This window comes from Hipposideros armiger, unplaced genomic scaffold (genome assembly GCF_001890085.2).
Source record: "Hipposideros armiger isolate ML-2016 unplaced genomic scaffold, ASM189008v1 scaffold_8, whole genome shotgun sequence".
Lineage (NCBI taxonomy): Eukaryota > Metazoa > Chordata > Mammalia > Chiroptera > Hipposideridae > Hipposideros > Hipposideros armiger.
In genome coordinates this window covers 9,182,368-9,245,530 of record NW_017731358.1, presented here as the reverse complement: position 1 = coordinate 9,245,530, position 63,163 = coordinate 9,182,368, and the positions used below count along the sequence as shown (strand labels likewise).

Here is a 63,163-nt window from a genome sequence, read left to right as displayed (position 1 = left end):
GAGGGCAGTGTCACTGGCCCTCATATGTGGGATCCAAACTGGGGCCCTCTGGTGTCCCAAGCCAGTTCTTAACCATCGTGCCACTTGGCTGGCCTTCTCTGCCTTTTATTAATGAACTCTGAACATCACTGTTTCTGGCACCCAGCAGTGTCTGGCATGATTGCTCGGTAACAGAAATGGGGGAGCGGTGGCGGTGGTGATTAATAGGGAGGGTAGGGAAAGCAGCTCAAGGAGTAGAATATGGAATCAGGGTGAATAGGATACTGAGGAACATTTTCATCTGGCTCATGACTGTGAAGTCCCCTCCTCTACTCTGATACATTTATCTACCTTAAGCCACACAGACAACTGGTCAACCATCATTTTTTCCAGCATCCCAAGTTCACCCAACTGATATTTTGCTATACCATTTTTTCCCACATACCATTTCATTTCCCAACGTATCAACAATTACAAAAAGGTCATTCTTGAATGGGTATCTCCAACTATCACTAAGCAAAGATGGTGCCCTTTCTTTCACATGATCTGTAATTGGACAGACATACTGGTAACTAGAAAATTTTCTTCCCCCCATCTGAATGTGGCAGCTGAAATGAGTAGGAGCATGTTGAACTGAAGGATTTTCTCTCCTTGACGCTGTCATATCTGGAAGGAGAGGGGGCACTTTGGAATTCCATTAGCCAAAATTAATTTTTCTTTCTTTCTTATATTCACTCATTTACTTAGCCAGCCTGGCATCTGGTCCTCCTGTGCTACTTCTTTAGGATATGGCCAAGACAGGTCAAACCAGAAGGGGACATCGTGACAGCTTACAAGACTAGTCTATTATGTCTAATAAGTTATCTGGACTACTTTTCAATGATAGAACAAATGTGAGACCATTTCGATGAGAGCTCTTTGTGCCCAGGCCACCCATTTTGCTTTTAGCTATCAAGTAATCTCATCAAAATATACACAGTCAAAAGAAGCATATCCTCAAGATCCTAAAGAAAGATTAGAGATGGCATCTTTCCTGCCCTCCCCCACCCCAAGAACCACTATATTTAGGCTGAACCACTTTACAAAACAATCAAAACACTGGTTATCTTACTCTTTTCCCAATATATCAAAATTGTTCCCCTGAGGCACTGCCCTTGCTGTTACTGTAACATGAAATTCTCCCCAAAAGCTACTTATTGGCTCAGTCTCGCTTCACCTGGTCTTTGCTCAAAAATCATCTCAAAGATGCCTTCTACAATGCCATTACTAGCACTTTCTATTTCCTTCGCCTGATTTTCTCTTTACCACTTACTACTACCATCAGGAGACATTATATAAGTTCATTTATGGCACAATTTACACCACCCCCCATCCCACCCCCACATTGTAAACTCTATAAGGGTAGGGCCTTTGCATTTTTTATTCACTGCTGTATCCCCAATGCCTAATAAAGTGCCTGCTGGTCAATACGTATTTGTTGAATGAATGAATAGAATCAGACTAAATGCCAAATAGTGTAACTTAAATAAGTACATGTATCAAAATATTTACGGAAAAAATGGTTAATTTCAACATAATCACCTTGGGTACCTATAATTTCAACATAGTCACCTTGGGTACCTATGTACACACCTACTCCTCACAATGCTGCCTTTGCTAAAAATCTGCTGGGAACTCTGCAAAAATTGTTTTCAGAGCCAGTTTATGAATGACGATTGGTCCTTTTACTTCGTAAGTCATACTGTGTTTCACCAAACACTTCAGGGTAAAACGCCAAACCGAGCACAGAAACTTAACCTAGTTCAGGCTCACAAGACAAGGCCTCAGAAGTTTAGATGACTTAGTGACATCGACTAAGTAGATCGCCTCTCAAGAACATGGATTGTGTTTTAATGCTCACAAACATGAAAGTTCTGGAGTATGAAAGAGGTAACTTCTTGTAATTTACTACCACTCATACCTCCAAACATGCTACTGTAGGTGGGTTGCTGCTACACTGCGTCCATTCTTCCAGTTACTCGTTATCTTCACTCTGCCCATCCTCCAGCCCACATGGCATTTGCACTCATCGTCTCCCACTGTTTGGGCACACACTGTCTCCTTTATGAGTATGAGCACTCTAAAGACTCTGTCTTAAAAAAGTATTAATTTAAACAGCTAAAAAGAAAATCTTTAGAGGCAAAAGAAATAAAAGAACAGGGACAGCAATATCCTGAATTTCGGGATAGTAGCTTATTCAAAAGACCATTTAAATGTCACATGGCAGGAGAGAATACTGTGTTTCTCTCTTTAATACTTCCTCCCAGTAGGCAACAAAGAGAATCCCACTCAGGACTATAACCCCTTTCCCCCATGTGTTCTAATAGTACTAGCCTGCCGAATAAAAAGAGACTGGGTGCTGTCAGGCAACTCCTTGGATCTTTCTTTCTATAGCACAGAGGCCAATGGAGGACTAACGGTAACTAGGATCGGAAGGGCACACCAATGGTTCTGTGTCGAGTGATGTATGAGACGTGCTCATGAATCAGTTATTCTGGAGCCATACAAACAAATCAATTTCTTTACTGGAGAGGCTCACCTCTCATCTGTATATTATTCAAATATACTAACACGTGAAAGATCACATCACCTTGTTTATGGATACATTTAATATCCCTTACCCTTCCCACCTTTCAAAACATAATAGTATACAAAATATAAAATATCTTAAATATTTATAAAAATCGCAAGAAAAAAATAGAACGTATGAAAATATTTTTTATCTGAGTTCTCCCTCATTGTTGAGAGGCACTTAGTTTGCCTTGAGTTCGTAACTGTTGAGTGGGTAGGAGTACGCCCTGCCTAATACTATTCTGTCCCGGAGGAGCTTAAATAAAACATAGTAGTTGCAGAAGAGGATGAGAGCCATGGAAAGTGTGTGGTTCCACTTCTCGGACCTCAGCAAGGAATAGAGCTGGTAGAAGACAACGCTGCCCTCAATGAGGATTAGCAGGTTTAACAGCCTTAATGGACGATGAAATAGGAACTGTAAGGAAGTTAAAAAGCAAAGCGTTATTTCATAGAAAAGTAAAGACTGTAGTCATTCTCATATTTTTTTCTAAAATAATTTCATATTTACAGGTTCCTATATGCAATAACAAATAGACCTGCTTATTTAATATCAATCAAGCTAGTTCTTGCTGTAGAGACCCAAACCCTTTCCTTTTTTGATCAAGAAGGAAATAAATTTTATTTCAATGCCCCAGAAATATGAAAAGGGATTACATCCCAAAGAACTCTGCTTCTAAAGGTTTTTCTTAGGTTATATCTTAGGTATATATTTGAGTAACCAAAAGTAAACTTAAATTTAAGTCAGGCTGGATAAAGATCAAATGGGGACTACATTAGCCTTTGCAAATCAAGAGGCAAAAAGTGAGGATATTATTTTGCGGGTACTTAAGATATAACCATTTAAAACTCATTGTTAGTTTGTAGGCTTGTCTAAGACAAACACCTATACTAGACAAGTCTAGGGGAAGGGAAGGTAGTACAAACTGAAATAGCAATACAATAGTTTCTTAATTTTTCTTTAAACTGTTTACCCACCATGGTCACTAACTCAAATCCTCTACACCATATATTTCTGGTGTTTTCTTTCTTTTTTTTTCCTGGATATTGAGAAGTAGGTGTACAGAGACAGGATGGGGGCGGGGGGTAGGGGGAGAGGAAAAATCAGTCAGAATTAGAGTTTGGTTAAAACCCGGGCTCAAAAAAAAACCAGGGCTCACTGTTTTCATTCTAACCAAATTCTTCACTCTAAGAGGCTAAATCCTGGTTTACTAATAAAAATGTATCATGAATAAAAACATAGAGGTCATAGGTTACAAACTGCAATAATGGTAGTATAACACATCTAAAATAACTAATTTAGACCTGAAGGCTCAAATCTGAGAATAAAGCCAAATTATCATGATAGCTCTGAAAGGTAGCCAGGTTCTCAGTGTCCTTCCTCAGGAGGAAGAAAATATTTAACCTGGGTTTTATTACATGATATCCAGTAACATCAAAAAAATCAGAATTAATATTCTGAAAGGACTCAGGCAATTTCAGATTCTGTGGCAATTATAAGAATTATAATTAAATGTGCTAGTAAGCTATAAACTGAATAACTAGAAAGGTAAGGACGGGCTGTAAGTCCTAATAGCTATAGGTCACAGGCAACTTTTAAATGAGTGTTCTCAAACTTCAATGTGCCTAAGAATCATTTTCAAACATGCAAATCCTGAAAATCCCTAGGATACTTCAGAGATTCTGACTCAGAAGTCTGGGGCAGGGGTCCTGAATCACTGTTTTAATAGAGAGTGAACCAGGTGACTTATACGCAAGCAGCCCAGGGACCACTTTGAGAAGCACTGATTTACCTGTTTGGTCATACACAATCAGTAATAAGTTAACTTCCCTAATCCTTCTTTGCATTCCACCCGATTCTTCAGCTGACCAGTGCTAGCAAGGAAAACACTTATTTTTCAAGCAGAAAATTCTGGTATCTGATTATTGTAGGTTTAAGGGGGCAAAAAGGGCCAACAGAAGTAATTAATGGCCTCTGGAATTCAGCTGGCTGAATGAAATATTCTGTATAGAAACCAAATGCTTACATAGTTGTAACTTAAGCCCACTTCTTCATCTTAAGGCAATCTCACAGAAGTCTAGAAGGAGATGCTTATAGTTTCCTCATTCCATGCTCTTCCCAACCCTCACCCAGCTCTACCTCCATGGTATTTATAAGCATCCTGCCCTGATGCACGTTCCCAGGATTTAATTGAAAGGCCCTTAGTAGCAAATACCTGCAGAATCAGAAAGTCTATACGATGGAGGAATGGATGGGAGAAAGGGAGAAAGGGATTCAGTTAACTCAAAAAAAGAGCTCCAAATCTTTTTTAGAATATGATCTCCATTCAAAGGCACGGCCCTGCACTATGGGCGTTTTTACTAAGAATGATCCCTGCATGCACCTCCTTTTTCCCATTCCCACTGATCAGCTGGTCTTTCTCTTAGAAGTAAATACTTCTGCCCCCTAGAGCCAGAATTTCTGGAAAACTGAAAGATCAAATAGAACATAATCCCAGGTATAATCTCAAATGGGACAGAAGCTGGGTTAATAGGTATCAATTGCTTTTTCCTTTTAAACTTTTAAGGCTTTTTCCTTTTAATTCAGAAAAAGGCAAAAGTTAGCCTGCAGGTTATGGCATTTGTCTGACTTTCAAAGAAGTCAAGGGATTTTAAGGAGATGATTCATGACAAAACCAAAAAAACCATCCCATCATATTACTGTATTAAATATGGCCTAAGGATACACAAATACGATATAAGAATACTATTAAACCAAACTATTACAAAAAAATTGCAAGATGAAAAGGGAAAGTCTTAAATAATTGTGTACTTGTTTCAAGTAATTCTAGACTCAACAAATTCCAATGTAGTTAGAGAAACCGACTAAGCTGATGAAGTTGGGATAATGGTATTTGACCTTCAAGCTGCCTTTCAGAAGACATTTCCAAAGGACAAGGGCCACTCTTAGAGTAGAAGCAATAATTACCATGTACTAATTTCCTAGTATGCGTTACACACTGCTAGGTGCTTATACATAGAGTAGCCTCCTAACACCCCTAAGCTTATGTTTGAAAAGAAATAAGCGGTACTTGCATAAAAGCGGGCATGGGATACATCCGAAGGCACCGCGACGTTGTAAGGCCCCATGGCTCTATATAAGCATCTGCTGTGTCGCACCAGTACCCCTTGAGGCCATATTGTATTTTCTGACCAACTAAGGAAGAAAGAAATGCAATGTTAGCATATTGGTAATTCCAGATAAGATAATGTCTGGCAAGGCCTGCTGTATTTCTACCGAAGGGGTTAAATATTCAAGGCTTCATGTGCCTGAATTCTGAAAATACTTATTCCATGGTCAAACTGGAAGGAGTTAAAAAGGATTTGTTATTATAACTTCATTGATATACAGTAGAGAAAGGTTGCAAAGTGATACAGTTAACTCAGTGGCAAAGGACTTAAGAGGCTTAGGAGAACGAGCAAAAATAAATGTATAAGTAAGGCATCTATGAGCCAGAAAATCAAGTGTAAGCAGGTGGGCTGTCATCTCAATCCCAAGTGAGCACAGTCTACTGGTGCAAATGCTAGAGGGAACAAACAAAAAGAGAAAGTGGATTGGCTAAAAGAGGAGTGGAGATAATAACAGGTTACTGTAAAATCACATCCCAAAAAGCTATATAGAAAATCAAGTTTATTACATACTTCAAATGCTTCATGTATGTAAGAAGCTACACAGAAGAACACAGAGACACACAAGGTACTGACACAGACTTTGCTTTTTACCGATTTCTTGGTTTAATTTTTATTGAGGTTTTTCTAGGAAAAAGAAGTTACGGAAGAAGCTTCCTTCTTTCCAGTACCAATGTAATGGAATTGGAATGGGGGTGGGAATTTTTCAGGTTAATCTTTTTTAAAAATCTAAGTTAATTCATCTCTTCCTGATTTTGGGAAAGTTAGTTTCCTAAGGGAAGAACTGGGACAGCATTTTAGATATGTTAAAAAAAAAACAAAACTCTAGCACCCTGAAGCTTTCCCAGTTCATAAAATGTTCCATCGGCCCTGCTCACACTTACCAGCATTAAAGTGATGATACACCTCATGGCCATGTGCCATCAGGAGCCTGAAGATGTACAGTACTAGGACTGTGGATTGTATTTTCAATTTTTAGTGAAATCTGTCCTTTGCCCACAGTCGGGTTTCTTTTCAGCCTGGCCCAATCTCTTTCAGTTCCTGGGCTTGAAGGCCTGTGCTAATCTGTATCAGACATCAAGGCAGATAATTGAAGGGAGGACTCTGAGGGGGAGAGGGGAAGGGAAGGTCACCTCAATCTGTCCCACTTAATTAGGAGAGAACTTCTACATGATGAAATTTGTGAAATGTTCAAATAATAAAAGGGAGGAGGATGAACAGGTCCAAATCTGAGAGAAAGATATGATGAAGGGTTCAGCAGTGAGAAAACAAAAGGATTCTAAAGTTAGCCATGTTGGATCACAGGGACCATGCAGAGAAATGACTGTAAGGAGACAGACACAATGAGAGGAACACTCAGAGAGAAATCGATTAGGGACAGTTTTTAAATAAGGAAAAAGCAAGAAAATATTCATTTAGGAGGAAAAGAAAAAAATAATTAAAAATGCAGGCAAGGGAAATTACTAGAACAAATGAACATTAGAAATAAAAGACGAGACAAGCAAATTCCAGCTGCCTAAGTGTGAGATGATTAGCTAGCAACTATTTAGCTATGGCAATGAAGATGAGAAGATGAATTTTACAGTCTTCTAAAGAGAATTAAAAATACATCATGATTCTTTGAATTTGGGCAAACGGGTAAGACTGAAAGGAAACTCCAAGATTATGGCTTGGGAAACAAAGCAGACGCTCTAGAGTGACTGGGCAGTTGACAGGTAGGAGGCATTTAAGGAGAAACTGGGGATGGTGGTGGAAATGAGTTAATGTCCCCTGTGCTCAGTTTAGAGTGATAAGAATCCATGTAGACAAAAAAACTAAAAATTAAATGTTCAAAGCCAAGAACAAGAATGGCATACAAAGCAAATAAACATGACCAGCAGCATGGAGAAAGGCGTTCTATGGTTTGACCCTCCAGCCTACTCACATGTGCTGGGGAGCATTGCTGTAGGACCCATGTTCAAGCTTCTGCCACTTGCCCAGATGAGCGGCTGATTTATGGAGCAAATCACAGTATTTGGATGGAAGCAGTTGTGTGGTGAGCATGACAAAAGCATTGATCCACACCATAATGAGGTGCTCGCACGACCAGCGCATGTCGTAGTACTGGGTACTCTGGAAGAGATCAGAACAGAGAGAAATGATCCATGCGCTGGCAGGAAGGGAGAGACGGGTGTGTGTACATGTGCCCTGCAGACAAATGCCACACTGAGTCACACATGCACTGGTTGTCCTGCTGTCCGTGCAGAAAGTTCAAGAGCAGAGTCCTCCAACCTGACTTTCTGGCTGTATGCGTTAGGGCTGGGAGGGAGAGGCAGTTATATTTTAAGTGCTTCCTTTCTAGAAGAAGTGAGTGCTCTCTGTGAATGGCCACTCCGGCTGCAGATGTACTTCTCAGTGGGTGAAGGGCACTAAAATGTCCCAAAAGATTTTGGGCCCAAGTGACATCCAGGCCATTTGGCTTTTCTACTGAAGTAAACTGAAGTTTAGATAAAGGTTAGATTAAAATCAAGGAAACTCCTAATAACCATGTTAAGATCAATCACAGAAGGCTAAATTTTAAAAAACCTCGGTCCTCTGAAAATTACTACACACTGATTCTATTGTAAGTACAAGTTTTAGTCTCCCTGGAAACTAGAAAAAGAAAACTTAAAAAAAAAAAAAGGAAAAGAAAAAAAGAGGGGGCCACCACGGGTGCATCACATGTATGGAAATACCTATCCGCCAACCAGGAGCGGTATTAGTGCACTCCGGATGCAGCCGAACTCCACCATCCAGGCTGCCAAAGGGGAGACAGAGAAAAGGGGGATTAAATAAGAAATGCCCAGTTTATGCCATTCACACACAAATCCAGGAAGCACACGGAAGCAAATAAGTACTTACCTTCACAAAACACAGGGGGAGGAAGGCAACATAGTAGGCGCTGAAGAGGGAGTTGAAGAGAACTTCCTTGATTCTGTGGTTAAAATCTGCTTTCAGACATTCTACTTCATTGCGGATGAGGTCTGGAGACAGGGGGCAGCTGTGGGTGGGGATGGGCGTGGCATTATTGAACTGTTCTTTCAGAGACTCCAGCAACAAGGACAGGAAGTCTTTGGATTTGGCCAAGCCACCCACAGCTGAAGCACTTTCCTCCACGGCCTGGTGCTGAACCACGTAGTTATAGTCTGTGAGAAGAAGATGAGCTCTGCTGTCTTGGTGGAAACAGCAGAGAGGAACATACACACCAAACCTGTAGAAAAGGTCAACGTGAGAATGAGACCACCAATGCCACCTAACATCCGGTCTTACAGCAATGTGAGTATAACAGTCATGATTCACCAGAGTGAACAGAAACATAATGGGGACTTTGCTGATGGTAAGTTCACTATTTGGGAAGCTCTTTAACTAATTTCTTCCCACAAAGGCAATACGCATTCATTGTAGAATAAAAGGAAACTACAGAAAATCACAATGACAAGATATAAATCACCTAGAAATAATTATTTTTATAATTGGATACAGACTTTATACTTTTTTCTTTTATATGTTTAGCCTCATACAGTATAAACTGTTTTGTTTTTTGGGTTTTTTTTTTTAGCTGAGCCATCCTGCCACCTGTTGGCAGCTCAGCAGCAGCTCAGCTCGGCTGTGAATCGAACCGGCAGCCCTGGTGCTCAGAGCTTGCACTCTTGAGTGAACTCTAAACCAACTGAGCCACTCGGCCGGCCGGCTAAACTGTTTTGTATCCTGCTGTTTTAACTGGGTGTGTTGAGCATTTTCTATTGTCATTAAAGATTTTTCTGTAACAATTTTTAAAGATATTATAGTATTTTCATATAGATGTACCATAATTTTACACATTTCTCTCTTTTTAGAAACTTAAGATGTTTCTTATTTTCTACTACCATAAATATCAATGGGATAAGCACTTTCCTACACAAATCTTTGTGTACATCTGGCAATTTTCAAATGGCTTGCCCTTCACGTCCAGTTTTCCCTTCTTAGTGAGGGGCTCCTCTGCCTCTCTACTATGTCACCCACCTGACTCCAACTGGCACTCCTACTTCCCCTAGTTTCTCCACAGACCTTACCACCCTGTATACTTTACTTGTTTATTAGGTTTTTATGTGGGATTTTTTTCCCCTTGGTCTGTCCTCCCGTCACTACAAAGTAAACTCTATGAACCAGAGATTTCAGTCTGCTTAATTCACTGCTGTATCCTTGATGCCAAGTAGAATTACTTGGTTAAAAGGAGTGAATATTTTTGGACTTCCTATCTTCTTGTAGTTACTCCAATCTTTGGTTTCTAAAAATGTTTTTTAAATACTTCCCTAAGTCCTCCTTAAGTAACTTCCATCTTGTGACCGAGGTATTGTAAATAAAATGGTTCTTTCACTGACACAAATTCAGATATGAATAATAGCAAATGAAGATATCTTATTTAGTTATACATCTTATTTAAAAAATTAACAAATGTCACTTGTTCATATTTTCTATAGAGGGAGAAAGGACGAGATTAGTAAGAAAATGGTTAGCAGAAGCTCCAGGATTCGCCGTGAAGTGCCCTGGGGAAGTAGGGTGGGAGGGGGTAAATATAGAAGTACCAGAAAGAAGAATTCATACATGTACTAAGGCCAGAGAAGGCTGTAAGTTCAACACTGCTAAGACACAAACTGCACATGGAGGGGTAGGTGTAGGAGGCTGGGGTGTGTGGTAGATTGCAATGATGGTCCCATTTCTTTACCCTTCCTCGTAGTCTCACCTGTTGCCACGTAACTGCACAGCCCTCATTCTGTGGGTGAGGTGACCCTGCCCTATCCCCATAACTCGGCTCAACAGTGTGACTTATTTTGGCCAATGGGATAGCAACAGACATATGGCAATCGGACGCTTGAAATGGGCTTGCACACTGAGCTTGCTCTCTTGTACTACCAATTTCATGTGACCACGTCCAGGCTAGTCGGCCAGAACGTGCAAGACGTGTGGGGCAGAGGTGAGTTGTCCTAGTTATTTAAACTGACAGCCAGTCAGTCCTACATGTGGCTAAACCCAGCTAAGACCAGGAGAACCTCCTGACTTCCAGCTGACCCCAACACATGCATAATAAATACTGTAGTATGCTACCATGGTTTCGTGGTTGTTCGTTACAGCATTATGTGGCAGTAGATAACTGATATAGGGTAGAATGAGAGAAACTGGAAAGGCAGAATCAAAGGCTTAGACCATGCAGTGCTCTGTAAAGTAAAGGAAATAATTCATTAAAGAATTTTAAAGAGGGTTAGTAAAATGATTCAGCTTCCACTTTGAAAATCATTCTAGCTACAATGAAAAATGGAATGGAGGAAGGCAAGAATGGATTACCGGAAGACCAGATGGAGGTTTAGAATGTAATAGCTGAGATTATGGGAAGCAGTGAACAGATTCAAGATAAATGTACGAGCTAAAATGTTAAATCTTTGGACTAACTTATCCTAAATTGAGAAACTATTTTAGATCAAATTTAAAAAAATAAATAAAGACAGAAACAGGAGAGTTCCTTTCTTTTTTAAACCTATGAATAAACAAGAAAATAAAGAGGTAGTTATTGCTATTATCTAGTATTTTAAGTTCTTCATACTTAATTTTTAAATTGAAGTTAGATAAAAGTTAGATTATACAACTTTTAAAAAGTAAAGAAGATAAATATATTCCAACCTAAAATTTGTTTACATTACATGCTTATTTCATTGTTTTACAGGGGTGTGGAAAGCCTCCAAGAATAAGTAAGCTTCTTTATATACCTAAATTGAAATGAAAGTTTGCTAGCCCTTTTGATGATGGTAATCCTCTTAAACCTGACCAAAATATTCCTTGACATATCCATAATTAGCCTTTCAAATCAGATTTGGTTAACCTTCCAATTGATTCAACCAGCTATTATTGGTAAATAGAATAATAATCACTTGTTTTCAACTCAAGGAGCTGAAATATTAATCAAGAAATACTGAAACAATTGATGCAAAATATAATATATGCCTTATAAGAAATCTGAATTGTGAAAAATGATGTTTATAACATAGAAAATTCAGTTTGTAGGAGAAAAGTAATATTGATGAATTGAGCTGATGACTACCTTAAATAATTGTTTAAACAGTATAATTAGACCTACCCATAGTCCGATCAGTACAAAGCCTCTTCCTGCCATCCTAGCCGGCACAGTCTGATTATGCTTTGATTTTACACTATGTGACTACCCATATAAATTCATGCTTATACTTCAGCACCATAAATGGTACAAAGCAATGATCTCAAACTTGAACAAGCATCAGACTCATCTGGAGGCCTTGTTAAAAGACAAACTGCTTGGCCCCACTTTCTAGAGTTTCTGTTTCAACAGGTTTGGGGTAGATTCTGAGAACTATTTCTAACAAATATCCAGGACATGCTGACGTTGCTGTTCTGGAAACCACACTTTGAGGACTACTGATTAGAGTATATAATAGTTCACACAAGGGCTCTGGAATCAAAAAGACCAGAGACTTTCTCACTAACTGTCTGACCATGGGAAAGTTTTAAAAACTCTTAATCTGCCTTTACCTGGGGCAAAGGCTGCTAATCGTCTGCCAATAGTCACTGCTCTTTCGTTCTTCCACAGTAACAAACATTTTACTTGAGATACAGCTGCCCTACTAAAGACTTAATTTTCCAGCCTCCTTTACAATCTATCCTGCTAAGGAGCAAAAAGACAGCAGGAACCTGGGTCCAGATACCATGGAGCTGCCACAGCTACTCAAGATGACTTACACACATACTATACAAGAGAGAGAGAGGGATAAACTTCTAACCTTTTTAGCCACTAATATCTTGGATCTGTTATAGCAGACTAAACACACTACTTCCTGGGTTCTCATGATTATTTCATTAGGTGATGTTTATAAGCACCTAGCCCAGCACTTGGCACATAAAAAAAGCTCAATAAATGTTTGTTGTCTATTAACATCCAATGAAGAAAGTATTAGCCAGGGATGAGCGGTTAGCTCAGTTGGTTAGAGCATGGTGCTGATAACACCAAGGTTGCCAGTTCAATCCCCACACAGACCACTGTGAGCTGCGCCCTCCTCAAAAGAGTCAACTATGCCATTGTAGCATGAAAGCAATGTGTAACCAATGACCATGGCTGTTCCCTAATAAAAAATTTTTAAAAACCCCACATGTATTAGCCAAATGTTTACAAGTTAAACTATGCAAAAGTTAAACTATGTAAAAGTAGTTAGTTAAATAAGCCAATATATAAATAAGATACCACTATACACTCATCAGAAAGGCGAAAATTTTAAAAATGGAAAACATCAGATGCTGACAAAAATGTGGAGCAATCAGAACTCTTACAGAATTGGTGGGAGAATAAACATATACAACTTCTTGGGAAAAGGTCTGGTAGATTCTTATAAAACTAAACATATTCCTACCTTATGGCCTAGCAAAGCCACTCCTAGATATTTCTACCAAGAAAATGAAAACATCTTTACAAAAAAGACTCATCTAAGAATGTGCATTATGGTTTTATTTTTAATAATAGGCCAAACTGAAAACCACCCATGTATCCAAAAATAAGAAAATAAACAAACTGTGGTATGTTCACAGAATAAAATATTATTGACATATGCAACCAATATGGATGAATCTCAAAAACAGTATGCTGAGTGAAAGATACCTTACACAAAAGTGTACATACCATATAATTCCATTTATATGAAATTCTAGAACAGGCAAACTAATCTACGGTGGAAAAAAAAAATCAAAACAGTGGCTGCCTTTGGGTGGCAAGGGGTGGGATTTGATTAAAGGGGGCACAAAGGAACCTTTGGAGTAATGGCAATGTTCTATTGTATATTGGGATAACAGTTTAAGTTACACAGGTATATGCATTTATCAAAGCTTGTAGATGTACACAAGATTTGTGAATTTTATTGTATATGAAGTCTACTTCAAAAGTAAAAAACTGTAAACAAATGTCAAATTCAAGTTATTGATATGTATATGCTGACATATTTTGGGGGAAGTAAACGTCACAAAGTCTGCAATTCAACTTTGAAATGCACCAAAAATAAGATGGATTGATGGATGGAGTGATAGATGAACAAATGTATGTTATATAATTATAGTAAAATACTAATGGGTAGACTGTAGGTGAGGACTGCACCGGTGTTTGCTAAAAAACTTTCAAAAGTTCCCATAACAGAATGCTGGGCAAAAAAATTATGTTTTATAGGGCTTCAATACAGCATACATGAACTCAAAGATCAAAGGAATTTGACCAAAAGGGTAAGACTGGTTGAGTCAGTTCATTCAACTAATATTAACCACCCATTTGTGCCAATATAGCCAGTACAAGGGGCCTTTATTTTGTGAACAGAGCTAATTAAAATATATTTTCCATTGGTAAGAAGAGAGCTATACTGCTCAGATTTCCCAGGACAGTCTGGATTTATGCTATTGTCCCAATTGTATCCCAATTTAGAAAATAAATTATAGGGTCACCCTACCCACTGATTTTTTCCCAATTTTCTGAACTCTTGGTTCATATTTGAAGAATTTCATTTTCCTCTCTTCTACATTATCATTTGCATGACCCAAATAATTTCTTAAAAGACTTACAAGAAAATAGTAAAACTGGAGTACTCACGGGTAGCCAAGGAAAAGGAGATTGAGGACTGAATGGCTTCGAAAGAGATTGACCAGCGTCCAACAAAGTACCCATCCACACAAAGTGAGTAGCACCAAGCGAGCTGATATCAGAACCATGTAGTGAATCATAGATGCAGCACCCGCTTTAGTGGCCTGCAAGTTTGGAAGCACCAAAAGGAACATTTTATAAATGACCTTATTCAAAGCAATGTGACTCAAGTAAGGACGGAAAACTGCCCCACCCCACCCTATCTTCCTCATTCTTAAAGATTCAGACATCTCCAGTTAGTTGTTTCTTCCTTGTATTCCCATAGTGCCTCATATAGACCTCCTTTAAGACCTTGTGATATTATCCAATTTTTATTTTTATATTAAGGCTTCTCAAAGTATAATACATGAACCACATTCATCAAGATCACTCGGGCTGCTTACTGAACATGTAAATTCCTACTGTCTTCCTTCTCCAGATACGGGGAACAAAATCACAAGTCAGCCTATATTTTAACAACCCACCAAATGATTTCTATGTACATAAAGATAGCTAGCCACTAATTTATCTGACTCCAGGCTAAGTTATAATGGCCTCAAGAGTAACAACAGTTTCTATTTTTCTTTGAATCCTTCCCCCAATCCGTTTGCTGAATTAACGTTTAGCAACTTACTGAAGCTTCAAAAAATAATCAGATCTTCTTGGACAAATCCCTATATAAATAAAAGTTTCCTTTTTGACTTCTGCAAATATGGAAATAACATATAATCACTTCCAATTCTTTATATCACAGCTGTTCAAATATTCTTCTTTAATTCCAAATCTTTAAAACTGATTAAATATAGTAAGAAAACACACTTGTCTGAACATGAAGCTCTGCAATGTCATTTTCTTTCAAAATGGATTAGGAAGGAGAATGAGCAAAATGCAGGAGAAAATGATAGGCTCCTATCATCTCTAAAACAGCAGTATCAGAACCCAGAAAGGGGAAAAAACTTTTTCTGGAGTCAATACCACATGGGGGCGGATAAGGAGCTTTTCAGGTCCCTCCTGTGTATCCATTTCTTAGTTTACTCAACATACTACATAGCATATGATATGTAATATATATATGCAATATATACTATTTATACAGTTACTTATGAATGCAGACAAACAGTTAACACCATTATGAACTGCTTGCACCTCAAACTATAAAAAAAGCTCAAGCTGTTCTCAGCTAGAGCAGGGCAAACAGCTGCATATCATCCCCTGAAATATACCTCTTGCCAACGCACCTCATGTTTCAAACCTTAGGGAAGGTATTGAAGCCACTGGAATTAGTCCATTGCCTCCATTGTCAAAAGTTTTGAGTTAGAAATAAAAAGAGTGCTTCTGCCCAATATCACCAGAGCAGTTTGGATGTACTTATCAGTTTTGCTTTCTTCCAGAGTCCAAGCTCTTAACCACTGTGCTACGTGTGACATATACTACACTATGTCCTGGAACACAGTAGTAACCAAGATTAACAGGACCTCTGTCTTTATGAGGCTGCCCAACCAAAAAGGGCACATATTAAACTTAGACATTTACACAAATAATTATTTTTACAACTGATGATGTGCTACAAAAAAAGGGTAGGCTGCTATGGAGAACAAATAATAGGACACTCTAACCTAGGGAAGGCTTCCTGAGGAAGTGATATTTCAGCTGAAATCTAAAAGATAAGCAAGAATTAGCCAGGTAAGAAGTAGAAAAATATTCCTAACACTATGTTGAGTGTTATAAAACTACATACAGATAATGTTCCCCCCAAATATATGTATTTTCTACATGCATATGAAGATTAAAAGGAAATTTCCCAAAATGTGGTTCCCTCAATAATAGGGTTATAATAAATGTTTTTAAATGTTCTGCCTTACATTTTACTGTTTTCCAAGTTTTCTTCAATAAAATGTACTACTTTTCTATTTAGAAAAACAATTTTTTAAAGAGAGTTGCCTCAGGTTGGTAAAACAATAGTTGAGTAACTTTTTGATCTTGCGGAGCAAATAGTGAAGTAGAGTTGGCCTGGAGGTGAATAAACACTCTGTCTAGTCGGAGAGGTATTCCTCCTGGAATAGTATTTAGCTTTCTGAATTAATTACCTCCAGCCTCTCCTTAAAAATGATTGGTCTTTCTCAGAGTAGGGATCCTTTCTGTGATATAAGCAAAAAAAAAAAAAAAAGGCAAACATTTTAATAGAAGGAAAGATGATTTATGATGGGTACTATCCATCAAATTTAAATATTTTAGAAAGAGAATCACTATACAGCTCTTATTTTAAATTTTTGAATGGGTAATAGATTTACATTGCTTAAAATACAAAACATATAACAGTGTTTGTAGTGAAGTTTCCCTCCTACTGGTCCTACCTCCTAGCCACCAACTAGGCAGCCCATTAGTTTGTATGTCCTTCTAGAGATAACTTATTCATATACAAGCAAATATATTTTGTTCCTTCCACCTGCCTTAAACACTGTCCTGTACTTGGCTTTTTTCACCTAATATCTCAGAGGTCAGTATGTGAAGACATTTTCATCTTTTTAACGGCTGCATGCTATTCCATTATGTTCATATACCATAATTATTTAAACATTCCCTTTCTGATGGACATTAAGGTACAGATTCAAGTCTTTGACTAGAAATCTGTGTAAAATTAGCCTAAGTATTTTGTTCTCTATAACAATTACAGGTTTCTTCAGAAAACAGCTAATATACTTTCCAACTAAGCCTATGTAAAAGCTGTTGAACTACTGTGACACCATTAGTAAAACAGCAGAGGTACTTCACGTTAGAGTTCTTGTAGCTCCAATGTAGAAACCCCAATTATGAAGGGTTTACACACTAACCGGACATACTATTTTCACATACACAGTACCACTTCTAAGTAACTGAAGAGATGAAACAAAATCACTCCCTGCCTGTTTTAACAGATGTAAACATAAAACTCCACTAAGTTCCTCTAAAGAAAGAGCACAGTTTCTCAATACATCCAAAAGTAAGCATCTACTTTCATGACCTAAATAAAGAACCTGGGAGAAAAGGTTATAGACAGCCTTTCCCACTGTGAAAAACAGATGATCCTACTACCAATGTTTTTCAATTAACTTCAAATGACTTTCATATTATGACTTAATACCTGCAATTACTATGTGTTTATAGAAAGAAGGTTCCTGAAAATTAGAGCTTACAGACACAAAGACTTTTCATGTATGTTTTAGAAGAAAAAAGTTGACCCTCAGTTATCTGTGATTATAGTAACTATTCATTTAAAATTTCACAATGAAGAGAACTGAGTCTGGGTGGTGAACACACAATGTCATATACAAATGATGTATTACAGAATTGTACACCTTAAATCTATGTAACTTTGCCAACAATTGTCACTCCAATAAACTTTAATTTTAAAAAAATTTCACAATGAATTATAAACTCCAAGATGAAACTTATTATCCACTTTAGTTACAGTTTTTATTTATTTTAGTAATCATTTATAGAGTACAAGCTAACAAAATCTTAAGAAAACACATTTACCTCCCTCCATCCCTGGAGTTTATAAATATATAAAAAATTATACCATCGGCCAATTCTATTAACAACTTCATTTAAAAAAAATCATATTAATAATGTTTCAATTCTTTCCTCTACTGACCACTAAACTTATATTTTAATCTTTAGGATTAGTTCTATGCCAATTTGGATGCTGTCATTTTAAAATTCCAAGTTTTAATTAACTGAAACAAATGTCTCTTGCCAGCAACTCCACAAATGGAATATAAATAATTTCAAGTGAATATTATTTGAAACGTTTTATATGCAACCATTTATTTACATAACACTTCATATCAAGTTACCTAAAATTCATCCTATTTTTACTGTATTAAAATTAGAAAGATTGTACTTAAGAACTTGGAACCAAGAAATAACCTCTTGCCAGACAAATGAGATTTCTAACAATTCTCTTGTGTTATATCACACTTGAATTTTAAATATACTGTAGGAGAGCCTTTTAAAAACAACTAGCACAATTCATGTGAGAAAAGGAAATTAATTTTTATAATTGTATTCAAATTATATTTGGACATTTCATGTTTTCAACCTGAACCCATTCTAGTATCTAACTCTAGCTACAAGTGATAGAATACAGTGAATTAGCTGTTACCTCTGAGATGAGAGCCCATACAAGCCTCCTTGCAAGCATCACTGTGATGAATGCTGCCAGGTGGTAATCAATGAGATGAAAATTCTATAAGAGAAACAAATAACTTCATCAGAAAGAAATACATGTATTCAGTTGTAACTATTACAACTGAAGAGGTCTGCCCCCTCGAAAGATATTCCTTACATCACCTTACACTTACAGACCACAGGAATTTGAGATCTTGAAGAAACCACCTATCTTCTATTCCTCATTTCATGACAAGTTGCTTTAACTTTTCAAACACTATTTTAAACTACCTGGAATGTATTCCTCTCCTTTTAGTAAAGTTTACTGTATTAAAGGAAAAGATGACAGCTTTGGGTTAACAAGTGATAACCTGCAGAATTAGGGCAAGAAAAATTGACCTAAAATGCCATATTTATGAGTGTCAAATTTAATGGATCAATTAGAATTGCCAGTCTTTAGGAGTTACTGTTGTTGGTCTCTCTTGATGCAAGTTTATGTTAATCCAATTGGTAATCTACTAACCTAAATTCCCTACTTGCTGATACATCAATTAAATTCAGTCTTTCTTCTTACTTTGATTTAGAAACATGTCTAATATTTGATCTTTTCTTCCTATAAAATGATATCATTACCTACATGCTAAACACAGTTCCTTCAAGTTCTAAGTCTGTGTATATATTACTGTGATACCAAATGAAATGAAGTCATTAGCAACAAACAAAATCGGGATGTATTTTCATTTTGATGGTTAAAAGGTCTGTAGGTTTCCACAGTTCTCCTTCCAGAATAAAAAGTTGAATTTCTCAATTAATTCATTCAGTAAATATATACTAGGCACTCATGATGTGCCAAGTACTCTTCTTGATACTGAGGATACAGTCCTGAAGAATGATAGACAGGGTTCCTGCTATCCTGGATCTTACTTTTTACTGTGGTGTGAGAAGGCCAAGGGATAGCAGAGCTTACTAGTTCTCTTCTGCCATCATGGCAGAATTTAACTGGGCACTGACTCCTAGCTAACTATAGGTTTATTTCCCAGCCTCCCTTGTAAAAACTACTTGTAACTAAGGGAGGTGAGAGGAAGTGATGTGCACAACTTCCAAGCCATGCATGCTCTCTTAAAGGAAGGAGCTGTCTCTTTCTCCTTTCCTTCTTCCTGTCAGCCAGATTACGATGACAGGAGCTGGAGTGGCTACCTTGGACCATGGTTTAGAAGCAGCATGTTGGGGATGGCAGAACAATAGATACAAAGTGAGTTGCCACAATGGCCTTACATCACCTCCCTAATTTTTAATTCATCTAGTAGGGAAATAAGCGTCTATTCTCTTTTAGCCACCCTGTTACAATAGCTAAACCCGTATCTTTAACAAATGTGTTTAAGGGGGAAGGCCAATGACAATAAACAAGCTGAGAAGTAAAAGCATTTCAAATAGTTGCAACTGCTGATGAGAAGAAAAACAGTGATAAATATCAACTAGGAAAGGAGGTGCAGAGCCAATTTAAATTGGCGTTAGGGAAGATATTTCTGAGAAGATGGCATCGGGGATGAGAGCTAAGTGGCAAAAAAGCACCAGCATGATTTGGGGCACAGTGCCCAAGGCAGAGGAAAAAGAAACCGCAAAGGCCCAAAGGCAGAAAAATACGCCTGGTATGTTTGAAAATCAGTAAGAAGGCTAAAATGAGAAAATGAGCAACAAAAGATGGAGTTTATATATATTGTTCCCTAATGGGAAGTCGTAAAAGTGTTTCAGGCAAAGGGTGCCACAATGCTATTTGTACTTTAAATGCTCACAGAGGGACCGGCAGAGTAGCGTGTTGGTTAAGAGTTGGTTTGGGATGCCAGCTCTGAGCAGCAGGGCCCCGGTTCGGATCCCACATATGAGGGCCAGTGACGCTGCGCCCTCTACAGCTAAGATGGTGAACAATAGCTCGACCTGGAGCTGGGCTGTCGTGAGTCGCCGGAAACGGCATAGGCTGCAGCCCCTGCTGCAGTAGGCGGCCGTGAGCTACAGTGAGCTGCCATGAGAAGCTATGAGTGGCGGTCCAATGACCGGAGAGCGACTGCCTCACCCGGGAAGAGCTCAATGATAATACCAACATGGGCCAGTGAAGCAATGCCCTCCACAACTAGACTGAAGAACAAAAGTACAGCAACTTGTCTGTTCCCCTTCTCCGATTCCCCAATAAAATCTTAAAAAAAATAAAAATAAATAAATAAATAAAAATAAATGTTCACACTGATTTCTGTGAGCAGAATATATTATAGTGGCGCAAGATCAATTAAGAAGATATTGCTTTTGACTCAGGTGAGAAATGAACATGGACTGAACAGGGTCAGTAGCACTGGAGCTGGAGCAGCCAGATTTGGGATACATTTTAAAGGCAGAACAGCCAGAATGTCAAGAGAGTGGCTGACCACACACTCCTCAGATCAGATCATTTCCTTTTCCCCCGCTGTTTCGGATTCTAACAGTATTTACCCCCTCCTGGTTTTGAGTCCTCCTTGCTCACCCCACTCCTCCAAAATAATGCAAGCGAATCCACTAGCCTCCCTAGCTAATGTCTGAGGGTCTTCTTTATGCATCAACAGTCCATCTAAGACATTTTTCTTTGTTAAAGATTTTTATTGGGGAATTGGGGGAGGGGAACAGCATTAGGGAATCGGGGAAGGGGAACAGACAAGTTGCTGTCCTTTTGTTCTTCAGTCTAGTTGTGGAGGATGTCACCTCACTGGCCCATGTTGGTGTTATCACTGCGCTCTTCCCAGCTAAGGCAGTCGGTCACTGGCCATTGGGCGGCCACTCACGGTGGCTAACAGCAGCTCACGCCAGCTGCTGGCCACTCACAGTAACTTACAGCAACCCACTGCAGCAGGGGCTGCAGCCTACGCCGTAGCCTGCAACTCACAACAGTCCAGCTCCAGGTCGAGCTGTTGTTCACCATCTTAACTGTAGAGAGTGCAGTGTCACTGGCCCTCATGTGGGATCCGAACCGGCGGTCCTGCTGCTCAGAGCTCGCGCTCCCAAGCCAACTCTTAACCAACGAGCCACTCGGCTGGCCCCATTTAGGACATTTTTTAATATCAAAAGGTTTAAGTGCCTAAAGTATCTTATTATTAAGCAAATTTTCTTTCCAAATTTTCTAAATCATTGAAAACTGGTTATCTACTTATGAGTAACTCTTTATATACCTGAATATTTGATTCATCAGAGACCTCCACTCCTGACTATTCTGAATAATTTACTATACTACTTCCAGCTTTTATGTTTCTTAGGGTTAAGACTCATTCAGCTAACTGTTTGATAGTTAGAATGATACTGTACATATTCAGTTGTACTTTCCGATAATTATTAAGATCTTGAAATGGAAAAAGAAAAACCTAATATATAAATGTGACCGATTTCTGAGTCAGACATGCATAACAGGGCTTAAAAGAGACAGACCACCAGTTGAGGGATAAATCCCTTCTAGAGATGTCAGTCAGGTTGCCACCTGCTATGCTTAAACACCTTCAGTGATACAAAGTAACTAGGTCTTTCACAGCCAATTTACCTTTGAACAGCTCACTGATTCAGGCCCCTTTCAGATTCATGGGCTAAAATCTTATCTTATTTGCTATTCTGCATGTTTTACTCTTAGCTCCACAATTAAATTTTGAACTTTGTGTGAGCAAGGGTCATATGTGGCAGATAAGCGAGCCAGTCCACACAATAATCTCCTTTAAGTATGTCTTCCTCTACTACAGACTAGGAAGATAAAAACTACATTTCCAGACTTTCTTGAAACTAGAGTTCTAGATTTGATTTAGTTTCTGCCAGACAGGAATCACATAAAACTTGAACTGGGAACTGAGTGAAGTGGGTGAGTGGCAAGTGAAAGGCACCCGTTTATGGTGGTGCGTCAGAGCCACGGAAGCATAATTTTGTCAGCAGTGTAGCAGCCGCTTCCTGACAGCCAGGAGCACTGGCTCCCTTTGTTTCAAGGCAACATTTGTAGGGGACTTCTTTTAAACATACTCTCATAAGAAATGGCTGACTGGGAGAATTCCTTTTTGATTAGACTGAAAATTCATTGAGAAGTTTTCATAGGATGTCAAAGTGGAAATCGTATAATGGAACCACCCAACAAGTACTTATGGAGTAAATATAGAATAAATACAGGAAGTAAAGCATGTCAGATAGGTACAGTTTTGAGTGCTCACTGTGTCACTATGTGATTTTCAGCCAGTTTCATAATTTCTAGGTCTCATATTTCTCATTTATAAATTGGGAGTCATACAGTAGTACCTAACTATATTTACAAAGAGTAAATGAGATAATACTTGCAAAGAACAAGTATCTTAATGTTTGCCAATGTCACTGTTAAGGTACTGAGATATTTACAGAGCTACATAGCTGGAAGAAGCCTTCAAGATCAGCTGATCCAACCTCTTCATTTTATAACACCGTGTCCAAAGAAGGATGAAGTACAGTCCCTACACTCAATAAATTCATAACCCAGGTGGGGAAGAAAAACTATTAAAAATAAAGCCGAGTGGCGCGTTGGTTAAAAGTTGGCTTGGGATGCCAGCTCTGAGCAGTAAGGCCCCAGTTTGGATCCCACATTAGGGCCAGTGACGCTGCGCCCTCTACAGCTAAGATGATGAACAACAGCTCGACCTGGAGCGGGGCTGCCATGAGTCGCCGCCGGCGTAGGCTGCAGTGGAGCTGCAGCGTGCTCCCATAAGCTACCATGAACTGCCAAGAGCCACCGTGAGCGGCCGTCCAGTGACTGGCAACTGATCTGCCTCACCCGGGAAGAGCGCAATGATAATACCACCATGGGCCAGTGAAGCGACGTCCTCCACAGCTAGTCTGAAGAACAAAAAAGGACAGCAACTTGTCTGTTCCCCTTCCCTGATTCCCCAACGATGTTCCCCTCTTCCCCTCCCCCAATAAAATCTTTTAAAAAATAAATAAATAAGTAAAACATACAATTGGGCATTAAATCACTACAATTCTTAAAAAAAAGTGAAATTCTCTTCACCTGATATTGAGTAGGCAGATGGTCAATGTGGAAAAAAAATTCTTAATAGTTAATTCCAGGAACAACCAGGTGATACAAATATTTAAAAGAAAAATGTTTATTTCCTTTCCATATTATCTTGAAAAATTTGGTCTACATTTCCTTTCTATATTCACTAGGCCAGGGAAGTTTTCTAATCATTTATAAGTCGCAGACACATAAACTACCCAGGACAGTAATCTTCATTCTCCTAGAGCACATCTCCATTACCCATCCAAATCTGCCACTGCCAACCACTTATCTGTCAAGTCACCTGACGAGCCTTATCCGTTACTTTATACACCCACTTACAGAGAACCTTTTCTGCATCAAGATCATCGCAGCCATCCTAAAAACTGGAAAAAAGGTAGAAGAAACCTACAATATATTGCGATTTACTTCAGCAAAGACAGCTAGTTCTTGTCTCAATTTTATTTTTATAACAATCCAATTTTACTCAGGGTAACAAATAACCCAGGAAAGAGACTCTATTTTCCAGCCTCCCTTGCAGTTAAGAGTGGACATATGTAAAATATGTAAGAAACTCTCCTTTTTACTTCCCTTTGCTCTTCCCCCTTTCGGGCTGGCAGGGATGGACCACAGCCACTTGAGGGCCACACGTTAGAAGACGGCCGTCTCCATCAGCTGGGTCCCCTAACTGACCACAGGTCCTGCCAACCAGGACAACTGCCTCAAACTGTTGCTTGTCTGAAGTATTATACAATTCTGGGTTCATCTGTTATGGAAGATACCATTATCCTAATACAGCCATGAAAAGATAGTTTCTGAAATGTAATCATATTGGCACCTCAAAGTTCCAACAATTACTACCTGGTGCACAGAAATCTAAATATCAAAACCTTCCTGTGATACTATTATAATAAATTATTTAAATGTTTTCTGCATTTTCATTTACGGTTTTCTTTTTTCCAGTCATGGACCGAGGCCTGATATTTATTATTTTAATCTTATGACATTATATTTCTGAAAGTAATCCGTGGTTTAATAGAAAAACATTTTATGAGAAGAAAAATTATTAAGAAAAACAATTTCTGCAGATAAGTTTTCCAACCAGTTTCTTGGCTATGTAACATGAAGAACTTAAAGGTCTATTAAGACTTACCAAAGAAGTACAAGAAGCAGGGTGATTGTAAGGATACCACCACACTGTTTTATAGATGTTGATGTACTGAATGAACAGAGCAACCAGCAGGTAGATGAAAAAGAGAAATTCAAAGAGCAGGCTCCCATCCACAGGCAAATCAGGAATTTGGCAATGACGAACAGGACCTGGGGTAATTAAGGCTGTGATAGGTGGGACCGGAAGGCCAATAGCACTACCATTCCTGAAAGAGAAAACTAGGGTTAACTCCAGTAGTGATACTCTTCAGTGTCATTGAGCACAGGACATCTACTTCCTTCTCCACCTACCCTTTAACTGTTGGCTTTCCCCGAAACTCTATCCTAGGATCATCAGCCCTTGTCTTCTTCCTCTACACATTTTCTCAGTGATCTCCTATGTGGCCATGGCTTCCATTATCTCCTACATGCTGAAAATAAAATTTCTCTCCATAGAGATCACTGCTGAGTTCTGGGCCCGTGTTATTTTTTTTATTTTTATTTTTTTTTTAAGAGAGGAAGTCTTTTTTTTTGTTGTTAAGACTTTTTTTTTAATTGGGGAATTGGGGGATGGGAACAGCGCTGGGGAATTGGGGGAAGGGGAACAGACAAGTTGCTGTCGTTTTGTTCTTCTGGACGGCCGCTCACTGCGGCTGCTGGCTACACACAGTAGCCCATGTCAACCCACTGCAGCAGGGGCTGCAGCCTTTGCCATCACCGGTGACTCACGGCAGCCCAGCTCCAGGTTGAGCTGTTGTTCAGCATCTTAGCTGTAGAGGGCAATGTCACTGGCCCTCATATGTGGGGTCTGAACTGGGGCCCTCTGGTGTCCCAAGCCAGCTCTTAACCAATGCGCCACTGGGCCGTGGGCCCGTGTTATTAAGCTGTCTACTGGACATCTCTGTATTGTCCTCCTGCAGTTTATGTCCCACTGGGTTAGCTGCCCAAACCAGAAACCTAGGGGTCACGTTAGAGCTTTGCTTCTAACTCACCATATCAAATCACTCTCTAAATCTTACCTATTACACTTTATAAAACTTTTTTCAAACTGTACCCTCTTCTCTAAACCCCACTGCCTTAGTTCAAGCAGTATTAATACTATTTTTCATCTAAACTATTGCAGTAATCCCCCTAAATTCAACTCCACTTTCACCAAATCCTCCAATCTGCTTTCAGAGCAGAGATCTTTCTAAAGTGAAACTCTGATAGTGTTACTCTCTTGCCTAAACCCCTTTAAATAAATAAATAATAAATCTGCACTGCAAACAGAATATCCAAAAATTTTTAGTATGTCCCAAGAAGCCCTCTGCTTAACAGACTAGCTCCATCTCTTATCACTAGTCCACGTACACCCTATACAATACCCATACTATTTTCTATCTGTGAACATGCATGCTATTCTTTTGTACATATCATTCCTTTTACCGGCAATGCCCTCCAAAACCACCTTCCTTAACTCCTCACACACACATTCACTGACAAAATCCTTCAAGACTTAAAATGATCAAGCATATCCTATATGAAGCTTATTCTAACTCCATCAAAACTCTTTCATCTCTCCTCTGTGCTATCATTACACTTAAACTATGCCTTTATGCAGAGAAAAACAGAAGACAGCAAGAAAAGAGGAAGACTATATGTGAGATGGACTGATGCCATAAAAGAAGCTAAAGGCATGAGTCTACAGGAGCTGTCCTGTTGAGTATAGGACATTGTGGACATCACTCATTCATAGGCTTGCCAGGAGTTGGAGCTGACTCAATGGCATGTAACAACACATGCCTCTATTATTGCACTTTTCATACTATTATATAACTTTTCTGTATACATCTATGTCTTGTCTATCAGACCACAATCTTAAGGATAGAGACTGTACATTTCCTAGTTCACTGCAAATATATACCTTTAGGTTGAGAAGACAGCAGACCAATATAATCATAAAAAAGAGAGCTATCTCTCAAAACACAAATTAAAATACACAGATTTTAATCCCTATCTTCTTGTTGTTCTTTCTTCCAAGCTGTTGTATAGGTGAGAAATAGCTGGGCTACCTAAAATGATCAAATGGAGGTTGGGAATAAAATTTCCCATTATTTATATACCTGGGAATAGTTAGATCTAAGAGTCTACTATTGCTTACACAACAAGGAAAAGAGGCTTGGTTTAGATATTTCCAAAGGAGACTCCAGGGAGGGAACAATATTAACATTACCATTCAACTCTAAAATTTCCAAATATAGAATTCTAGCATTAGTATGTGACATTCACAGTACTTTCTGTGACTCATGAGAATATGAACTCTGCTCATTCTGCAGTTAAGAATACCATGGCAGGGCCAGCCAAGTGGCTCAGTTGGTTAAGAGCACGAGCTCTGAGCAACAGGGTCACCGGTTCAATTCCCACATGGGTCAGTGAGCTGCGCCCAAGCTGAGCTGCCGCTGAGCTGCCAACAGGTGGCAGGATGGCTCAGCTGGTGAGAACACGTGCTCCTAACAACAAGATTGCCAGTTTGATTCCCGCATGGGATGGTGGATGGTGGGCTACACCACCTGCAACTACGATTGAACACAGCACCTTGAGTTGAGCGGCCATGAGCTGCTAACAGGAGGCCGGATGGCGATTGGACTTTGGAGCTGAGCTAGCTGCGCCCTCCACAACTAAGACGGAAGGACAACAACTTGGCTGTTCCCCTTCCTCAATTCCCCAACACTGCTTCCCTTCCCCAATAAAAAAAAGCAAAAAAAAAAGCCATGGCAGAAACTTGGAGGAGCTAGAAGGGATGAACAGGGATGGGGGGAGGGAAGGGTGAGAGAAGTGTCAAAAAAATTATAATTGTGATCTACCAGGTCTCCAGCCTTACCTGCTCAATCATAAAACCAATTATTATCACACCACAGTCCTCTAATCTGTTCAGGGAGATGGGCCACAGCGCTGCACAACTCCAGGAGGTATCATTCACACAGAATACAACATGAGAGGTGCCCCCTGGAGTTGTACAATTTGGTGAACTTGAATAGAGGGGATTAATGCCAGCAGCCAATCTATTCCCTCCTCCAGTTAATCATCAGATATGAAATAAAAAATTCTGATGAGAAGTTACAAGGTTAGGAGCCCTCTATTGTAGGACAAAATAAAAATTCTAACTCCTCTACAGTCATAAATACATGAAGGGGGAAAGCATGCTAAATTATTTGTTATGATTTAAAGGTTAAAAAGGTTCTTCCAGAATTTTTTCCAAGTGAAGACTAATGTGCTTCTGCGGTTAACAAAGTCAATAAAATGCTGGGCCTCGAGAGAGATAGTCAAAACAAAGTACAAAAGATCTACCTGTGGTAGTCTATATATCTTGGCTATTATACTTCAAGAGAAAACAAAGAGCCAAAGGTCAAATAAAGTGATCCAGAGCATCAATGGGAAAGAGGCAAGTATTCCTGTAAGTTGAAAGCTTGAGATATGATCAAAGTTCTTAATACACCTCCCCCCAGAAAAAAAAAAAAAAGCTAAAATCAACAGGCTTGGTCAGTACATCTCAGAAGGTTAGTTACAGTGGTATCATTTAGAGAAAACAAAAGTACTATTGCTCTAACAGGATATAAAAATAGATTCAAGAAAAGCAAAGTGAGGGCCAGCCAAGTGGTTCAGTTGGTTAAGAGTTGGCTTAAGAGCGTGGGCTCTGAGCAAAGGGGCCACCGGTTCGATTCCCACATGGGCCAGTGACGCTGAGCCTGAGCTGAGCTGTCGCTGAGCTGCCAACAGGTAACAGGATGGCTCAGCTGGTGTAACAACAAGATTGCCGTTCGATGGTGGGCTATGCCCACCCGCAACTAAGACTGAACTCAGCACCATGAGCTGAGCTGCCGCATGGATGGCTCAATGGATAGAGCGTGCGCTTTTAACAAGGCTGCTGGTTCGACTCCCACATGGGATGGTGGCTACGTCACCCACAACTAAGACTGAACACAGCACGTTGAGCTTAGAGGCTACGAGCTGCCAGATGGCGACTGGCGGCCTCCACAACCAAGACTGAAGAACAACTTGGCTGGACCCCTCCCCCAATTCCCCAATAAAATCTTAAAAAAAAATAGCAAAGTGACACAAATGTTTGAAATACAATGTGGGATAGTTCTAGTCCCAGATTTTCCACTAACCAGCTGTGGTCTTTGAGAAAGTAACTTTATATTCCTGAGCCTCAGTTTCTTCATCTATAATACAAGGGTTGGAATAGATTCTTTTTAAAGAATTCTTCTCAATGTTAACACTGAATATTCTCTTTCAAACTGTGCTGCAGGGCCCCAAGGCCAAGCCCAGACTTGATGATTTGCTATAAGCACTCATAGGACTCAGCATACAGTCATGGTCACAGTTAAGATTTATCATAGCAAAAGAATACAAATCACAGTCAGCAGAGGAAAACTATAAGTACATGGGGCAAAGTCTGGAGAAAACCAGATGCAAACTGCTAACAGTCCTTTGTCAGTGGAGTCACATAGGACATACTTAACTCTTTCAGCAACTACTCATGACAACACATGTGAAGTACTGTCTACCAGGAAGGCTCATTAGAGTCAATGCCCAAGGTTTTTTACTGGGGGCTGGCCATGGAAGCACTCTCTGCCTAGCAGTACCGAAATTCCAGACTCCCAAAAAGAAAGCAGGTGTTCAGCATAGCTAACCTTAGAAAGGCCTGCTTGCAAGGCTGGCATCTGGGAACTTGACTGGAAATACTTCCTTTCCTGATAGAAAAGTTTCCCTAAATAATAAGAGTGGCTCACTGTGCCTAAACCATTTACGCAGACAATGTGGTTTATGCTGAACATCTGCTTTGTCCTTGCATGCAAAGTCTGTGTGCAGGAAAAACTTAGCATAGCAGGCCTAAGATTGGCTTTTATGGAGCCAGCAAGCAGAACTTAAGCAAATGGATAAAGCAAGAAAGCTTCAAAGGAATAAAGAAGAATAAGAAGGGATAAAGCAGTTATCATTTGGACATGCTCAGGTGATATTATTAACAAAGTACCTGCAAGGACAAAAACAAAGAAACACTCACTTTTAGTCCTTTTCAAAGATTCTCTCTTAACAAAAAGCTCTCTAGGAAACTCACAAATTCAAAGTATAACCTCCTCCTTTAGAAGGCAATCACTGTCCCAAGAACAAATCCCTGCTCCTCACAGGTAGAAAATGGGGCAGGGAATGATGGGTTTCAATCTTGACTGTGTTAACTAGCTCTTTGACATTCTCAAGTTTAACTTCACCCATCAGGCCATAAACACCAACCAAACAGGGTTAAGTGCTCTCTTCTCCAGCTGACCTCTCTTGCAGAATCAAATGTATCATCCAAAATTATATCACACTTAAACAATTATCTATTTCTCTCTTTACTCTAAAGACACTCCAGTAGTGAGTTCTCCTCATCTGGACACCCTTTCTTTGTACACATCCTTCCTAAAACTATATTCTAGGCTGTTTACCACTGGGTTTTATCCATATTTTTTATACCCCTACCCCAGGTCTTATATAACAACCTATTCTAGATTGCTTCTTTCCCATTGAGAAACAAATATAGAAACATCTTCTCCCAAAATAACTTTTAGGTAAAAATGTCACAAAATAAATCACTCAGTAACAGTGACTTTTCAAGCCACAAACAATATGACCTTTCATCTTTATTCTAATCTGTTGAAAAGTATGTTCTTCTCCCCACCACCCCAATTAAATAATGAAATATATGTTCAAGGAGTAGAGCAGGTGGAAAATGGTAGATTAAGACAACCAGGATTGGAACCTTGAAAGCCAGGGAAGGAGAGCTACAAAGAAGGTAGAAAAAAGAATACATGATCTAAACCCACCTACGAGCAGAGATAATTTCCAAATGTTCCTAGTTCTTCCCAGTACTCTATTTGCAGAGTTCAAGTGCAAGCAAAATCATCTATGAATGTGGTTTTCAGCTTTTTAACATCAGAACACTTCATTTTTCCTTCCCCAAAAGATGTTTTACATGGTATTCCAGTATTTAAAACACATAAGCATTAGTCTGATTAAGAGAGAACTAGGAAACCTGAAGCCTGGACTGTCAGGCCTGCCTGCCTCTTTCTTCCTTCTAAGCGCTCCTTGCAGCCCCTGGGACACTGAGGAGGGATTCTGTGGGGACACTCTGAGAACCTTATTATCTAGGGCAGGGGTTGGCAAACTTTGAGATGGAAGAGCCACAAACATTTTAAAAATTATTTGAGCCATAAAACAAATAAAATAACCATTACGTGAATAATGTCCTTTAAAAATTTTATAAATGAAACTATGTTAGTTTTATTTTCATTTTCAATTTTACTTCAGAGCCACCTGTACGTACCCAAAAAGGTGCATGTGGCTTGCGAGCCACAGTTTGCCAACCCCTGGTCTAGGGGAATCCTCAAAGCCCAAGTAGAAGAAAGTGAACAAAGAACTGCTGGAGTTAATACAGGGGCAGAGCCAGAATTGTTTAGCTAGATAGAATCCTAGCTAGGCACAGCTATGATTTTCTATTGTAATTTGAAAGTACTAAATCACTAAGTTGAATCACGTCCTTCACTGCAATATCTACAGAGGGTGCAAAAAAAACCGTATACACACTTTAAGAAAAGAAAAAACTGTATTAAAATTGTAGTACTCAATATATACCAATAACAAAAGATGAATACAAGTCACGTGTATACATTTTCTGGCACCTCCGGTATATTAGATAGTAGCTTTCTTTGAAAGCATTTTCACGTATTTTCATTCTTTTTATTTTTCAAAATATAAAATAACACATTACTTGTAGAAATTTTGGAAAATTCAGGGTAAAGTTTTAAAAAGTTAGGACCAGCCAAGTGGCTCAGTTGGTTAGGAACTCGCTCAAGAGTGCGAGCTCTGAGCACCAGCGGTTCGATACCTGGCCAGAGCTGAGCTGCTGCTGAGCTGCCAACAGGTGGCAGGATGGCTCAGCTGGTGACAGCACGTGCTCCTAACAAAAAACAGTTTTCAGTTCGACTCCTGCATGAAATGGTGGGCTACGCCTACCCACAACTAAGATTGAACATGGCACCTTTAGCTGAGTGGCCACGAGTTGCTAACAGGCGGCCAGATGGCGTCTGGACTTGGAATTGAGCTAGCTGCACCCTCTACAACTAAGATGGAAAGACAACAACTTGGCTGTTCCCCTTCCCCAATTCCCCAATAAAATCTTTAAAAATAAATAAATAAATAAAGTTATTTGAATGCTATTTCTTTTATTTTCATATCCTGCAATGAAGCAGATAATATCACCATTTTGAAAGTGAGAAAATCCAAAAACCAGAGTAAAAAAATACTCTAGAAAAATAGTACTCTGTAATCTGTATACATTCATACATAAACATAAAATTTGGGTTTGAAAATTAGTATAATGAGAATCAGAAACTGGAAAAATCTCTCCAAACTGGCATTTTAGGGAGACCCCCAATGCAATGACAAATTCAGAACTGATTTTGAAGACAGGGAATAACTTGGGTTTGAAAATCAGAAAGAAAGAGGGAAAATAGGTCAGGAAGAGAGATGTGCACAAATAATATTATGAAGGCCTAAAAAGACAGCAAGAGTATTGATTGCCAGATCTGAAAATTAGCATCAAAGCAAGAGAAAACTCTGTTCATGGAGGAAGCAGAAATTAGCTGGCAAAAATTATACTGACCAGAAGCCATCTCTTTCCACTGCTATATGATTGAATTTCCTGATGAAGTAAGTTACCCTGGATTAGAAATAATTCACCCTAACTTGTGAAAATTAGGAATAGAGATAAATTTCCATTAAAAAAATCAAATTCTTTATTCTCATACAACATGCCATAAATCTTAAGATGTTTAGGTTACAGCTGACAGTTTATTATTTCAAACAATTTTTTGAACAACAAAAAAGAATGCTATTGAGTGGTTAAATGATCACATTTTCCTTGCATTTTAATTCACTCCTCCCTTCTTCTACTAGCTAAAAAAGTGATGACTAGAATTTGGGTTATCAGCCACAAGGAAGAAATGGACTGCTTTCACTTTGTAGGCCCTATAATCACAACTTTCTACCTCCGAAGTATTCCCAAATACTGAGCTTTCAATCTTCAAGGGCAGGATTTCTACTTCAGTATCAAGAAATAATCTTCATAGGCAAATACCTGAATAGCATGATGACTTCTATGTTAGTCTTACTGATCACAGGATATAAAAAATTATGGATAATCTTATTTCTTCTTTACCTGTTTCTCAGGCCTGTTCCATTGCCACAGCCCCCACCAACCAAAGTCTGTAAAGAAGGTAAAGCTGAACGGCTTAGCTGCTGCCGACTAGGGCCCCTCCTTCCACCGGGCATGTCCGGGAACCAGTCTGCTTCCAGTGCCACCTGTAGTTGCAACCCAGGTTAATGGTGGTCAACCTGTTTCAACTCTGAACAATAACAAAAATAAATAAATAAATAAATAAATATCAGTTTACTATTTTTAAACTAGGCAATGTAACAAAACAACCAGAAAAACTGAGAGAGCAGGGCTTGTAAAACCAGATTTTCAAACAAATGCTCTCAGTGTCTATTACTTTATTCTTAATGAAAGGACTATTCAGACTCTATTGGGTCAGGTCAGAAGCCTACATTCTGATCTAAGCTCTGGTAAAAGCATTAGGGAAGTCACAATTTATGTATTTTGTCAGTTGACATAGCACATGAAAGACATTACAATCGGGTAGGAGTTTACAAGTAACATCTAATATAAGCATTTCCAATTCAAATGTAATATTTCACAGTAAGCCACTTGAAATACAGGAGAATCAGCACTGTCCAATCGTTAGGTTTTGTTACCTAGGGACCTAGTTCTGATATCAGATGTGTCACATTATTATCTGACTTTTTCTGAGTTTGTTTCTTTATCAGCAAAGAAAGTCTTCCCTGTCCTATAGAGGTTGTTGTCAGGAATGACAATGATAGAAGTACACCATCAGGCCTTTTAACTCTTTAAAAGTAAAACTGTTCAAGTGTTAGAGTGCAAACATTGGAAGCTCAATTTGGATGCCCACTCCAGAAAAGCTGATGTAAAATCATTTAGAAATTACTAAAACTGCAGGATTAAATGAGAAGTAACAGATAGAGACCCTCACTGAAAAGAAACTGCGTTTTCATCAATCTATGGCAAAATCATGTTTCCGCCAATATGGATACCAAAATCTGCTTCCTAAACAATACCACTTAAAAACTGAAGAATGACTCCTTGTTAAAAAAATTAAAAAATAGGCAAAACAAAATAAAAACCCTGGCTTTCAAAACGTTACTGTAGACTGTTCTGATGTTCCCTATTCCTACAGCTTTCGGTTGTAGACTAACAAACGCCAGGTGAGACAAAGCATTCAAATCGCTGGATGTAAGTAGGAGCTGCTGGTCCTTGCTCAAGTAACGAGCAACGGGGGGAAAACTGGAGCAAAAGCATGGGGATGGAAGAGGCGAGGGGATGGGGTGGGGGTAGGTGGCTAGCGAGACTACAAGCTTCATTAGGCAGTCCCAGCCGAAGCAGGCCCAGGAGAGAGACAGCGCAGAAGCTCGGTAATACTCACGCATGGAGGAGACCCCGCCGGTGGGGCTGGATCCCTAGGAGCAAGCGGCGGCTTTACAGGCTGGACCCCAGGCAAAAGAACTCCCTCCCCGCGTTGAGGCGCACCAAACCAGCTGCTTGTCCGCAGGCTGTCCCGGCCCAGAGAGTTGAAAAACGGTGTCCAAGCTTCCAGCTGTCAGACCCAGACCTAGACCCAGACCCTGAGTCAGTGCCAGAGTCAGAGCCAGAGCTAAAGCTAGAAGCAGATCCCGACTCCGTCAGCACTCATCCTCAGCCTCCATTACCGCGGAGCAGAGCAGACGTGGCAGCGCGCGGCGATGATGTCATCTCCGCGACAGCCCAGAGCCTTAGCGGCGAGCTGGCCCCCGGAACTAAACGCGCAGCTCGGAGAGCGAGCACCCAAACCCCTCCTGCGTGCACCTGCGCAGTGGGATGCGTCTGCTCTGGTGGGCTCGCGGCGGCTCTGTCTTCCCCGCCAGCTCTGGCTAATAGTACTTCCTCCTCGGGCCTCGGTCACCCAGCCTGTAAGGGCTCTTGTTATTTCATGGATTCCAAGTAACAACGGTGTGCAAGTTATCACTTCCATTTTACAGATGGGGGAGGTTGGGAGACGTCTTCTAAGGTCACGTCACTGCTAAGTAAAGAAGTCCAAGTCGCGCAGTCTTGCTTCAGCATCCAATGGTGCGCTTATTATAAAGTGAGGGACTAGATAGATGCTGGAGTTACATAAATGACTACCACAAAGAGCCTACAGTCTGGTGGAAGAGGCAAGATAGCAGGAAAACAGTAATTACAATTTATTACAATAAATGCAACGTTAAAATTCTGCCCAAGATCCGGAGATAGCATGCAAAACAGCATAATAAATTCTGTGGAATGGTAGTGGTGTCACTATATATAAAAAAAATCTTCACAGAGAATTTGCGTTTAAAGCCAGGACTCCAAAAATGAATAGGTGGTTCGTGGGAGAATGGCTTTCTATTAATAGTAAAGGAAGTAGCAGATAAGAAGGTAAGGAGGTGGAGAACATCATGAATTCAGAAACTGCCAATAGTTTGGTGTTAGAAGAAAAGTAGAAGTCTCAAAAGAAGCACTTGTGTGAGATCTCTCAGTCCAGAGATTTTAAGCGCCTTAAGAGAAAGCCCTTTGTATAAATTATAGTTAGTTATTAGTTAACTGTTATTGAGAGTTTTTTGTGGTACCAAACACTACGCTAAGTAAGTTTATATATTTTATTTAAATCTCATGTTTTTTGTTGTGTTTTATTTATTTTCTTTTTAGGTGAGCCACCCTGCCACCTGTTGGTAGCTCAGCCACAGCTCAGCTTGGGCTGGGAATCAAACTGACAACCCTGTTGCTCAGAGCTCGCACCCTTGAGTGAGCTCTTAACCAACTAAGCCACTCAACCAGCCCTCATAAAGTTTTGATACTACCATTGTTCCTATTTTACAGAGGAAACTGAAGTTAAGAGAAGTTAAATAACTTGTTGAAAGTAACACAGAATTTAAAACCAGAATGACCAATATCAAAACCACGAAAGTTAGTAATATTCCCAAATATTCTTACTGTCCTAATGTACCACAAAAAACTTTCATTCATGAATATATAAAATTTAATATAGATCAGTACATAATTGCATTGTTTTCACTTGTGGGTGTAAGGAATTTTGCACATTTATTTTCATATTTGCTCTGTTAACTGTTACCTAGCTTGCTACATTAAAACTCCTTTGCCACTTTTCTGTTGGTTCCTCAGCATTCATCTTTCATTCAGCAGTTATTTATTTAGTGACTACTGTGTACCAGGCACAGTGTTAGTGAACAAGACAGATATGTCTGGCCTCCTGGAGCTTATATTCGAATGAAGGAAACATTTAATAAGTGAAATAATTACAGGTTGTAAGTATTATGAAGAAGACAAATAAGGGGGTAAGGTAGACAATAAGGAGAGTGCTATTTTGGGGGGGGATATATGTCTGAGGTGATGACCAGCAGAAACCTGAATGTTGGGAAAGAACCAGAGATGTAAAGATGGGAGAGAAAAGCAGTCCAGATAGAAAACAAAACTTATGCAGAGATTCTAAGGTGGGTTAGAGCTTGGCATGTTTGAGAAACTTAATGTTATACAAAGCTGTATAGCTAGATCATGGTGAGCAAAGGGGAATATGGTGTTAACAAAAACTCCAACTTCCACGGCTGGAAGTCTTTTTCTAAGAAAGGTTTTATTGAGTCAAAAATGCTAGCCAAAAAGAAGACCAGTTTGAGGGCATGAAGTCCAAACCACGAGCAGCATGACTAGGTGGAAAAGGCATACATGTTCATCCTCCCAGATTTTTGCAAGTTATACATCAAGTGAGGGAGAAAGATGTAAGCCATTCCGAAAGGGTTTACATTAGCTATAGACAAAGGGGATGGGAGAAGGTGAAGGGGGGTAGTTCTGGGATAGGCTTAGCAGAGTCCACCAGAAAGAAGTGTCTGCCCCTGTGGATTAGCTGTGGGCAGCAGACTGGAAAATTTATGTGTAAATAATAATGGATAATTGTGGAAATAGCCACCTGGAAATTAATCCTAAATTCCAACAGATATACTAGAATATGAGCATCTTTTGTCAGAGCTGGTCCACAGCTGTTAACAGGCTAACTGTTCTGTCTCTCTTTCACTCTGGCCGCTGTAATTTTAATTTAGAACATCTCATGATGGTTTTTCTTGTCAGTGGCATGAAATTACTTTGAAAATAACAACCAGGAGCTTGAAGATGGAGGGTGTTTTAAACCAGTGTTTGCATTTTAAGTTAGTGGCTGGCAGAGGACCTAGAAATCTGTAGTTTTCATAAGCACCAGGGAGATCCCGGCACTTATTCACACATAGGAATCACTGGAATAAAACACCTCCCCTATTGAGGAAATGAAACTTATTTGGATTCACATGCAGCTTATTCCTCCTGTGTATAGGGCCCACTTAACTCCCAATCTCACTGCTCTTCTTCCACACAGTAAACATTGCAAGATTGCAGAAAATACTGATTTGTTTTCACTTCAAAGACATTATAATGCAAGATGATTTCCATTTTCTTCTGATCATAGAAAACGAAATGTGGAAAAACTTTTATTACTAGTTTTAACAATTACTCATCACTATATTCATTTTAGACTAATATTGGAAATGAGGGTTATTGTGGTGTTCATCTGTGTAGTACACGGCTTTGTTATGTACTTTCAACGAACATTCATTTTGCAGTACTGCACACTTTCCTGGAAGTAAAAGAAACTGACTAAAGTTTTCATTTTGTGGATAAAAAAAAACTTTAGCTTGAGAGAAAGCTTGAAAGAGTTTATTTGGGCCAAACTGACGACAATTGCCAGGAAGCAAAATCTCAACGGATTGAGAAAATGCTCTGTAAAATGGTGGTTTGCAGAATCAAAGGAGGAGGGTTACATGAAATCCATTGGGGTGGATTAAGGGGGTGGGAGAAAGCAAAGCAGGGAAAATCTCTGGGATTGGATAAAAGTAAATTGGAGGAACAGGTACTTATTTTACATAGGCGGGTATAGGATTGTTAATAGTTCACTTTTTACAGCACATAGAGATGGTAATCAGGGGACAAGAATAATAATGAGGGACTCTATAGTTTCCTGCTTTGGTCTGGAAAAAGGGATTACTGACATTCCAAGGGCATGGTATCCTAGAGGCAAAAAGACAATAGGCTAATTTAAGGTAAAGATTGACCTTTGTCAAGGAAGTTACAGATTAAAGATGTGACTTCCCACCATAGTTAGTTAGGCCCACCTTAGTTAGGAATTTTTATGTACATACCATCCTATGTGGCTATTTTCAGTCTCCTGAGCTTGTCAGGGTTTAACCTGTGGCCCCTTTTCCATCCACCATTTGGATTCCTGAAGAAGTCCTGTATGATATAGTGTTGGAGATCCATTTTCTCCTCTTGCCTTGCCTACTCACCTAGAATGAGTGGTATGGCCCACTCCTAACTAACCAACGTTATTTTATCTTACACCATTTCTCAACATGCATCCTAAATTCTACCCTCCACCACCATCGTCTCAAGTTCTATGCCCATCTTCTACAAATTATGGCTTCCCCTTTTTTTTAGTGACTCCAGCACAATATTTCTTAATTGCAACATTTCCTTTTTTCAGCCTGAAATACACCCTTCTTACCCCTTTCTCCAGATTTCCAGTTCATATTGATCTTTTCCCTCCACTGAAACCAGAAGCGTTTACATATTGCCTTAAGTTGTAAATTGTCTTTGGGGAAGCATATTTTTCTTCCCACTAGCTCTAAACTCAAGGACACAGATCTCACCATGCACATTTTATACAATGGATAAATGCTTGCAGTTGTATGATCACTATGCATACCTACATACCTATATTGTCCAGTAGTAAGACAGGTTAGTTAGTATAATATCAGGCAGTGAGGAATTCCCAGGTAGACTAAGCAAAGATAAGGAAAAAACTGGTTATTCCTTAAACCAGCCATTCCTTTCAAAATTATAGGGTAACTCCCACATACTGGAACAGAGACATCAACCATGCCCCAGAGCAACAAAGCCATTTTGGAGGACATTATGAAAGGCCTCCCTAAAGGCTGAGCAACAGAACAGGTCCAATGGACTCCTTGATAACAGGCACCAGTATTTCAGCATTCCCCCTTTCAAGCAGAAAAAAAAAGTATAAAACTTAAGCCTTTTACCTTAGCTAGTGGGCATCCCATTTTCCAGGTACTGCCTCCCGCTTGGGAGCTGTAACCTTTCTCTTGCTTTAATAAAACTATCATCTGCTACAAACTCTACCTCTCTGGTCCGTGTCTCCATTCTTCGGTTTCACGAAACTACGATCCCGGCACAAGAAATATCCTACATCAGTAGAATGTTGTCCACTGAAGTTTTTCTATGTCTAAGTCACCCCAATTGTTATAAATTCCTATTACGAAGAGACCTGTGCTATACTATTTGCAAGTCCTTGGGGTCTAACAGTGCTGTACACTACAGTGTGGGGTCTAAAAAAAAGTAATACTTTAACCCTCACTTTCTAAGTTCTAGTTGGGCTAATAATCAAATTAACACAGATTAATAGGAGAAAATAAAGTTTTAATACACATGGGGCATTTCAAACTTTAATGCACATGGGGAATTCACACAAGCATGAAAATTCCAAAGACACGCAACATTGGGTACATTGGACCTTTGGTCAAAGGAGAAAAGGAGGGGGGAACGGGGTCTTAGATTTTAGAACTGAGAATGGGCGATTTACAGGTAGCTGTGGAAGAGGGGAACACACAAGGCCCGCACATTCTTGCTAGGCAATTCAGAAACGATGGGACACACAGCATATATAGCTAACATGCTCCTGCCTGATGCCCTCCTAGTTACCATACTTAATTCAAATTAGGCTAAGGGAAACATCCTCAAATCCTCTTCCTGGAGTAGGCCTTTCCATCTGACTCTCTCAGGCAGCAAGGGGGAGAATCAAAAGTTCTGAGTCTTTTTCTTAATAAACAGCTTAAAAATCAATACCTTAAAAGGCAAAACTTTTGGTCCCCTTCAATAGCTAACCAAATGGCTTGGCGCTAACCAAACTCGCCCTCCCGGAACAACAGTTTAACAACGGTGGAATGGGAAGCTTCTTCCTGGCGAGCATTCCCAGGGAAGCTCCACCACAGGCTGGGACTTGGGGGCGGGGGAGGCAGAGCAGCCTCCCGCCATCTCTGTGTGGGGCGGCCGCCCGCCCACGTGGTGCAGCTCCCACCATGTTTGTGCGGGGCCGTGCTTCCGCCCGCGCTGCAGTGGGGCACTCCGCAGTGGCTCCGCTGGCGATGGAGCGGTGGGCGCGCTCCCAGCTTGGGCTGTGGCTGCTGTTGCTACTCCTGTCCCCAGTGCCGGGCCGCCAGAAGGAGTCAGGTGGGCTCTGAGCGGGGCCGAGCCTGTCGCTGGGTCGGGCTCCGTCCAGAGGCGCTCTGCCGCCCCCCTCGCTCCCTGGTGCGACCCGCACCGGGTTGATGTGGCCGCTGTAACGCGGAGCTGGGCAGAGGGCACGGGGGAGGGGCTCCCTGGAGCGGAGAGTGAGTGCCTGGGTGTCGGGCGCTGCTGCTTCTGCCCAGGACCCTGGAGAGTAACCTATCCTCCGGTATTCGGAGTGATAGTGGGGTGGAAAGGGAATTCCCCTGTTCACCCATAGTGGGCATCTCCCGCGTTTGGCAACTCTGCACCTCCCTAAAACACATTGTGGGACAATTCGTGGTTGCCGCGTGTGTGTGTGTGTGTGTGCGCGCGTGTGTGTTCTTAGGCCATTGCCAGAAGAGATGAAGGGAAGGTTAATGTCTGTGGCTTTCAATTGATTCTCTTTATTGGACTCAATTTGATTAGTACAAGGTAGGAAAGTATGCCATTCACCTTCTAAGTGTCCGGCATTAAGCTTGGAAAATTTCCAATTTCTTGGACACCTGACAGCCGGAATAGAGGAGCAGACTTAACATGAGTGCTGGAGAGTTACAGAATGAATCTTTCCTGGCGTTCTTTTCTACGCGTGGGATGGGAAGGGGGTGTCTAAAACTTTTGGCCTTCTGTTGGTTCTGCGTGCCTGCGGCTAGCAAATAAGAATGCTCAGGGGTATTTTGTTAACCTTCATTTACTTCACTTTTTGAAGGTTCAAAATGGAAAGTATTTATTGACCAAATTAACAGATCTTTGGAGAATTATGAACCATGTTCAAGTCAAAACTGCAACTGCTACCATGGGTGAGTTCTTTGCTTTGTCTTTGAGAATTTAGTTCTCCTCACAGGAAGTCCTCTAAAATCCCCAAGGGACCTTGGTTGGAGTTGTCAAAGAGCCAAGTATATTTTGAAAGCAGACAGGTTTCCATTTGTAGGAGAAGCACTGGTGGCCTCAGCATCACCACTGACTCCCTGTGGGAATTAGCAAATGTGCTTGTCTGTTTTCCTCACTGGCCTGAAAGCTTCTTGAGGTCAAGTTCTATGTCTTATTCACTGATGTATCCCTGGTGCTAGCTATTATAATAGTAAATACTCAATAAATATTGTTGAAGGAATGAACATGTTTTTAAGTAAATCTAATCATACTTTTCCTGTTGGTTATTTTTAAATATGCAAATTAGGGTTGGAGTGTGGTATGGAAGACAGATTACTTCAAAAACAATAATCACGTTCTAGTCCCATATCTCCTACTAATCATCCCCATGGCAAGCCAGTTAACTTCTCTGGGTCTCAGATTCCCCATCAGCTAAATATCAGAGTCCTTTAGCGCCTCATTATGTTATTCCATGACTCCTCAGAGAGTTGACCTGATACTTATGATACTTATTGAAAACTTTCTATGTACTGAACTTTAAAAGGGATACAAAACAGTGTAATTTTTGGTTATTGCTGTTAGGCTGCTAGAGTATGGGGTGTGTGGGGGCCAGACAGACCAGACCGAGGGAATCAGACAGTGTCAGACTGCAAAGCATAAATCATACCTTCTGTGGGATTCAGCGAAGGGGAGGTGAGTGGGACTGCAGTGACTGGGAGGACACGGGGTGTGGCGTGAGTAGGAAAGGTGGACTATGCATCAGGCAAGGGAGGGGCAATCCAGATAGAGGGAGGAAGAAAAGAAATTGACTTTGCTTTTTCCTTTTCGGGGCTTTTTTGTTGCTGATGTTTTAGATTACCTATTGGTGCTTCTGAAGGGACAGGTACTCATTCCTGCTCCTGCTCTATTCTTTCCCTCAGCTTCTTGTGTTCTCTACTATTAAACCTAAACCAACAGAAAGGATGTAGGTGGAATGGTACCACTCTCTTGACCTGCTTTCCTTGATGATTTCCATTCTTTCCTAGTGTCATAGAAGAGGATCTGACTCCTTTCCGAGGAGGTATCTCAAGGAAGATGATGGCAGAGGTAGTCAGACGGAAGCTAGGAACTCACTATCAGATCATTAAGAATAGATTATACCGAGAAAATGACTGCATGTTTCCCTCAAGGTAAGAATTATGACGTAAATATATCTTCTGACCTTATTACATGTGGGCTTTCTTGATACTGTTCTTAGAGAGAAGCTGATTAAAGGGACCCACAAGCAAATGGCCTCCTCACATTTCAGAGGATTGCAAAATAATGACAAGCTCTTCTCTCCTGGGAATTTTTCTTGCCAACACCTGTCCTCCTTTTTCCTATATTAAAGCCTGTCTCCTCTCTCTTCCTGAGGCTTGGGCATATCACTGATTGTACTGGCTATAGCCCTGCCCTGTCTCATCCTTCCCAGGATAGAGTAGCCGCAGGACACAGGCTGATGAGACCTAGCAGGGGTGAGCTGGGCTGAAGGAAGAGGCGCATCGATTGAGTGTCTGTCAAGGGCTAAGTAGTCTGTCAAGGGCTAAGTATCGTTCTAGGTACCAAGTATTCGAAGAAAGCTGGTGGAAAGTCGAGAGTAACTTGGGCTGCAGATTATGCGGGCTACACTAGCCAGGACTTGAGGTGTGAGAGTTGAGGTAACAAATCAGTGGGCTGAGGCCTGGGAGCAAGTAGGGAGGGTCAAGCACTGAGCTTGGGTTTAGGCAGCATTATGTACAACAAATGATAAGCTCCTTTTTAGGAGTTTTTTTTTTTTTTAAGAAAACTCAGATCTTTATAGAATTATAAAGTACAAAACTCAGAGGGCATGACCTTGCCTTATCTAAGATCTTCTTTCTAAACAATATCTATATTGTCCTTAAAGGTAAAATAAGTGAACAATATTATAAAAAACATGCATCCATTTTGACATAAGGATTTATATATTTGTTCTTAATAACAACTTTATTACAAATTAATACTTTTTTTCTCAAAAATATATAAAAACAACAACAAAAATGAAAATAATAATACCTCACTACACTGAGGTAGATAATCACAGTTACCTTTTGGTTATCAAATGTCAAGGGAAAATAAGGTGGTAGTGGGGACGATCATTGAGATATTTTCAACAGACATTTGTTTCATTACGTGGGACAATAATAGAACCTTAAAAATTATGAGCATAGAGGAATTTTTACTTTCTACAAGTAAGAAAGAAAATACGACTATAGATATTATTGGACTTTGAAGCTTACCCAATATTTAACAGTTAGCTGAGCTATTTACAGATGACATTAAATACTTTCAAAGTTTCTGAAAGGCACATACCTCTTATTCCAGACCTCAGAGCATTTTGGTCAGGATCAGGAGCTTTTAGAAATATTCTTAAGGGAGCACAGGACCTTCTATTGACAATAAAATAGTCTATATTTCTAATACATGGAAAGTTCCTTATCCCAGCTACACACACAACTAAGGAAAACAGTTGCACAGAACAGAAATAGAATGAAATATTCAGATCAGTACTCTTAAATGAAATGGACACAGTTGTGTAATATCTCAGATTTCCATCTAGCCAACAATAATGTCTTTCTAGGTCTAGAAACTTTTATTTCACGCAGATTCAGAAACTTGTATGGCATTTTAAAAATTCAGTTCTGGGCAAAATGTAATATAAACTCAATTTTAAGGGTGAGCTGAGAGATTTTGCTGAGGAACCAAAGCACCATCTAATTAACACTGGAGGTGCATCCCTTCAGAGATGGAGAATAATGGCATTTTAAAAAAGAATACCTTTAGTGAGGTATGGTTGACATAAACTGCATACATTTAAAGTGTACAATTTGATGTAAATATACACCAAAATAATGAACATATCTGTCCCTCCCAAAAGTGTCCTTGTGCCTCTTTGCGTCCCTCTCTCCCACACCCCCCTTCCTCATCCCCCACCCTCTGTCTGCCCCACCCCCATTCTCAGGCATACACTGGTCTGCTTCCTCTCATTATAGATTATTTCCAAGAGTTTTATATAAATGGAATCATACAATATGTGAGAGAATGCTATTTTCAAAGCCAAAGGTGAAAGAAAATAAGTTTTAGCTGTTACATATAAAGGTACTGCAATAGTATATTTTTTAAAACTTTAAACTAGTTTTATTTTTTTAGTATCAAAGTAGTGTTACATGCACATGGTAAAATATTTGGATAACTCAGAAAGATGAACAATGAAAAGGAAGTTTCTCTACTCACTTAGACCCTCAGACTGCTACTCCCTGAGTCCCCCTCTCAAAAGACAGGTTTCTTGTATACCCTGCCAGACATAGTGTATGCATATACAATTATCTAGACTCATCAACAAATTAGAACATGCTATAGCTTAGGTTCTGCAACTTACTTTTCTTTTCCATATGACAGTAGATTTTGAAATTGTTCCTTAAGAGTACATAGAGAGCACCTATTTCATAGCTGCGTAATAATCCATTTAATGGATTTCCTGAGTCCTCTATCAGCGGACATTTAAATTATTCCTCAGCACTTCCCTTTGATTTCTGACTAACACAAACAGTGCAGCAGTAAACATCCTTGTGCATACACCTTTGAGGCTTTATGTAAATATACCTGCAGGTTGATCCCTAGAAGTGAAATTAATCAATTAATGTGTTTTTTAAATCTTCAGAAATAGAAGCAAATGGTTCTCCAAAGAGGTTATGCCTATTGACACTTTTACCAACTCGGAACACATGCTCAGAATAGACCTCACACCCTCACCAGCACTGTTACCTTGACTCTTTGATCTTTGCCAATCTGATTGGTGAAAACTGGCATCTACTTCATTAGGCTGTTTTCCTTTTTTTTTTTTTTTCATGGTGATACTTTATTTACTTATTTTTAATTGAAATATATTTGATATATAACATTGTATAAATTTAGGGTGTACAACATGTTAATTTGATACATTTACATATTATAATATGGTTGCCATCGTAGGATAATTAGCACCTCTATCACGTTACGTAATTATCCTTTCTTTTTAGTAGTTGGGATAATTAAGTTCTAGTTTCTTAGCAAGTTTGATGATTATAATGTATTACTGTTGTCTACATTCACTACACAATAGGTCTGTGAATATCGTTTCATTCAATGTCGTTTCATTATAACACTGATGTAGGTAGGAGTTAAGTTATATCAATTAAAATTAGCCCATGGTAAAATTGGTTTCGTTACACATCATTTTGCTTAATGTTGCAGAACCTTTCAACAATTAAGTGAGGACTTACTGTACTGTGCATTAGATCTCTAGGGCTTATTTACTACTCATAAGTTTGTACTCTTAAACAGCATCTGTGCTGTACCCCACCCCTGATCCCCTGGCAACCACCATTTTATTCTCTGTTTTTACAAGTTTGGCTTTTGAGCACTTCTTTATTATTAATACCATTCAGCATCTTTTCTTATGTTTATGGACCACTGATATTTTTTGCAGTTATCTCCCTCTGTGTAAATCAATGTTTTAAATCATTTGTTTCCATGCTGCCAGAAAATTTTGGTCAAGCCTTGGAATACTGTCACCAGTGTATATAGTGCTGGTCAGGACCCCAAAGGATGGGGCAGACGCTAAGCTGTCAGTGTATCCTCTATTTCTTCCCAGAAATCCCCTGAGGATTTCCCAGGAGTCCAGTCAGTATGCTATATTACAGTTTTCATGATTGTGTACATAACACTCTTTCTGGCTTGCAAAACTGATTTTGATAGTGTTCTGTATTTCAGGTTGAAGATAATGAAAGGTTTCCTATCTTTCCACATGAACTGTGAGACTTAATTATAGTGGAAATAAAACTAATGTCTTGTGACAAGCAAGCCTAAGGGACACAATTAGAAAATTAGCCTTTCCAGTTCTTATCAGAATTTTCCTCTTGCTTACTAATTAAAGTATTCCATATAGGGGAAATAAAGGAACTGGGGATGAATAGAAAATTGGTGGTAGGAGTTGCAATAGTACTATCTTCAACTTTTGATGATCCAGTTGGAAATGTTTATTTAGTATTGGAAGCTGAAGCAGTGTAGCTAGAAAAGATAACTTGCACAATATCAAAGGGTGGAGCTGTCCTTTTAGGAGCATTGTTTTTTGAGGCTTTGCAGTAGGCCGATGATCTGCATACTGGCTTGTCTTACTTTACTATTAAATTTTTTTTAGTTTCAGGTGTACAAAACAACATAATGATTAGAAATTTACACCCCTCACAAAGTGATAACGCCACCAAGTCTACTACCCATCCAACATCATACATAGCTATTCCAGGGGGCTTGTCTTACTTTAAAAGTGTACATGGGACCCTACCTTGTCCTTCAGCAGGTACTAGGTGAGTGCTCTGGTGAATCTGTGGTATTTCTGGTTGACAGGTGTAGTGGTGTTGAACACTTTATTTTGGAAGTTATCGGACACCTCCCTGACATGGAGATGGTGATCAATGTACGAGATTATCCTCAGGTTCCTAAGTGGATGGAGCCTGCCATTCCAGTCTTCTCCTTCAGTAAGGTAAGTACAGGAAGAACCATATGAGGGGATGCAAGGTGGTCCTCTGGGGTATGAGCAGATGATTGTCCTGTGACGGAGTCTAGTGGGTGATGGTGAGGATGAGGCCCGAGATCCAGGAATGAGCCTGTGTTCCTGTTAACTTCACAGAACTTGAGCTAGAAGACTGAGGAAATGGGGATGAGGACCTGTAAGTAATGTGAGGTTGCTTAAGTGTCTACAGGGCTGAGGACGGAGGGTGAGGAATGAGAGAGGCCTGCGGAGCCTATAGGACGTTGGAGGTGGGGTTCTGAGATCCTTTGGAGAGAGAGACCCAAGGAAGCTCATGGGCTTGGGATTAGGGAACACCTTCAAAAATATTTGTTGAGCTCCTACAATCTCTACGTCAGTCACAGTATTGGGTATCATCTAGCCTATCTGTCAGCATGGCTAACAGTGAAATCAAAGGTGTTAGATAACTCCACACAGTTTGTGCCCAAGCAGCACATTGAGGGGATAGGCCTGGGATATCCAAGAGGGATTCGTGAGGGAGTGATCTTTGGGCCCAGTTATGCAGACATACGAGTACTAGGACACACCTGTGGGCTTGGCGAATTTAGGACAATTAATAACTTGCCAGTACCCAGGTTCTTGTAAGTGGTGTATTGGCAGGGATGGGCCTTGGTTCCCTAGAGACTAGGTATGAGCACATTTGGGGGCGGGGACCAGGGAGGCTAGAAGAGAGTGGATGGAAGGCGCTATGGGCAAGAGTGGGTTTAGGAAACCCCTATAGACTTTGAGAACAGGAACGTCATCTCTGATTTGGTTTTTCCAAAGCAGAGGGACCTTTTATCCCCCCTTTTTCTTTATCACAGTTTACTTTCTCTCTAGACTTGTTTATTTCCTGTATTGCAAGTGGGCCGAGGCTACATTTGTGTTGCATTTACCATGGTTTAGCCTCATTTCTCAAAAATGCTTGGTCCCGTTGTTTGTCATGAAACCCTTCCAGAAGAACAGATAGAGGCTCCCATGTAAGTCAGTAAGGACTTTGTTCGTTATTTATCTGTTGTTTCTGTGGATAATAAAGTATGACCATCAGTATACTTACTTTCTTTTCATCCTTACTTTCCTCTTTTTTTTTTTTTAACCAGGAACTCTTAGTTTCCAAAGGAGGCACTTTAGTCTGTCAACTTTATAGTAATTGTGCAGCTTCTATTGAGCAGCTGTAATGTCTGAGCTGCTTGATAAATCGCAAACCATTTTTTAAGTATTTGAGAGAAGGCAGATAGTATATTGCATGTGTAATTCCAATGGAAGAAACAGAATTAGAGGTTTATAAGTGGCCAGGGTTTAAACAGAAGTAACCATAAGAAGAGAACAAATGGTTTCAAACTTTTTTCAAAAGATGTGGGATAACACCCCTTCCCCTCATTCTGCCCATCTACACTTTTGACGCTGATCAATGAATAATTAAGAAGTTATCGACCAATCAATGTGCGCTCAATAGTGCCACAGTGTTAGGTAGTACTAACACCTACTGTGTGTCACACGCTGTTCTAAGCTTTTTACGGGTATAACTCATTAATATTCAAAATAAATCTATTATATAAATAGTATTATTGATATTATTATTTCTCCCATTATAAAGGTAGGGAAGCTGAGGCATAGAAAGATTAAGTAACTTGCCTAGCACTGGAAAGAGGTGGAGTCAGCATTCAAATTCAGATGTTCTGTCTCAAGAGCCCACACTCTTGACCATTTCTCTGTAGTTCTAATTCACTAAAGACTCATTTAGGAAATAACCAAAAAGTGGTAAGACACACCAAGCATAATAGCAGTTCAAAGATGAGAGAGCTATGTGATCTTTCAGAATTGGATATATTATTTCCTTAAACTGAATACCCTAACAGTGTATGTCCTCTAGAGAAACAGAACTTTGGGGAACTGGAAAAGTTAACCGTCAATGCGATTTCAAATTCTGAGATTTAGTGAACCCATGAATTTTATCCCATGGTCATTTTTGCCTTTTAATGTCTAGAGTCTAGACTTTGAAGACTAGGGAAGATATATCTTTGGCAATGTGACACTAGGGTAAGGCCTTTGTCCAGATCCTGTGGTATGAAGACAGTTTGCTACTTCTCCCTCTGTTCTGAGACTGATTTAGAACAATCTTTTGTTTCTGTTGAAGACATCAGAGTACCATGATATCATGTATCCTGCTTGGACATTTTGGGAAGGGGGACCTGCTGTTTGGCCAATTTATCCTACGGGTCTTGGACGGTGGGACCTCTTCAGAGAAGATCTATTAAGGTAAGTCCCTTAAACAGGTTTTATTTGTTCCTCTTTGTGGATCTTCTTGAAATAAACAGTTGAGTATAAACAATTATTTCCTTTAAAATGACTAACTTTAGGTCAAAAGTAAAAGACAAAACCACTATTTATAGCATAAACAACTTTGTATGTGTATAAAAATATTGATATATCCATAGGAAAAGAGCAGAAGAACCTACCCTAAAGTATCAGCAGTGCCTCTTTTCTTCTTTAATTTTTTTCTATGCTTTTAAGATTCTCTGAATAAGAGTGAATTACTTTCATAATTAGAAAAAAAAATTAATGACTGTCTTGTGGGGTAGGATAGACTATCACTTGGAGGAACATAAATATCCTTTATAATTCAGAGCTTTAGGTGGGGATGGGGTGGCATAAATGTCCCATATGTATCTCTGGGACAGGCTTACTCCAGATTCTCTCTGATACATGACTGAGACATGCCTTGGCCTGTTGACTCCATCCTGCCATCACTTCAGAATTTAGATTGTCCAGGTCATCCAAGCTGCAGATGGTTCTTATCTAGCTACATTTTACATTAATGATTTAAACAACATTGGCACTTATTAGCAAACTTCTAGAAACACAGACTATACAGGTCTTCTCTCAGGTATAGGGGAAGCAATAATTTAATTCAACTTTATTTCCACAAAATTCTATCATCTACTAAGCGTAGCTGGAGACTCAAAGGGGATGAGTGAATGTCCCTTCCCTTGAGAAACGTGTGGGGTCACAGTCCTCAGCAACAGTTAGAGCACTTTGGGTTAAAAAAAAAAAAAGTCTATTATTCAATATGTATAATTTGAAAATTATTTTTTAAGATAACTTGGTATCATACTTCATAGAACTGGAACTGGAAAATGTATTTGTCCAACTGCTTATTTCAGGGATGAGTTAACCAAGGCCCAGATGGGTTTAGTGACTTGATCAAGTTCAGGAACCAATCTAGACCTGGAGTTCAGGTTTCTGAGTGCATTATGCTCTCCACTTTACCAGTTAATGATACTCATGTTCTCAAGACATCGAGGCCATCATTTCTTATTTATCTTTTAATTTTGAACATAATTTTGAGAAAGGGAAAAGTAAAATAGTCTTTACCATTTTTTCTCCAAATTATTCTTGGACTTCATTTTCTAATCCTTTTGTTTCAGGTATTTGTAGATACCCTTTTCTCACCTTTTGTAGCTCTTTTTCCAACTGCTATACATCTACTTTTAAAAAAAATCTTTAAAGACAACGTTTTTTCTGATTATGAAACCTATACATGCTTATAAAAATTTATAAACATGTCTAACCTAGGTAACTTTTTTCCCCACTTATCAGTGTGTCTTAAAAATCTTTTCATGTCAGTACATATGAAGCTACGTCATTATTTTTAACAGTTGCATGGTATTCTGTTGTGTGGATGATAACTTACTTCATTAGGTCTTTTGATGGACATTTACATTTAGACTGCATATGTGATACATGCATAAGTTGTTTTTTTCTGGGCTATTTGAGAGTATGTTCCATACCTTATGACCCTTTACTCCTTATTACTTTAGTTGTGTATTTTCTAAGATCAAGGGTGATCTCTTTTATAATCACACTGGAATTATCAAATTCAGTAAACAATATTGATACAACACTTAATTGTGTCAATAATATCCTATATAGTACTTCCCCTCCAGTATAGGATATAGTCCATAATCATGTTTTTCATGTAGTTGTCATGTCTCTTTAGTCTCCTTTAATCTGGAAGAGCTCTTCCATCTGACTTTCTCTTTCATGACATTGACATTTTGAAGAATACAGGCCGCTCTTTTATAGAACATTCTTTGGTTTGGTTTTGTCCATTTCCTCATGATCATATTCAGTTTATGCATTGCTGGTCTAAATACTGTACATACTTAAATAAGTGATTTTTCATTCATTCAACCCTCACTATGATGTTAATTTTGATCACCTAGTCAAGGTGTTATCCATTGCCTTCACTGTGTAGTTACTGTTTCCCTCCTTATAAACTAATAAGCAATTTATAGGGAGAGAGAATATGTTTTAAAAATCTAATCTTATATGAACTTTTTTTCTTTTGATACCTTCTCTTTATATTCTTCAGTTGAATTTCTTCATGACTATAGAATTGCAATTTCATTTTATTTTATTTTTAAAGATTTTATTGGGGACTTGGGGGAGGGGAACAGCGTTGGGGGATCGGGGAAGGGAACAAGTTGCTGTTCTTTTGTTCTTCAGTCTAGTTGTGGAGGACATTGCTTCACTGGCCCATGTTGGTATTATCATTGTGCTCTTCCCGGGTGAGGCAGTTGCTCACCAGCCATTAGACGGTCGCTCACAAAAGCTCACGCCCACTGCCGGCCAGCCCCACTGCAGCCTATGCCATTGCCGGAGACTCCCGGCAGCCCAGCTCCAGGTCGAGCTGTTGTTCACCATCTTAGCTGTCGAGGGTACAGCATCACTGGCCCATGTGGGATCCGAACCAGGGCCCTGCTGCTCAGAGCTGGCGTCCCAAGACAACTCTTAACCAACGTGCCACTTGGCCGGCCCTGCAATTTTATTTTTAAGAGCCTTCGACTCAGAATCTCCAGCTATATGATTTCGTTTCTTACCTTGAAACTTAAATAATCTGCATGTTTATCTGTCAGCATTGATAGTGGCCTGCCATTTTTCTATTTTTATACTCTTAGGAGTTTGTTCCTATTGACTTATTTTTTACTGTTCCTGTAGCTATAAAGATTTCACCTTCTACTGACAGGGTGGTGGGGAGAGGGTAATCAAAGAGGACCGGGGCAACACCAGACTGTGGTGCCCACTATTATTAGTGTGTTCCTGGAGAAAAAAAATCCTAATGTAGATCTTTTGAAGAGTGAGTAGATGAGTAGGAAGAATGAGGGAGAGAGAAAACAGAAATGATACATCGTTCAAATCTGTGTATATTAAACACAACTTTTCAAGGACCAAGGATATTTATACAATATGTCTCTGACTTATGAACATTTGAGTTGCGAACTTTCACAGATACGAATGGACCTTGCATTATGAACATTGGTAGATGCGAACAAATCGCGGAAGTAGCCCACGTGTCTGCTGGACATTGCAACAGTTGTGCTGCTGTGTGCTTACTGTACAGTGCGATAGTGTTCAGTAGCACAGTACTCAATCAGAGCCCAGGATGTCCAGAAGCAAGAGGAAAAGCAGTGGTGATGTGGAGAGGACTGCTAGGAAGTGTGAAATGTGTATAAGACTTACTTTGTTGGACTTACGAACGAATCCGACTTAAGAACGTTCTCCCGGAACGGAACTCGTTCGTAAGTTGGGGACTTACTGTACTAAAAATTTGAGTATAAATTGACACTATTTTTTGTTGGGTAGTTTGGCAATATATATCAAAATTTAAAGTGTGTAGATCCTTTGACCCAACCATTTCACTTCCAGAATTTATCCTGAGGAATTAATTATACAAGTGTGCAAAGATGTGAGTACAAGGATATGATTCACTACAGTGTTGTTTCTTAAAGCAAAAAGTTGGGAACTGCCTAAAAGCCCATCCATAAGAAATGAATTATGACATAGCTATCAGATGGAATACTGTGCATGAATGGAAAATGAAAGTAATATAGGGGGCCGGCCGAGTGGCATGATAGTTGAGAACTGGCTTGGGACTCCAGAGGGCCCCGGTTCGGATCCCACATGTGAGGGCCAGTGACACTGCCCTCTACAGCTGAGATGCTGAGCGGCAGCTCGGCCTGGAGCTGGGCTGCCGGGGGGTTGCCGGCGACGGCGCAGGCTGCAGCCCCTGTGGCAGTGGGTTGCCATGGGCTACCGTGTGTAGCCAGCAGCCAGCGTGAGCGGCCGTCCAGAGGCCGGCGACTGATCTGCCTCGCCAGGGAGGAGCGCAGTGATGGTGCCAGCTTGGGCCGGTGGGGCGGCGTCCTCCACAGCTGGACTGAGGAACAAGACGACAGCAGCTTGTCTGTTCCCCTTCCCCCAATTCCCCAATAAAAATCTTTAAAAAAAAATAAATAAAGTAATATAGGGCTTAAAAGCAGGGACTCTGGGTTCAAACCCTGGCTGTTAGCTGTGTGATTCTGGGCATATTGCTTAACCTCTCAAAGAGCCTCACCTGTAAAGTAAGTATAATAAAACCCACCTCATAAGATTGTGAGAACGAGTTAATACATGTATAAAGCACTTAGAACAGTGCCTGGAACATAGTAAGTGCTATATAGGTGTTGGCTCTTATCTGTAATAGATGTCCTTATAAGAATGTTACCTAACAGCATGTGTGGTATGATCTCTGTTATGTAGAAAAATGTTTCTCAGTTTTAAAACTATTGACATTTTGCTCTGGATCATTCTTTGTTGTAGGGAGCTGTCCTGTGCTTTGTAGGATGTTTAGCAACATCCCTTGGGCCTTTACCCACTACCAGTCAGTATTAATCCCCCAGTAGTGACAATCAAAAAATATCTGTAGACATGGCCAGATGTCCTCTGAGGGAGAGGGGCAAAATCACTTTCAGTTGAGAACCCTGATATGGAGAAATCGTTGGAAGGAAATTCTACACTGAAACGTTAAACTATTGAAAGTGGGTATCTGTGAGTAGGGAAATTAGATGATGATTTCTCTACTTTTTTAAAGTTTTTCCATTAGAATTTTATATAATGAATGTATATCATTCTTCCACTGGGAGAAAAAAACCCATAAAACAAAATACGTTGGGCTGGCTGAGTGGCGCGTTTGTTAGGAGTTGGCTTGGGAGCACCAGCTCTGAGCAGCAGGGCCCCGGTTCAGATCTCACATGAAGTCCAGTGATGCTATCCCTCACCAGCTAAGATGGTGAACAACAGCTCGACCTGGAGCTGGGCGGCGGTGAGTCGCTGGCAATGGTGTAGGCTGCAGTGGGGCTGCAGTGGGCTGCCGTGAGCTACTGTGAGTGGCCATCCAATGGCCGGCAAGCGACTACCTCACCTGGGAACAGCACAATGATAATACCAACATGGGTCAGTGAAGTGACGTCCTCCACAACTAGACTGAAGAACAAAAGGACAGCAACTTGTCTGTTCCCCTTCCCCGGTTCCCCAATACTGTTCCCCTCCCCCAATTCCCCAATTAAAATCTTTCAAAAAAAAAACAAACCCGCAGTACTGTAATGTTTATATTTTGGTGCGAGGGAATATAGGGCAGAGGCTGAGACAGTGCTGGCCTTGGACTAGAGAATCAGGTAAAGATGATCCAGCAAGAAAGGGCTAGAAGATAAGCCATGAAATATGGAGCAGTGCTTTCAGCTGAAAGAAATGAGTAATGTAACACTATATGTACCTGAAAAGTACTCGACCTAAAAAGTTTATACCCTAAGTCTCTCATTAAGGTAATATAGACCACCAATTCCCCATTAACGCCAATTCAAGGCCTCCCTCTCCTTTTTCAGAGGACGATGCTTCGGCGACTTCTGTGCAGGATTCCTATGACGAAAGTTAACAATGATCCATCTATGAGCTCGTAGTTTCAGCAAGTAAAGCTGGTGTGGGAATGAGTGGCAGGGACTTTGTCTTTATGGAGCGCTTAGTACAGTTTTGAGAAAACCAGGGTGTTTTGCAAAATCAGGTTAAATCTGATGATCCTCCTGCGTATCCAAAACATGCAGTCAGGGAATGATTTGTTTTGTTTTCTTACCGTCAGTTCAATTTCTGGTATTTTCTGCGGGTCTCTCTGCATGTTAATTTTATCAATAGCACTTTACTTAAAGTAGAGAAGAAAGGCTCGTTGTCTTAAATACTCACTGAATTAAATAGTCTAAACATGTCATGTAGTGTTTGGGAACATGTCTTTGAAAAATGTGTAGATATCACTGGCTAGCATCTCCAGAGGAATGAAGCAATAAAAAAAGAGAACATAATGTATTCTAGACTTTTTCTTTTGAATAGCCTGGCTCAGACTTATTTAAAAATGTAAAACTCTGAATTAATCTTCAGAAATGGTTAAAACACATCCTTATATAAGTTAAGAAAAAACATAAAAACTAATCAAACTCTATTTTTAGGTCAGCAGCACAGTGGCCATGGAAAAAGAAAAATTCCACAGCATATTTCCGAGGATCAAGGTGATTATATTTTCTGACATTTTAAATATATTTTTCCAGTTAATGTGTAAAATATAAGTAATTTTGAGGATGAAACAAACTCTACCTCAAAAAGAAAGCGAAAATAACTAAGAAAGAAATGTAGAATCACAGCGTTTTACACTAGAGAAGAACTCAAATTATTTGCCCCAATCGCTCTTTTTTTTTTAAAAAGCTTTTATTGGGGAATTGGGGAAAGGGAATAATGTTGGGGAATTGGGGGAAGGGAGCAGCCAAATTGTTGTCCTTTAATCTTAGTTATGGAGGATGCAACTAGATCAGTCCCAAGTTCAGTCGCCATCCAGCCGGCCATCAGCAGCTTGTGGCCGCTCAGCTCAAGGTACCATGTTCAATCATGGGAGTTGAACCAGCAACCTTATTGTTAGGAGCATGTGCTCTCACCAGCTGAACCTTTCTGCCACCTGCTGGCAGCTCAGCTTGGGTGCAGCTCACTGGCCCAAGTAGGAATCAAACCGGTAACCCTGTTGCTCAGAGCTCGTGCTCCTAACCAACTGAGCCACTCAGCCGACGCTGCCCAAATAACTCTTAATTGAACTAAAATTCAAAGAAGTAAAGTTCATCCAGTAATTCAACAGATGTTTACAGAGTGGCATGAGTGTGATGAGCATTGAATATGTAACGTTGAACAGAACAGATGAGTTGTCCTCTTGCCTAAGAGTTTAGTTTCCTAGGAGTATCTTATGCTCTAACCCAGTCACTCTGCTTGTTAATGGTAGAGCAGGAACCATCAACAGATTGCCTTTTTCATCAGACCGTGTGGCTGCCCAATAGTGGCAGAGAGTACAGAGTGAGACTGGTGAAAATGTAGAGGGAAGCAGGGAAGAAATAGAGGCAGAGGGAAAGGGAAAAGGCTGGGGAATGCCCCTTTCTGTGTTGTTCAGCTCTGTATCCCCAGTGCCAATGGCAATATCTGCCACATCAATACACAATAACTGTGTGTTGAACAGATGAATATAAAAGAGACAATAAAGAGAAGTGTTTTATAGTTTTCTTGATGAGTCCTTTTCAGAGATCCCACCTTCTATTTACATGGGCAGTGGATTTTAGAGTACAGATGGGCTGATCAGCCAGTGCTTACTGTAACTTACCAACTTCTCTGATCCTCAAACCTTGAGATCACAGATTCTTAACTTGGGATTCATGTGTGGACTTTATGGGTTTCAGGACTTCCTTGAAATTATAGGGGCATATGTGCATTTTTCTAGAGGAGGGGTCCACAGTTCTTATCAGATTCTTGGGGTGGGGGAGGGTCTATGATGCCTCAAACGTCAAGACCATCTGCTACTTGAACCATAGCTGGTACTTGTTCTCCATAGAGTCATCAGGTTTTTAAGCCTTTTAGTTTTCTTTTTAATTTAAATATTATACTGGACTTTACAGAGCATACATAACAAAGGTCATGTAGCTATTTTGGTGAGTGGTGATTACCTAGTCACACAGCTATAATGATCAGAACAACATAATCTTAAAGACTAGATACATGCAAAGAAGGGCCAAATACTCCCCACCCCTGAAGGGTAAAGTGGGGACAGCCCAGGACCACCTAGATGCTGCAATATTCAGTATTCCCCTCCTCTACTATTGAAGTAAACAATAAGTTGTCCATCTGTTTGTACCATCACTGTATTGGATCCAATTACTGCTTACCCTCCAAAAATAAGGGAGCATGGTGTAGGACACGTAATTTTATGTCATGTGTTTCTTTCATAGGACGAGTCCAGAACGAGATCCTCTCATTCTACTATCTCGGAAAAATCCAAAACTTGTTGACGCAGAGTACACCAAAAACCAGGCCTGGAAATCTATGAAAGTAATCACCAATCATCTGAATAGAAACTACAGCCGTAAACCTTTTCCCTCAGAACATTGCCACCTGGGTAGAATTTCAGATTGCGTTTCCTGTCAGTGGTGGGGTAAATGTAGAGAAAGTTCCATATAGTATTAGCATACATGTAAATTGTTCTTTTTCAAAGTCACATTGCTTTTCTGGCCCACAATCTCAGTAGTGTTTTATACTACTTTGAAGGTTTAAACCAGCGGTCGCCAACTTTTCATGTAAAGGGCCAGATGGTAAATATTTTAGGCTCTGTGAACCATGAGGCCTCTGTTATAGTTACTCAACTCTGCCATCGCAGTGTGAAAGCAGCCATAAACAATATGTAAACGTATGAGTGTGGCTGTGTTCTGATAAAAACATTCATGGCACTGAAATTTGAATGTCATGTCATTTTCACATGTCATAGAATATTCTTCTTTGGATTTTTTGCAACCATTTGAAAGGTTAAAATATTGTTAGTTTATGGGTTATATACAAAAACAAGCAGTGGGCTGGATTTTGTCTATGGACTGTAGATTGCCAAACCCTGGTTTGAGCGAGTGGTTCTCAACCCTGACTATACAATCCAACCAGAGAGTTTAAAAATGAATAAAATGAATCAGATTCTCTGGGAATGAAGTCCAGGCATCTACATTTGTTTTTGTTTTTTTAAAAGATTTTTATTGGGTAATTGGGGGATAGGAATAGCGCTGGGGAGTTGGGGGAAGAGGAACAGACAAGTTGCTGTCGTTTTGTTCTTCAGTCTAATTGTGGAGGACGTTGCTTCACTGGCCCAAGTTGGCATCATTATTGCGCTCTTCCTGGGCGAGGCAGATCAGTCGCCAGCTTCTGGATGGCCTCTCATGGGCGACTGCTGGCCGCTCACACTGGCTGCTGGCTACACACGATAGCACATGGCAACCCACTGCAGCAGGGGCTGCAGCCTACGCCGTCGCCGGCGACTCACGGCAGCCCAGCTCCAGGTTGAGCTGTTCAGCATCTTAGCTGTAGAGGGCAGTGTCACTGGCCCTCATATGTGGGATCCGAACCGGGGCCCTCTGGCGTCCCAAGCCAGCTCTTAACCATCCGCCACTCGGCCGGCCCCAGGCATTTACATTTGTTTAAAACTCCCCCAAGTGATTATAAGGTGAAGCCAGCAATGATTGGCTTCTTCAGTTTGGAGTGCATCTCTGTCCTCATAACTCGATGACTTCTTGCCTTATTCAAGAACGTTAAGCCTGAAATGTACTCATCTGAAATTTCCATGTTCCATATGGGATTGATATAAAAAAAATATTTTAAACTTCTTGTGGTAAAAACTAAGTGTATATTTGAAATGCACGTATGTATAATTTGATAGTTTCAATCAACCAGGAGCAAATGAAGTTTAAGAAACTTTGTTAAAAAATAAAAATATGAAAAAAATGTATCCATTCATAAGAGCATTTACAGTGGGAGACTGCAAAAGCAAAGAAGATTTGTTCTCCTGATCAAGAACTTTACCATCTGCTGAGGTGACTAGAATATGCATAGATGGGGGTCTCAAACTCAAGTGCCTCTGGGGCAACAGGCGTGAGCAGGAGAGCGTGCTAAAGGTCCACTCATCGCTGCCAAGGGAGATAGGAGCCTGGTTTACCAGATCGTCCTTTTTTTTTACAAGAAAAGTTGGAAATCTGGATTTTTGTAAGAAATATCCTACCAGCTATAAATGTTGGCAGTGGTTTGAATATTTCAAATACTTTACATGGTCAACAAAATTTGTGTGTGGGTTATACCTCTAAGCCCACTATCTACCACTTTACATAAAACGTGCTTCAGGCCATGACCTCTGAGTTCATAAGGCTTTAGAGGAGCTTAAACTCTAAAATCAGACAGAGCCAGGTTAAAACCCTAGTTCTACAACTTAGGGCCCCATGACCCTGCGCGAGTCTCCTATCATCTTGAAGCCTTGGCTTCTTCATCTATAAAATGGGGTAGTAATGCTTCCTGACTGTGTTTTTTATGAGACTTAAATGAGGTCATGTTAATGAAATATTTACCAATGCTTGCTGCACAATGGTCTTCCATAAATGCTACTACTGCTAACATTAATAACTTTCTTTCCACTTGAAGGATACCTTGGGAAAGCCAGCTGCTAAGGATGTCCATCTTGTGGATCACTGCAAATACAAGTAAGACTTCCTGGTTTCCCTATTGCTCTTGAAATAGCAATAGGGAACATTAATAGCAGGGTGAGAACTTTAATACCAGCACCCAGCTAGGGTTTATGAAACTCACTGTAATTCATTTAGCTGTCATTTACTGACAGCCTGCTGTGCACAAGGCTCTGGCCTGAGTTCAGTGGGAACTGCAGAAACAATGAAATATGGTCCCTGCTTCTATAAAACTTGTGTGCTAGTAATCAAAGTGATGGGATTCCCTCTCTCTACATCCCACTAGCCAACAGCTGAAGTTAGATGGAGTATTTACCAGGTTAATAAAACAGTTTAAGGTTCAACATGAATAAAGCATATGTGACTAAAATATATTTAAATGCTAGGACTAAGAATTAGATGAACAGGTAAAACCAGATCAGGAGGGGGAGCAGTGGGGAGGTTTAGAGAGATGAATGCTGATTACACTGTACAATGGGGACTACAGGACAGAAGCAACTTCTGGTCGGAAACAGGGGTGCATGCATGAGAAATGTTGGAAATAAAATGTTCTGAGATAGCTTTTTTCCAGGGGGTATTCTTTGAAGGCTGGGAACATGGGATGCCTTTGACCAGATGGGGTACCCTATGGGAAAAACAAGGCAGGGGGTGGGGCATGATGAGTTAGAGACATTAGGCCTTGAGTAGCTTGTAGGAAAGGGTGAGGTATCATTTCCATCTGAGCCTTGTGTCCTCTCTACCTAGCACCCAGCTCCTGGCCCTATCTAGCTCTGCCTGCAGAAAGTATCCTCCTTACCTCATCCTGACATTCCCAGGAATAACTTGTAGCCTTTGCTAACAGGAAGGAGTTTATGGAAACCACAGGGACATACTGATGTGTCCCTGAAAAATGAAAATGGAAAGAGAGGGGAGAGGGATCATATAAGGAGAGAAAAGAAGAGATTAAGGGAAACAAGGTCATATTTGTGGCGGCAGGCATATAATATCAAGGATGTTTTGCTCTTTCTTTTCCAGGTATCTGTTTAATTTTCGAGGTGTAGCTGCAAGTTTCCGGTTCAAACACCTCTTCCTGTGTGGTTCACTTGTTTTCCATGTTGGTGATGAGTGGCTGGAATTCTTCTATCCACAACTAAAGCCGTGGGTTCACTATATCCCAGTCAAAACAGATCTCTCCAATGTCCAGTAAGCCACTCCCTCTCAAGCAGAGTTTCTAATGACTCCCACAATCTACTTCTTAAGTCCCCAGCCATGTAAGGCATTTACTCCTGATGACTTTTTCCATGGAAAGCTTTTTTTTTCTTTTTAATTTTTCATTCACATAGATATTATTGCATTATTACCCAACTGGGCTATAAGTGGGATTTAATTTGAAACAGTACTGTTGGGCTGGTTCAAAATGTTAACATTTAGACAGTAAGCAGTGAAAAAGATCTAACCTCTTAAATACTAAAGATAGGTATATTGAATCTTATTATATTGTCAAAGGAACTTTCAGATACATCGTGAGAATTGACCACAGTGAAGCTGAGGCACGCTTCCTCTCATGATGGAAGCTAGGAAGAGGTAGGTAGGGCGAGAGGCCAGAAACACAAGGGGGCCAGAGCAGGAGATAGGAGGAAGATTTTCTTCTTCACTATTGATTTTTTTTTTTAAGTCAAGTACTTTTTTATTTTTATTTTTTTATTTTATTGGGGAATTAGGGGAGGGGAACAGCGCTGGGGAATCGGGGAAGGGGAACAGACAAGTTGCTGTCCTTTTGTTCTTTAATTTAGTTGTGGAGGACGTCGCTTTACTGCCCCATGTTGGTATTATCATTGCACTCTTCCTGGGTGAGGCAGACAGGTCGCCGGCCACTGGACGGTTGCTCACAGTGGCTCTTGGCAGTTAACGCCGGCTGCTGGCTGCTCACGGTAGCTTATGGCAGCCCACTGCAGCAGGGGCTGCAGCCTACGCTGTCGCCGGTGACTCACGGCAGCCCAGCTCCAGGTTGAGCTGTTGTTCACCATCTTAGCTGTAGAGGGCAGTGTCACTGGCCCTCATATGTGGGATCCGAACCGGGGCCCTGCTGCTCAGAGCCGGTGGCCCAAGCCAACTCTTAACCAACACTCCACTCGGCCAGCCCCACTATTGCTTTTTGATGTGTATCATTGAACTTTTCTCTATTTTCTCAAATACGTCCCCAAACTACAACAGGTTGCCTTTAACTTGTGTGGGGACTTTTTTTGTTGTTTATTTTGTTCCTCTGAAGACCCTGATATCTTTCTTTTAAAAAAGAAATAATCCACCATCCATATACCTAGAGATTAACCATAGACCTCAGTCTATGATCTTTCAGACTTAGTACTAATGAGCTTGGTCTATATTTCAGAGTCTAATAATTCTTTCCAATTTAGGGAGCTGTTGCAATTTGTAAAAGCAAATGATGACATAGCTCAAGGAATTGCTGAAAGGTAAGTTCTATTCATTTTTCCTTTTCCACTTTATCACCCCCGTTTTGCCCTAGCTAAAAGAATATGAATATTGTCACCATGGTGAAATCTGGATTTCATCCTTATTATATAGAGTTAGTCAGAATTAAACCTCCTCTGGGGGAAAAACACACATTCACACATGCCCCAAGCCCATCCTTTATAGAAATAGACTGAAATCTTTGAAGTAACTAAACAAGTACTTTTTCTGAGCATTGGCTGTTTACGTGTTTTTAAGAAAAAAGTTAAGTTCTGTTGCTAAGCACATATGTGTAGATATGATGGCTAGAGGGTTAGTTCTGAGGATCAAAAGAGTTCATTTATATAAAGTATTATGAACAGTGCTTGGCACAAGGTAAGCACTCAAATGTAAGCTATTAGTATTATTAAATGCTGTGCTTTAAATGTTCTTGTTAATATTGTCTCTAGGGGAAGCCAATTTATTATGAACCACTTGCAGATGGATGACATCACCTGTTACTGGGAGAACCTCTTGACTGAATACTCTAAATTTCTGTCCTATAATGTAACAAGAAGGAAAGGCTATGATCAGATTGTTCCCAAAAGTTTGAAAACTGAACTCTAATAGTCATCATTGGACCATAGTCCTCTCTATGGCAGCAGATCTCAGATATTCTGTGGTGGGAAGCTTACCATGAGTGTGGCATCTATATCTTGAATACTGTTATCAAGCCAAATATCTGGTTTTCCTTATCATGCTGCACCCAGAGCAACTCTCAAGAAAGATCCAAAATGTGTGTAATACAGATGAAGCAGCTGAACACTTTGGCTGAATAAGGACCAGAAATCATGAGATGTGGGTATTGAATTCGATTCTACCTTTCGTTTTCTTAGGACCAATCACAGCTTGTGCCTCAGATCATCTACATATATATGTCCATCACTGTGAAACTGACTGTGTCCATGGGATGATGTCTTTTGTCCCATTGTTTGGAGCAGAAAATCTATCATTTGGAACTAGTACGACTTACCACCGCAATTCTGCAGTTACTCTAGGCTTGATCTTTGTTGCTATATTTTAAAGTAGGAAGTCCTATAGGGCTTGTGAAAAATACTTGGGGGTCATTTCCTGAAAGGTCTAAGGAAGCAATAGTTGTGCCATGCAACGATGTAGTTTTCTTTTGTAAAAGCATAAACTCTTTGGTACTCAGGAGGTTTCTATAATGCCACATACAAAGGGGCCAGTTGCATGAGTAATTTTTGCAATTGAATCTCAAGTTCCCTTTTTGTGCCTTCGTGCCCTTCTTTTTATGGTCTTCAAAAAGAACCCCACAAAACCTCTTAATAAATTTAGGAGTAGTCTTCACTCTTTAAAGGAACTATGCTATGCGTAGAACAGCAACTCTTCACTGTTTGCACACCCTTAATATTTTTCCCCCTGTAACTAGCAGCAGTCCACGCTCTCAATGTCTTGCAAGGACCTCCTTTTCCTTTTTTGAAAAATACATGTGGATAGCGTAGTTTAATCGCTCGGGATGCTCTTGCTAACATAGTAAAAAACGAAGAAAAATTATTAGATTAAAGCTATTAGATAAAAATTGTTAAAGTTTGACGACTCAGAACCATCC

The 63,163-nt window shown here is 40.0% G+C and overlaps 2 protein-coding genes across 3 annotated transcripts; one reads left to right on the top strand and one right to left on the bottom strand.

Moving 5' to 3' along the window:
* Positions 1 to 2,525: 2,525 nt before the first annotated feature.
* On the bottom strand, positions 2,526 to 34,660 carry TMEM39A (transmembrane protein 39A). Of its 2 annotated transcripts, none has more exons than XM_019653201.1 (9): positions 34,319 to 34,660; positions 32,977 to 33,163; positions 24,745 to 24,967; positions 18,573 to 18,656; positions 14,399 to 14,553; positions 8,635 to 8,983; positions 7,679 to 7,866; positions 5,662 to 5,782; positions 2,526 to 3,004 (listed from the first exon to the last, which is right to left on the bottom strand). In XM_019653201.1, the coding sequence occupies exons 2-9, from the start codon at positions 33,087 to 33,089 to the stop codon at positions 2,771 to 2,773; spliced, it is 1,467 nt and encodes a 488-aa protein (XP_019508746.1). In that variant the 5' UTR covers positions 33,090 to 33,163; positions 34,319 to 34,660; the 3' UTR covers positions 2,526 to 2,770. The 2 variants fall into 2 exon arrangements, with proteins under 2 accessions (XP_019508746.1, XP_019508750.1); XM_019653205.1 differs by having other exon boundaries at positions 32,977 to 33,119.
* A 5,405-nt stretch (positions 34,661 to 40,065) lies between these two features.
* On the top strand, positions 40,066 to 62,858 carry POGLUT1 (protein O-glucosyltransferase 1). The gene is made up of 11 exons (XM_019653194.1): positions 40,066 to 40,233; positions 40,979 to 41,069; positions 42,165 to 42,308; positions 46,561 to 46,696; positions 48,861 to 48,982; positions 55,039 to 55,098; positions 56,848 to 56,947; positions 59,066 to 59,124; positions 60,121 to 60,288; positions 61,500 to 61,556; positions 62,004 to 62,858. Exons 1-11 carry the CDS (start codon positions 40,083 to 40,085, stop codon positions 62,158 to 62,160), a joined length of 1,245 nt encoding a protein of 414 aa, XP_019508739.1. The 5' UTR covers positions 40,066 to 40,082; the 3' UTR covers positions 62,161 to 62,858.
* Positions 62,859 to 63,163: the final 305 nt, after the last annotated feature.

What these genes read in the sequence shown, in the direction of transcription:
- TMEM39A (XM_019653201.1), bottom strand. Translation starts at nt 33,089, where the DNA reads ATGCCCGGTGGAAGGAGGGGCCCTAGTCGGCAGCAGCTAAGCCGTTCA. An exon ending in TATGGGCTCTCATCTCAGAG is followed by an intron (nt 14,554 to 18,572) that starts GTAACAGCTAAT and finishes CCAAACTTGCAG; the next exon opens with GCCACTAAAGCGGGTGCTGC. An exon ending in TATCCCATGCCCGCTTTTAT is followed by an intron (nt 3,005 to 5,661) that starts GCAAGTACCGCT and finishes ACTTCCTTACAG; the next exon opens with TTCCTATTTCATCGTCCATT.
- POGLUT1 (XM_019653194.1), top strand. Translation starts at nt 40,083, where the DNA reads ATGTTTGTGCGGGGCCGTGCTTCCGCCCGCGCTGCAGTGGGGCACTCC. An exon ending in AACTGCAACTGCTACCATGG is followed by an intron (nt 41,070 to 42,164) that starts GTGAGTTCTTTG and finishes ATTCTTTCCTAG; the next exon opens with TGTCATAGAAGAGGATCTGA. An exon ending in AGGCCTGGAAATCTATGAAA is followed by an intron (nt 56,948 to 59,065) that starts GTAATCACCAAT and finishes TTCCACTTGAAG; the next exon opens with GATACCTTGGGAAAGCCAGC.